Source organism: Dendrobates tinctorius, unplaced genomic scaffold (genome assembly GCF_039654945.1).
Source record: "Dendrobates tinctorius isolate UK_male_01 unplaced genomic scaffold, ASM3965494v1 ptg000202l, whole genome shotgun sequence".
Lineage (NCBI taxonomy): Eukaryota > Metazoa > Chordata > Amphibia > Anura > Dendrobatidae > Dendrobates > Dendrobates tinctorius.
This window is the reverse complement of record NW_027361869.1, coordinates 7,623,202-7,694,869: the sequence shown is the minus strand read 5'-3', so window position 1 is coordinate 7,694,869 and position 71,668 is coordinate 7,623,202. Positions and strand designations below refer to the sequence as shown.

Below are 71,668 nucleotides of genomic sequence, written 5' to 3'. Positions count from 1 at the left end.
GTGGGAATGAGGACAGAGCTGGCGAACTTGCCGGACAAACATCAGGGGATCAACTGACGGGACTGAGCACCAGTAACACAGGAACAAGTGTAGATTGTGCTGACGCCACTTCAGAGATGTAGCTGGCGGGGTTGGAGGCCAGGGTAAATAGTAGAGACAGTGGAGCCAGAGGCCTAAGTGGAGCATGGTTAGAATCAGTAGTAGTCCACAACCTCCATAAAAACCACTGCCCATTGGCCTCTGCATGCGGCATGCGTAATCCTGGGCTCCAACAGCTTCAGTTGGTGTTCAGAAGTGTCGTCTCCACAGAGCCAAACACATTCGTTAGAGTGTTAGTGGGGTTCAGCACTGCCAGCTGTTCCCCTGCTGTGGAGATGGCAAGTCTCCTGCTGCCTTCACCTGCCAAAATCCAGTAGGCCCCAGCCTGCTCCTCGCCTAATCCTGGGCTCCAACAGCGTCAGTTGGTGTTCAGAAGTGTCGTCTCCACAGAGCCAAACACCTTCGTTAGAGTGTTAGTGGGGTTCAGCACTGCCAGCTGTTCCCCTGCTGTGGAGATGGCAAGTCTCCTGCTGCCTTCACCTGCCAAAATCCAGTAGGCCCCAGCCTGCTCCTCGCCTAACCCTGGGCTCCAACAGCGTCAGTTGGTGTTCAGAAGTGTCGTCTCCACAGAGCCAAACACCTTCGTTAGAGTGTTAGTGGGGTTCAGCACTGCCAGCTGTTCCCCTGCTGTGGAGATGGCAAGTCTCCTGCTGCCTTCACGTGCCAAAATCCAGTAGGCCACAGCCTGCTCCTCGCCTAATCCTGGGCTCCAACAGCGTCAGTTGGTGTTCAGAAGTGTCGTCTCCACAGAGCCAAACACATTCGTTAGAGTGTTAGTGGGGTTCAGCACTGCCAGCTGTTCCCCTGCTGTGGAGATGGCAAGTCTCCTGCTGCCTTCACCTGCCAAAATCCAGTAGGCCCCAGCCTGCTCCTCGCCTAATCCTGGGCTCCAACAGCGTCAGTTGGTGTTCAGAAGTGTCGTCTCCACAGAGCCAAACACCTTCGTTAGAGTGTTAGTGGGGTTCAGCACTGCCAGCTGTTCCCCTGCTGTGGAGATGGCAAGTCTCCTGCTGCCTTCACCTGCCAAAATCCAGTAGGCCCCAGCCTGCTCCTCGCCTAATCCTGGGCTCCAACAGCGTCAGTTGGTGTTCAGAAGTGTCGTCTCCACAGAGCCAAACACATTCGTTAGAGTGTTAGTGGGGTTCAGCACTGCCAGCTGTTCCCCTGCTGTGGAGATGGCAAGTCTCCTGCTGCCTTCACCTGCCAAAATCCAGTAGGCCCCAGCCTGCTCCTCGCCTAATCCTGGGCTCCAACAGCGTCAGTTGGTGTTCAGAAGTGTCGTCTCCACAGAGCCAAACACCTTCGTTAGAGTGTTAGAGGGGTTCAGCACTGCCAGCTGTTCCCCTGCTGTGGAGATGGCAAGTCTCCTGCTGCCTTCACCTGCCAAAATCCAGTAGGCCCCAGCCTGCTCCTCGCCTAATCCTGGGCTCCAACAGCGTCAGTTGGTGTTCAGAAGTGTCGTCTCCACAGAGCCAAACACCTTCGTTAGAGTGTTAGTGGGGTTCAGCACTGCCAGCTGTTCCCCTGCTGTGGAGATGGCAAGTCTCCTGCTGCCTTCACCTGCCAAAATCCAGTAGGCCCCAGCCTGCTCCTCGCCTAATCCTGGGCTCCAACAGCGTCAGTTGGTGTTCAGAAGTGTCGTCTCCACAGAGCCAAACACCTTCGTTAGAGTGTTAGTGGGGTTCAGCACTGCCAGCTGTTCCCCTGCTGTGGAGATGGCAAGTCTCCTGCTGCCTTCACCTGCCAAAATCCAGTAGGCCCCAGCCTGCTTCTCGCCTAATCCTGGGCTCCAACAGCGTCAGTTGGTGTTCAGAAGTGTCGTCTCCACAGAGCCAAACACCTTCGTTAGAGTGTTAGTGGGGTTCAGCACTGCCAGCTGTTCCCCTGCTGTGGAGATGGCAAGTCTCCTGCTGCCTTCACGTGCCAAAATCCAGTAGGCCACAGCCTGCTCCTCGCCTAATCCTGGGCTCCAACAGCGTCAGTTGGTGTTCAGAAGTGTCGTCTCCACAGAGCCAAACACATTCGTTCAAGTGTTAGTGGGGTTCATCATTGCCAGCTGATCCCCTGCTGTGGAGATGGCAGTCTCTCCTGCTGTCTCCGCATTACAAAGACAGTAGGCCTCTGCCTACACCCTCCTATTTCCTGGGCTTCAACACAGCCAGTTGTAGTTCGGAAGTGCCGTCCACACGGAAAGAGATACTTGCTCCCGTGTCTCAGTGGGGTTCAGTAACGTCAGCTGATCCCCTGCTGTGTGGATGGCAGTCTCTCCTGCTGTCACCTCATTCAAAATACAGTAGGCCTCTGCCTACACCCTCCTATTTCCTGGGCTTCAACACAGCCAGTTGTAGTTCGGAAGTGCCGTCCACACGGAAAGAGATACTTGCTCCCGTGTCTCAGTGGGGTTCAGTAATGTCAGCTGATCCCCTGCTGTGTGGATGGCAAAGTCTCCTGCTGCCTACACAGTCGTACCACTACTGATTTTTAACCGTGCTCCAATTAGGCCTGTGGCTCCACTGTCTCTCGTATTTCCCCTGTCCTCCAACCCTGCCAGTTACAGCTCCGAAGTGGCGTCTGCACAATCCACACTTGTTCCTGTGTTACAGGTGTTCAGTCCGGTCAGTTAATCCCCTGATGTGTGTCCGGCAATGTCGCCTGCTCTGTCCACATTCCCATTATGGGAATGTGGACAGAGCAGGCGACATTGCCGGACACACATCAGGGGATTAACTGACCGGACTGAACACCTGTAACACAGGAACAAGTGTGGATTGTGCAGACGCCACTTCGGAGCTGTAACTGGCGGGGTTGGAGGACAGGGGAAATACGAAAATCAGTGAAGCCACAGGCCTAAGTGGAGCTTGGTTCAAATTAGTAGTCTACAACCGATCTTAAAATTTCTTCAATGCAGCCTAAGCCTGCTCCGTGCTTGTCCCTGGGCTTTAACACAGCCAGTTGTTGCTCGGAAGTGCCGTCTTCACAGAGTAAAACACTAGCTCCTGTGTTTGTGGGGTTCAGTAACGTCAGCTGTTCCCCTGCTGTTTTGATGGCAATCTGTCCTGCTGCCTCCCAATTGACAGCACATCAGGCCTCAGCCTGCTAAGTGCTTGTCCTGGGCTCCAACATCGCCAGTTGCTGCTCATAACTGACTTTGGCACGGGTACTCCCTCCTGCCCAGCTTGGTTCCAGCCCTGCCTGCTGTTTCCGGGAAGTGTCAATGTCAGTTTGCCACCCCAAGTTGCCATGTCGTGTTGCGGTTGGGTTAGCCGAGGCTAGGGTGCCAGCAGTTTAGGTGCTTCCTATGTGGACTTTGGGTTCTGGTAAGAAAGGTTTGTTCCATAGTGCCAGTAGGACAAGCACCCCCTGTAGGACTGTGTGATTCGGTAACTGCGGCCAGCTTGCGGCATGCCAACTTTGCTTTTCAGGGGTAACTTCTGATACCCCTCCGGGTTCCAGCACCGTCAGCTGGTTCTCATCAGAGCCTTTGGCCTAGGTGCCTCCATCTCGGTATCCGAGTTCCGGCAACGTCTGCTGGTCCTTGGTAGTGCTTTGTAGCACAGGTACCTCCTGCTTAGTAACCGGGTTCCAGCACCGTCAGCTGGTCCTCAGTTGTGCCATTGGCTCTTATTCCTTCTGCTGCCCCTCCGGGTGCCAGCACTGTCAGCTGGTCCTCGCTATTTCCATTTGCTCTTGCAGCTTATGCTACCCCTCCGGGTTCCAGCACCGTCAGCTGGTTCTCGTCAGAGCCTTTGGCCTAGGTGCCTCCATCTCGGTATCCGAGTTCCGGCAACGTCTGCTGGTCCTTGGTAGTGCTTTGTAGCACAGGTACCTCCTGCTTAGTAACCGGGTTCCAGCACCGTCAGCTGGTCCTCGGTTGTGCCATTGGCTCTTATTCCTTCTGCTGCCCCTCCAGGTGCCAGCACTGTCAGCTGGTCCTCGCTATTTCCATTTGCTCTTGCAGCTTATGCTACCCCTCCGGGTTCCAGCACCGTCAGCTGGTTCTCGTCAGAGCCTTTGGCCTAGGTGCCTCCATCTCGGTATCCGAGTTCCGGCAACGTCTGCTGGTCCTTGGTAGTGCTTTGTAGCACAGGTACCTCCTGCTTAGTAACCGGGTTCCAGCACCGTCAGCTGGTCCTCGGTTGTGCCATTGGCTCTTATTCCTTCTGCTGCCCCTCCGGGTGCCAGCACTGTCAGCTGGTCCTCGCTATTTCCATTTGCTCTTGCAGCTTATGCTACCCCTCCGGGTTCCAGCACCGTCAGCTGGTTCTCGTCAGAGCCTTTGGCCTAGGTGCCCCCATCTCGGTATCCGAGTTCCGGCAACGTCTGCTGGTCCTTGGTAGTGCTTTGTAGCACAGGTACCTCCTGCTTAGTAATCGGGTTCCAGCACCGTCAGCTGGTCCTCGGTTGTGCCATTGGCTCTTATTCCTTCTGCTGCCCCTCCGGGTGCCAGCACTGTCAGCTGGTCCTCGCTATTTCCATTTGCTTTTGCAGCTTCTGCCAACCCTCCGGGTTCCAGCACCGTCAGCTGGTTCTCGTCAGAGCCTTTGGCCTAGGTGCCTCCATCTCGGTATCCGAGTTCCGGCAACGTCTGCTGGTCCTTGGTAGTGCTTTGTAGCACAGGTACCTCCTGCTTAGTAATCGGGTTCCAGCACCGTCAGCTGGTCCTCGGTAGTGCCATTGGCTCTTGTTCCTTCTGCTGCCCCTCCGGGTGCCAGTACCGTCAGCTGGTTCAAGAGGACAAAGAACAGGAAGACAACCACCAAGATGCAGAACAACAAGAGAGAGAAGACAAAGAAGCATAAAAAAAACAAAGCAGAAGAACATTAAGCATAAGACTAATACTCTGAGCAAATGATATTATCTTATTTATAAGCAGAAGAAGACTAAGCAGTGTATGGGGGTGAGTCCGTTCCTCCTCGTGGTGCCCCTGGAAAAGGCCTGCTGCTGCAGGCCAAACTGAACGCGGACAAATCCTGTTGTAAATCTTTTGTGACAGGCACAACGGAAGGTGTAAACTTCTAACTTTTCTAGATAACAACTACAGGAATGCCTGACACAAACAAGAATATGATGAAGAAGAATAGGAAGAAGATGAAGAAGCTGAATATGTAGAATAATAATTGTTGAATAAGAAGAATATGAAGAATGTAAGAAAAGGAAGAAGAAGAAGAAGAAGAAGAAGAAGAAGAAGAAGAAGAAGAAGAAGAAGAAGAAGAAGAAGAAGAAGAAGAAGAAGAAGAAGAAGAAGAAGAAGAAGAAGAAGAAGAATGTAAAAAAAGGAAGTAGAAGAAGAAGAATGTAAAAAAAGGAATAAGAAGAAGAATGTAAAAAAAGGAAGTAGAAGAAGAAGAAGAAGAATGTAAAAAAAGGAAGTAGAAGAAGAAGAAGAAGAATGTAAAAAAAGGAAGTAGAAGAAGAAGAAGAAGAATGTAAAAAAAGGAAGTAGAAGAAGAAGACATACATGTCTGGCAAAATATAAATGAGGCTAACATAGTCAATATCTTTGTAACTCCTAACATCTTTAAAAAAAAAGTTTAATTCCTGCTATTCCATTTGATTGGGCTAAACCTCTATGGCTTTAATGTCTCCTCCACCTCCCACAATACATTCTACATTATTCTTAGTTGTTTTTCTTCATGTAGAATTAACCTACAAGGAAAGAAAGGGTTTTTTTTAATTCCGATATTTTGGCCCCATTGACTTGCATTGGTTCCCGGTATCGGAATCGGCGATACCGATACTTTTTTTAAAGATCGGCCGATCCATTCCGATCCGATATTTTCAAGTATCGGCTGGTATCGCTCAACTCTACTGATCATACATCGTTACGGGGACAATGTGGTTGCACTGATTATACATCTCTTTAGGGATAAGTTGGAGGCACTGATCATCCATTTCTGCAGGGATGAGGTTGTGGCACTGATCATACAGCTCTGCAGGGATGAGGCAGTGGCAGTAATCATACAGCTCTGCAGGGGCGAGGTGGTGGCACTGATCATACTTCTTTGTGGCGACTAGGTGGTGGTACAGATCATACAGCTTTGCAGGGATGTGTTGGCAGTACTGGTCATACTGCTCTGCAGGGAATAGATGGTGGCACTGATCATACGGTTCTGATGATATTGGAGACTGCGGACAGACAGTCACTGGCGTTCTGTATTACAGAGGGGTAAGGTCGGGGGAAGACGTATACAGTTGTGTGTCATCAGCATAAAGATGGTACCGAAAGCCAAATTTGCTGATGGTCTGTCCAATTGGGGCTGTATAGAGAGAGAAGAGATGGGGGCCAAGGACTGAGCCCTGAGGTACCCAGACAGCAAGAGGAAGAGGAAATGAAGTGGAGCCAGAGAACAAAACACTGAAGAACTCTGCAGGGACGAGGTGGTGGCACCGATCATACAGGTCAGCAGGGACGAGGTGGTGGCACTCATTATAGAACTCTGCAGGGATGAAGTGGTGGCACTGATCATACAGCTCTGCGGGGGAGGAGGAGGTGGCACTGATCATACAGGAAAAAAATGGGGGACGGGGTATAACATGCAGATGGAGAGCACATTGATGCTGGAAAGAGCCTTTGTGTTGCAGTCAGGTGAGCAGGACAGATCTAAGCTCTCTCCCCACGGATCCAGCGGGCTAGCTGGATATCTTTGGGCATGATGGTGACCCTCTTAGCGTGGATCGCGCACAGATTTGTGTCCTCAAACAGCCAAGATGGTGGACTGATCATACAGCTCTGTAGTGACGAGGTGGTGGCACTGATCATGCAGTTCTGCAGGGAGGAGTTGGTGGCACTGATCATACAGCTCTGCAGGGAGGAGTTGGTGGCACTGATCATACAGCTCTGTGCTGACCAACTGGTGGCACTGATCATGCAACTTTGCGGTGACAAGGTGATGGCACTGATTATACAGTTCTGCGGTGACAAGGTGCTGGCACTGATCATACAGGTCTGAAGGGAAAAGGAGGTGACACTGAACATACAGCTCAGCGCGGACAAGGTGGTGGCACTGATCAGACAGCTCTACAGGGAGGAGGTGGTGGCACTGATCATACAGCTCTGTGCTGACCAACTGGTGGCACTGATCATGCAACTTTGCGGTGACAAGGTGATGGCACTGATTATACAGTTCTGCGGTGACAAGGTGGTGGCACTGATCATACAGGTCTGAAGGGAAAAGGAGGTGACACTGAACATACAGCTCAGCACGGACAAGGTGGTGGCACTGATCAGACAGCTCTACAGGGAGGAGGTTTTGGCACTGAACATCCTGGTTTGCAGGGATAAGGTAGTGGCTCTGATCATACAGCTCTGCAGGTATGAGGTGGTGGCACTGAAGATTCAGCTCTGCAGGGATGAGGTGGTTGCAATGATCATACAGCTCTGTGGGGACAAGGTTGTGTCACTGATCTTACAGCTCGGCAGGGAGTATGTGGTGGCATTGATCATTCAGCTCTGTGTGGATAAGATGGTGGCACTGATAATGCAGCTCTGCAGGGAAGAGGTGGTGACACTGATCATACAGCTCTGCAAGGACGAGGTGTTGGCACTGATCATACAGCTTTGCGGGGACAATGTGGTTGCACTCATTATACATCTCTTTAGGGATAAGTTGGAGGCACTGATCATGCAGTTATGCAGGGATGAGGTTGTGGCACTGATCATACAGCTCTGCAGGTATGAGTTAGTGGCACTGATCATACAGCTCTGAAGGGATGAGGTAGTGGCACAGATCACACAGCTCTGCAGGGATGAGGATGTGGCACTGATCATACAGCTCTGCGGGGACAAGGTGGTGACACTGATAATATACCTCTGCGGCGACAAGGTGGTGGTACTGATCATACAGCTCTGCAGAGAGGAGGTGGTGGCACTGATCATACAGCTCTGAAGGGAATAGGTGGTGGCACTGATCATAAAGTTCTGCAGTGACGAGTTGGTGGCACTAATCATACTGCTTTGCAGGGAGGAGGTGGTGGCACTGATCATACAGCTTTGCGTGGACAAGGTGGTGGCACTGATCATATAGCTCTGAGGGGATGACGTGGTGGACTGATCAAATAGCTCTGCAGGGATTAGGTGGTGGCAATGATCATACAGCTCTGCAAGGAGTAGGCGGTGGCACTGATCTTACAGCTCTGTGCTGACCAACTGGTGGCACTGATCATACAACTTTGTGGTGACAAGGTGGTGGCACTGATTATACAGTTCTGCGGCTACAAGGTGGTGGCACTGATCATACAGCTCTGCAGTGACGAGGTTGTGGCAATGATCATGCAGTTCTGCAGGGATGATTCAGTAGCACAGATCATACAGCCCTGCAGGGATGAAAGGGTGGCACTGATCATACAGCTCTGCAGGGAAAAGTTGGTGACACTGATCATACACCTTTGTGGCGACAAGGTGATGGTACTGATCATACAGCTCTGCAAGGACCAGGTGGTGGCACTGATCATAAAGCTCTGCAGGGATGAGGTGGTGGCACTGATCATACAGCTCTGCAGAGAGGAGGTGGTGGCACTGATCATACACCTCTGCGGGGACAAGGTGGTGACACTGATTATACACGTCTGTGGCGACAAGGTGCTGGTACTGATCATACAGCTCTGCAGGGAGGAGGTGGTGGCACTGATCATACACCTCTGCAGCAACAAGGTGGTGGTACTGATCATACAGCTCTGCGGGGACAAGATGGTGGCACTGATCATAAAGCTCTGCAGGGATGATGTGGTGGCACTGATCATACAGGTCTGCAGGGATGAGATAGTGGCTCAGATCATACAGCTCTACAGGGACGAGGAGGTGGCACTGATCATACACCTCTGCGGGGACAAGGTGGTGACACTGATTATACACGTCTGTGGCGACAAGGTGCTGGTACTGATCATACAGCTCTGCAGGGAGGAGGTGGTGGCACTGATCATACAGCTCTGAAGGGAATAGGCGGTGGCACTGATCATAAAGTTCAGCAGTAACGAGGTGGTGGCACTAATCATACTGCTTTGCAGGGAGGAGGTGGTGGCACTGATTATACAGCTTTGCAGGGAGGAGATGGTGGCACTGATCATACAGCTCTGCAGGGAGTAGGTGGTGGCACTGATCATACAGCTCTCCCGGGACAATTTGATGGCACTGATCATACAGCTCTGCTCGGACAAAGTGTTGGCACTTATGATACAGCTTTGTTGGGACAAGGTGGTGGCACTGATCATACAGCTCTGCAGTGACGAGGTCGTGGCACTGATCATGCAGTTCTGCAGGGATGATTCAGTAGCACAGATCATACAGCCCTGCAGGGATGAAGTGGTGGCACTGATCATACAGCTCTGCAGGGAAAAGTTGGTGACACTGATCATACACCTCTGTGGCGACAAGGTGGTGGTACTGATCATACAGCTCTGCAAGGACCAGGTGGTGGCACTGATCATAAAGCTCTGCAGGGGTGAGGTGGTGGCACTGATCATACAGCTCTGCAGAGAGGAGGTGGTGGCACTGATTATACAGCTTTACAGGGAGGAGATGGTGGCACTGATCATACAGCTCTGTGTGGACAATTTGATGGCACTGATCATACAGCTCTGCTCGGACAAAGTAGTGGCACTTATGATACAGCTTTGCGGGGACAAGGTGGTGGCACTGAACATATAGCTCAGCGTGGACAAGGTGGTGGCTCTGATCTTAAAGCTCTACAAGGATTAGGTGGAGGTACTAATCATACAGCTCTGCAGGGAGGAGGTGGTGGCACTGATCATACAGCTCTGCGGGGACAAGATGGTGGCACTAATCATAAAGCTCTGCAGGGATGAGGTGGTGGCACTGATCATACAGCTTTGCGTGGACAAGGTGGTGGCACTGATCATGTAGCCCTGAGCGGAGGACGTGGTGGCACTGATCATACAGTTCTGCAAGGAAAAAATAACTCAAAGATGGATGGGAATGAGAAATCCCACAGGATAAAAAAGATGCTACATGAATGATAAAAATAATAACAATGATAATAATAAATGGCACAATTTTTATTTTTTTAAATAAAGATGCCTTTATTAAAATATTGACACAACAATTAAGTGCATAAAAAAAAAAAAAAAAAAAAAAATTATATATATATATATATATATATATATATATATATATATATATATATATTAGAGTATCCAATCACATTAGCCATGTGTTTATGGATAATGGAAAAACCAATCCATATCAAAAAGGCTTAATTAATGAACCAGGTACAAAAATGCATATATATAGTGACACAAGGATAATTACATAAAAAGAAAATAAATATATGTATAATGAATGTGCCCAAAGTGCAGAGGTGCAGCTGTGCAAAAAATTCAAATCGCACTAAGGCGTGTGCAACAAAACACAAAGTGTAAAATACCTGTAAGCCGATTGACGCTATGTGAGTTGTATAAGAACATGCCCCGACGGGCGTTTCGGAAATAAATCTCCTTCGTCAGGTGGATAGATACGCCTGCAAGGAGTAGGCGGTGGCACTGATCATACAGCTCTGCGGGGACTAGGTGGTGGCACTGATCATACAGCTTTGCGGTGGCAATGTGGTGGCACTGATTATACAGTTCTGAGGCGACAAGGTGGTGACACTGATCATACAGCTCTGCATGGAAAGGTGGTGGCACTGAACAAACAGCTCTGCAGGGAAAAGGTGGTGGCACTGAACATACAGCTCAGCGGGGACTAGGTGGTGGCACTGATCATACAGCTTTGCGGTGGCAATATGGTGGCACTGATTATACAGTTCTGCGGCGACAAGGTGTTGACACTGATCATACAGCTCTGCATGGAAAGGTGGTGGCACTGAACATACAGCTCAGCGCGGACAAGGTGGTGGCACTGATGAGACAGCTCTACAGGGAGGAGGTGGTGGCACTGAACATACTTGTTTGCCGGGATGAGGTAGTGGCACTGATTATACAGCTCTGCAGGGATGAGGTGGCGGCACTGAAGATACAGGTCTGCAGGGATGAGTTGGTTGCACTGATCATAAGGATCTGCAGAGACAAGGTTGTGTCAATAATCTTAAAGCTCTGCAGGGATGAGGTGGTGGCACTGTTCATACAGTTCTGCAGGGAGGAGGTGGTGGCACTGATCATACAGCTCTGTGTGGATAAGATGGTGGCAATGATCATACAGCTCTGCAGGGAGGAGGTGGTGGCACTGATCATACAGCTCAGCGCGGACAAGGTGGTGGCACTGATCAGACAGCTCTACAGGGAGGAGGTGGTGGCACTGAACATACTTGTTTGCCGGGATGAGGTAGTGGCACTGATTATACAGCTCTGCAGGGATGAGGTGGCGGCACTGAAGATACAGGTCTGCAGGGATGAGTTGGTTGCACTGATCATAAGGATCTGCAGAGACAAGGTTGTGTCAATAATCTTAAATCTCTGCAGGGATGAGGTGGTGGCACTGTTCATACAGTTCTGCAGGGAGGAGGTGGTGGCACTGATCATACAGTTCTGTGTGGATAAGATGGTGGCAATGATCATACAGCTCTGCAGGGAGGAGGTGGTGGCACTGATCATACAGCTCAGCGCGGACAAGGTGGTGGCACTGATCAGACAGCTCTACAGGGAGGAGGTGGTGGCACTGAACATACTTGTTTGCCGGGATGAGGTAGTGGCACTGATTATACAGCTCTGCAGGGATGAGGTGGCGGCACTGAAGATACAGGTCTGCAGGGATGAGTTGGTTGCACTGATCATAAGGATCTGCAGAGACAAGGTTGTGTCAATAATCTTAAAGCTCTGCAGGGATGAGGTGGTGGCACTGTTCATACAGTTCTGCAGGGAGGAGGTGGTGGCACTGATCATACAGCTCTGTGTGGATAAGATGGTGGCAATGATCATACAGCTCTGCAGGGAGGAGGTGGTGGCACTGATCATACAGCTCTGTGTGGATAAGATGGTGGCAATGATCATACAGCTCTACAGGGAGGAGGTGGTGGCACTGAACATACTTGTTTACAGGGATGAGGTAGTGGCACTGATCATACAGCTCTGCAGGGATGAGGTGGTGGCACTGACGATACAGCTCTGCAGGGATGAGGTGGTTGCACTGATCATACAGCTCTTTGGGGAGGAGGCGGTGGCACTGATCATAAGGCTCTGCAGGGACAAGGTTGTGTCACTGATCTTACAGCTCTGCATGGATGAAGTGGTGGCACTGATCATACAGTTCTGCAGGGAGGAGGTGGTGGCACTGATCACACAGCTCTGCAGGGAGTAGGTTGTGGCACTGATAATACAGCTCTGTGTGGCTAAGATGGTGGCACTGATCATACAGCTCTGCAGGGAGGAGTTGGTGGCACTGATCATACAGCTCTGCAGGGAAGAGGAGGTGACACTTATCATACAGATCTGCAAGGATGAGGTGTTGGCACTGATCATACAGCTTTGCGGGGACAATGTGGTTGCACTGATCACAGCCTTGCGCAGACAAGGTGGTGGCACTGATCATACATCTTTACGGGGACAATGTGGTTGTACTGATTATACATCTCTTTAGGGATAAGTTGGAGGCACTGATCATGTGGTTCTGCAAGGATGAGGTTGTGGCACTGATCATACAGCTCTGCAGAGAGGAGGTGGTGGCACTGATCATACAGCTCTGTGTGGACAATTTGATAGCACTGATCATACATCTCTGCTCGGACAAAGTGGTGGCACTTATGATACAGCTTTGCGGGGACAAGGTGGTGGCACTGAACATATAGCTCAGCATGGACAAGGTGGTGGCTCTGATCTTATAGCTTTGCAAGGATGAGGTGGAGGTACTAATCATACTGCTCTGCAGGGAAGAGGTGGTGGCACTGATTATACAGCTCAGCGCAGACAAGGTGGTGGCACTGATCAGACAGCTCTACAGGAAGGAGGTGGTGGCACTGAAAATACTTGTTTGCCGGGATGAGGTAGTGGCACTGATTATACAGCTCTGCAGGGGTGAGGTGGTGGCACTGAAGATACAGTTCTGCAAGGATGAGGTGGTTGCACTGATCATAAGTCTCTGCAGGGACAAGGTTGAGTCACTGATCTTAAAGCTCTGCAGGGATGAGGTGGTGGCACTGATCATACAGTTCTGCGGGGAGGAGGTGGTGGCATTGATCATACAGCTCTGCAGGGAGGAGGTGGTGGCACTGATCATACAGCTCTGTGTGGATAAGATGGTGGCAATGATCTTGCAGCTCTGCAGGGAGGAGTTGGTGGCACTGATCAAACAGCTCTGCAAGGATGAGGTGTTGGCACTGATCATACAGCTTTGCGGGGACAATGTGGTTGCACTGATTATATATCTCTTTCGGGATAAGTTGGAGGCACTGATCATGCGGTTCTGCAGGGATGAGGTTGTGGCACTGATCATACAGCTCTGAGGGGACAAGGTGGTGGTACTGATCATACAGCTCTGCAGGGAGGAGGTGGTGGCGCTGAACATACAGCACTGCAGGGAAAGGTGGTGGCACTGAACATACAGCTCAGCGTGGACAAAGTGGTGGTACTGATCAGACAGCTCTACAGGGAGGAGTTGGTGGCACTGAACATACAGCACTGCAGGGAAAGGTGGTGGCACTGAACATACAGCTCAGCACGGACATAGTGGTGGTACTGATAAGACAGCTCTACAGGGAGGAGGTGGTGGCACTGAACATACTTGTTTGCAGGGATGAGGTAGTGTCACTGATCTTACAGCTCTGCAGGGATGAGGTGGTGGCACTGAAGATACAGCTCTGCAGGGATGAGGTGGTTGCACTGATCATACAGCACTGTGGTGAGGAGGCGGTGGCACTGACCATAAGGCTCTGCAGGGACAAGGTTGTGTCACAGATCTTACAGCTCTGCAGGGATGAGGTGGTGGCACTAATTATACAGTTCAGCAGGGAGGAGGTGGTGGCACTGATCATACAGCTCTTCAGGGAGGAGGTGGTGGCACTGAACACACAGCTCTGCAGGGAGAAGTTGGTGGCACTGATCATACAGCTCTGCAGGGAAGAGGTGGTGACACTGATCATACACCTCTGCGGCCACAAGGTGGTGGTACTGATCATACAGCTCTGCAGGGAGGAGGTGGTGGCACTGATCACACTGCTCTGAAGGGAATAGGTGGTGGCACTGATCATACAGTTCTGCAGTGACGAGGTGGTGGCACTAACCATACAGTTCTGAAGTGACGAGGTGGTGGCACTAATCATACAGCTTTGCAGGAATGAGGTAGTGGCACAGATCGTACAGCTCTGCAGGGAAGAGGTGGTGACACTGATCATACAGTTTTGCAAGGATGAGGTATGGCACTGATCATACAGCTTTGCGGGGACAATGTGGTTGCACTGATTATATATATCTTTAGGGATAAGTTGGAGGCACTGATCATGCGGTTCTGCAGGGATGAGGTTGTGGCACTGATCATACAGCTCTGCGGGGACAAGGTGGTGACACTGATCATACACCTCTGCGGCGACAAGGTGGTGGTACTGATCATACAGCTCAACAGGGAGGAGGTGGTGGCACTGATCTTACAGCTCAACAGGGAGGAGGTGGTGGCACTAACCATACAGTTCTGAAGTGACGAGGTGGTGGCACTAATCATACAGCTTTGCAGGAATGAGGTAGTGGCACAGATCGTACAGCTCTGCAGGGAAGAGGTGGTGACACTGATCATACAGTTTTGCAAGGATGAGGTGTGGCACTGATCATACAGCTTTGCGGGGACAATGTGGTTGCACTGATTATATATATATCTTTAGGGATAAGTTGGAGGCACTGATCATGCGGTTCTGCAGGGATGAGGTTGTGGCACTGATCATACAGCTCTGCGGGGACAAGGTGGTGACACTGATCATACACCTCTGCGGCGACAAGGTGGTGGTACTGATCATACAGCTCAACAGGGAGGAGGTGGTGGTACTGATCATACAGCTCAACAGGGAGGAGGTGGTGGCACTGATCATACAGCTCTGAAGGGAATAGGTGGTGGCACTGATCATACAGCTCTGCAGGGAATAGATGGTGGCACTGATCATACGGTTCTGATGATATTGGAGACTGCGGGCAGACAGTCACTGGCGTTCTGTATTACAGAAGGGTAAGGTCGGGGGAAGACGTATACAGTTGTGTGTCATCAGCATAAAGATGGTACCGAAAGCCAAATTTGCTGATGGTCTGTCCAATTGGGGCTGTATAGAGAGGGAAGAGATGGGGGCCAAGGACTGAGCCCTGAGGTACCCAGACAGCAAGAGGAAGAGGAGATGAAGTGGAGCCAGCGAACAAAACACTGAAGAACTCTGCAGGGACGAGGTGGTGGCACCGATCATACAGGTCAGCAGGGACGAGGTGGTGGCACTCATTATAGAGCTCTGCCTGGATGAAGTGGTGGCACTGATCATACACCTCTGCAGCGACAAGGTGGTGGTACGGATCATACAGCTCTGCGAGGACCAGGTGGTGGCACTGATCATAAAGCTCTGCAGAGAGGAGGTGGTGGCACTGATTAGACAGCTTTGCAGGGAGGAGATGTTGGCTGTTGTGAGTTCATTTTCCCCTTCACTACTGAGGCCCAATGAACTCCCTCTTCTGGTAAAGAAAGGTAGTGAGCCTGATTATCAAACACCTGAGCCTAATGATGATGACTGGCTGGTGGAGTTACTGACTGGATATAAGGCCGCCGACGCCCTTCTGCCCTGCGGGTGATTTCTCTGTGGGATCCTTGGAAACCAGTCTGAATTCCTGGTCTTCTAAAGCTAAGTTTTCTGCTCGGCTTTTTGCATTTGTGCTTTGACTTTGTTTTGCTTTGTTTTTCTGGATTTCTGCCATTCCCTGCTGGGGTGAGCTGAATTCCTTTAGCTCTGTCTTCTGAAAATACCTGAGTGCTGATTTAGTTTTTGAAGCCTAGCTGCTTCAGGGTCTTTTTCCAAATCAGCTTGTTGGCTTATGTCTTTGATATGGTTTTGGCAGATTGCAGACAGCAACCTTCCTTTCCTGTTCTGTTTAGTTAGCTTGGGCCCCATCGTTTGCTCAGCCTATCTTTCTATTTGTGTGAGTGTTTTTTCATCTTGCTTCACCGTCATTATATGTTGGGGGCTGCCTTTTACTTTGGGGTCTGCTCTGGGGCAGTTTAGATTTCCTTTTCTGTCTTTAGGCTATTTAGCTCTCCGGCTGTGATCGAGGGGTCTAGGGCACCGTAGGAACCCCCCACGGCTGCTGCTAGTTTTGTTGATAGGTTCATGGGTCTGCAATCTGATAGTTGCCAACTTCTCTGGTTTTCTGGACGTAGCTTCTATTTTTGTGTCTGCCTCCTACGGTGACTCAATCATAACAGTTGGCACTGATCATACAGCTCTGCAGGGAGTAAGTGGTGGCACAGATCATACAGCTCTGCGGGGACAAAGTGGTGGCACTTATGTTACAGCTTTGCGGGGACAAGGTCGTGGCACTGATCATACAGCTCTGCAGGAAGGAGTTGGTGGCACTGAACATACAGCTCAGCGTGGACAAGGTGGTGGCACTGATCTTAAAGCTCTACAAGGATGAGGTGGTGGTACTAATCATACAGCTCTGCAGGGAGGAGGTGGTGGCACTGATCATACAGCTCTGCGGGGACAAGATGGTGGCACTGATGATAAAGCTCTGCAGGGATGATGTGGTGGCACTGATCGTACAGGTCTGCAGGGATGAGGTGGTAGCACTCATCATATAGCTCTGCAGGGACAAGGTGGTGGCACTGATCATACAGCTTTGCGCGGACAAGATGGTGGCACTGATCAAATAGCTCTGAGCGGATGACGTGGTGGCACTGATCAAATAGCTCTGCAGGGATTAGGTGGTGGCACTGATCATACAGCTCTGCAAGGAGTAGGCGGTGGCACTGATTCAACAGCTGTGAGAGGACTAGGTAGTGGTACTGATCATACAACTCTGTGCAGACCAACTGGTGGCACTGTTCATGCGGTGACAAGGTGGTGGCACTGATTATACAGTTCTGCGGCGACAAGGTGGTGGCACTGATCATACATGTCTGCAGGGAAAAGGTGGTGGCACTGTACATACAGATCAGCGCGGACAAGGTTGTGGCACTGATCAGACAGCTCTACAGGGAGGAGGTTGTGGCACTAAACATACTGGTTTGCAGGGATGAGGTAGTGGCACTGATCATACAGCTCTGCAGGTATGAGGTGGTGGCACTGAAGATACAGCTCTGCAGGGATGAGGTGGTTGCACTGATCATACAGCTCTGTGGGGAGGAGGCGGTGGCACTGATCATAAGGCTCTGCAGGGACAAGGTTGTGTCACTGATCTTATAGCTCTGCAGGGAGTAGGTGGTGGTATTGATCAAACAGCTCTGTGTGGATAAGATGGTGGCACTGATCATGCAGCTCTGCAGGTATGAGGTGGTGTCACTGATCATACAGCTCTGCAGGGAAGAGGTGGTGACACTGATCATACAGCTCTGCAAGGACGAGGTGTTGACACTGATCATACAGCTTTGCGGGGACAATGTGGTTGCACTGATTATACCTCTCTTTAGGGATAAGTTGGAGCCACTGATCATGCAGTTCTGCAGGGATGAGGTTGTGGCACTGATCATACAGCTCTGCAGGGATGAGTTAGTTGCACAGATCACACAGCTCTGCAGGGACGAGGAGGTGGCACTGATCATACAGCTCTGTGGGGACAAGGTGGTGGCACTGATAATACACCTCTGCGGCGACAAGGTGGTGGTACTGATCATACAGCTCTGCAGAGAGGAGGTGGTGACACTGATCATACAGCTCTGAAGAGAATAGGTGGTGGCATTGATCATAAAGTTCCGCAGTGACGACGTGGTGGCACTAATCATACTGCTTTGCAGGGAGGAGGTGGTGGAACTGACCATACAGCTCAGCAGGGAAAAGGTGGTGACACTGATCATAAAGCTCTGCAAGGATGAGGTGTTGGCACTGATCATACAGTTTTGCGGGGACAATGTGGTTGCACTGATCATACACCTCTGCGGCGACAAGGTGGTGGTACTGATCATACAGTTCTGCAGGGAGGAGTTGGTGGCACTGATCATACACCTCTGAAGGGAATAGGTGGTGGCACTGATCATACAGTTCTGCAGTGATGAGGTGGTGGCACTAATCATACAGCCCTGCAGGGACGAGGTGGTGGCACTGATCTTATAGCTCTGCGGGGACAAGGTGGTGACACTGATCATACACCTCTGCGGCGACATGGTGGTGATACGGATCATGCAGCTCTGCAGGGAGGAAATGGTGGCACTGATCATGCAGCTCTGCTCGGACAAAGTGGTGGCACTTATGTTACAGCTCAGCGTGAACAAGGTGGTGGCACTGATCTTAAAGCTCTACAAGGATGAGGTGATGGTTCTAATCATACAGCTTTGCAGGGAGGAGGTGGTGGCATTGATCATACAGCTCTGCGGGGACAAGATGGTGGCATTGATCATAAAGCTCTGCAGGGACGAGGTGGTGGCACTGATCATACAGCTTTGCGTGGACAAGGTGGTGGCACTGATCATATAGCTCTGAGGGGATGACGTGGTGGCACTGATCAAATAGCTCTGCAGGGATTAGGCGGTGACACTGATCATACAGCTCTGCGGGTACTAGGTGGTGGTACTGATCATACTGCTCTGTGCTGACCAACTGGTGGCACTGATCATACAACTTTGTGGTGACAAGGTGGTGGCACTGATTATACAATTCTGCGGCTACAAGGTGGTGGCACTGATCACACAGGTCTGCAGGGAAAAGGTGGTGGCACTGAACATACAGCTCAGCACGGACAAGGTGGTGGCACTGATCAGACAGCTCTACAGGGAGGAGGTTGTGGCACTGAACATACTAGTTTGCAGGGATGAGGTAGTGGCACTGATCATACAGCTCTGCAGGTATGAGGTGGTGTCACTGAAGATACAGCTGTGCAGGGATGAGGTGGTTGCACTGATCATGCAGCTCTGTGGGGAGGAGTTGGTGGCACTGATCATGCAACTCTGCAAGGACGAGGTGTTGGCACTGATCATACAGCTTTGCGGGGACAATGTGGTTGCACTGATTATACATCTCTTTAGGGACAAGTTGGAGGCACTGATCATGCGGTTCTGCAGGGATGAGGTTGTGGCACTGATCATACAGCTCTTCAGGGATGAGATAGTGGCTCAGATCATACAGCTCTGCAGGGACGAGGAGGTGGCACTGATCATACACCTCTGCGGGGACAATGTGGTGACACTGATTATACACGTCTGTGGCGACAAGGTGCTGGTACTGATCATACAGCTCTGCAGGGAGGAGGTGGTGGCACTGATCATAAAGTTCTGCAGTGACGAGGTGGTGGCACTAATCATACAGCTCAGCAGGGAGGAGGTGGTGGCACTGATCATACAGCTCAGCAGGGAGGAGGTAGTGGCACAGATCCTACAGACCTGCAGGGACAAGGTGGTGGCACTGATCATACAGCTTTGCGGGGACAATGTGGTTGCACTGATTATACATCTCATTAGGTATAAGTTGGAGGCACTGATCATGCGGTTCTGAAGGGATGAGGTTGTGGCACTGATCATACAGCTCTGCAGGGATGAGGTTGTGGCACAGATCATACAGCTCTGCAGGGATGAGGTAGTGGCACAGATCATACAGCTCTGCAGAGAGGAGATGGTGACACTGATTATACAGCTTTGCAGTGAGGATATGGTGGCACTGATCATACAGCTCTGCGGGGACAATTTGATGGCACTGATCATACAGCTCTGCTCGGACAAAGTGTTGGCACTTATGATACAGCTTTGTGGGGACAAGGTGGTGGCACTGATCATACAGCTCTGCAGTGACGAGGTCGTGGCACTGATCATGCAGTTCTGCAGGGATGATTCAGTAGCACAGATCATACAGCCCTGCAGGGATGAAGTGGTGGCACTGATCATACAGCTCTGCAGGGAAAAGTTGGTGACACTGATCATACACCTCTGTGGCGACAAGGTGGTGGTACTGATCATACAGCTCTGCAAGGACCAGGTGGTGGCATTGATCATAAAGCTCTGCAGGGATGAGGTGGTGGCACTGATCATACAGCTCTGCAGAGAGGAGGTGGTGGCACTGATTATACAGCTTTACAGGGAATAGATGGTGGCACTGATCATACAGCTCTGTGGGGACAATTTGATGGCACCGATCATACAGCTCTGCTCGGACAAAGTAGTGGCACTTATGATACAGCTTTGCGGGGACAAGGTGGTGGCACTGAACATATAGCTCAGCGTGGACAAGGTGGTGGCTCTGATCTTAAAGCTCTATAAGGATTAGGTGGAGGTACTAATCATACAGCTCTGCAGGGAGGAGGTGGTGGCCCTGATCATACAGCTCTGCGGGGACAAGATGGTGGCACTAATCATAAAGCTCTGCAGGGATGAGGTGGTGGCACTGCTCATACAGCTTTGCGTGGACAAGGTGGTGGCACTGATCATGTAGCCCTGAGCGGAGGACGTGGTGGCACTGATCATACAGCTCTGCAAGGAAAAAATAACTCGAAGATGGATGGGAATGAGAAATCCCACAGGATAAAAAAGATGCTACATGAATGATAAAAATAATAACAATGATAATAATAAATGGCACAATTTTTATTTTTTTAAATAAAGATGCCTTTATTAAAATATTGACACAACAATTAAGTGCATTAAAAAAAAAAAAATATATATATATATATAGATATATATTAGAGTATACAATCACATTAGCCATGTGTTTATGGATAATGGAAAACCAATCCATATCAAAAATTCTTAATTAATGAACCAGGTACAAAAATGCATATATATAGTGACACAAGGATAATTACATAAAAAGAAAATAAATATATGTATAATGAATGTGCCCAAAGTGCAGAGGTGCAGCTGTGCAAAAAATTCAAATCGCACTAAGGCGTGTGCAACAAAACACAAGGTGTAAAATACCTGTAAGCCGATTGACGCTACGTGAGTTGTATAAGAACATGCCCCCACGGGCGTTTCGGAAATAAATCTCCTTCGTCAGGTGGATAGATACGCCTGCAAGGAGTAGGCGGTGGCACTGATCATACAGCTCTGCAGGGACTAGGTGGTGGTAATGATCATACAGCTCTGTGCTGACCAACTGGTGGCACTGATCATACAGCTTTGCGGTGACAATGTGGTGGCACTGATTATACAGTTCGGCGGCGACAGGGTGGTGACACTGATCATACAGCTCTGCATGGAAAGGTGGTGGCACTGAACAAACAGCTCTGCAGGGAAAAGGTGGTGGCACTGAACATAAAGCTCAGCGCGGACAAGGTGGTGGCACTGATCAGACAGCTCTACAGGGAGGAGGTGGTGGCACTGAACATACTTGTTTGCCGGGATGAGGTAGTGGCACTGATTATACAGCTCTGCAGTGAGAGGTGGTGGCACTGAAGATACAGCTCTACAGGGATGAGGTGGTTGCACTGATCATAAGGATCTGCAGGGACAAGGTTGTGTCACTGATCTTACAGCTCTGCAGGGATGAGGTGGTGGCACTGATCATACAGTTCTGCAGGGAGGAGGTGGTGGCACTGATCATACAGCTCTGTGTGGATAAGATGGTGGCAATGATCATACAGCTCTGCAGGGAGGAGTTGGTGGCACTGATCATACAGCTCTGCAAGGATGAGGTGTTGGCACTGATCATACAGCTTTGCGGGGACAATGTGGTTGCACTGATTATATATCTCTTTAGGGATAAGTTGGAGGCACTGATCATGCGGTTCTGCAGGGAAAAGGTGGTGGCACTGAACATACAGCTCAGCGAGGACAAGGAGGTGGTACTGATCAGACAGCTCTACAGGGAGGAGGTGGTGGCACTGAACATACTTGTTTACAGGGATGAGGTAGTAGCACTGATCATACAGCTCTGCAGGGATGAGGTGGTGGCACTGATCATACAGCTCTTTGGGAAGGAGGCGGTGGCACTGATCATAAGGCTCTGCAGGGACCAGGTTGTGTCACTGATCTTACAGCTCTGCATGGATGAGGTGGTGGCACTGATCATACAGTTCTGCAGGGAGGAGGTGGTGGCACTGATCATACAGCTTTGCGGGGACAATGTGGTTGCACTGATTATATATGTCTTTAGGGATAAGTTGGAGGCACTGATCATGCGGTTCTGCAGGGATGAGGTTGTGGCACTGATCATACTGCTCTGCGGGGACAAGGTGGTGACACTGATCATACACCTCTGCGGCGACAAGGTGGTGGTACTGATCATACAGCTCTGCAGGGAGGAGGTGGTGGCACTGATCACACAGCTCTGAAGGGAATAGGTGGTGGCACTGATCATACAGCTCTGCAGGGAATAGATGGTGGCACTGATCATAGAGTTCTGATGATATTGGAGACTGCGGACAGACTGTCACTGGCGTTCTGTATTACAGAGGGGTAAGGTCGGGGGAAGACGTATACAGTTGTGTGTCATCAGCATAAAGATGCTACCGAAAGCCAAATTTGCTGATGGTCTGTCCAATTGGGGCTGTATAGAGCAAGAAGAGATGGGGGCCAAGGACTGAGCCCTGAGGTACCCAGAAAGCAAGAGGAAGAGGAGATGAAGTGGAGCCAGCGAACAAAACACTGAAGAACTCTGCAGGGACGAGGTGGTGGCACCGATCATACAGGTCAGCAGGGACGAGGTGGTGGCACTCATTATAGAGCTCTGCAGGGATGAAGTGGTGGCACTGATCATACAGCTCTGCGGGGAGGAGGAGGTGACACTGATCATACAGGCCAAAATTGGGGTACTGGGTATGGCATGCGGATGGAGAGCACATTGATGCTGGAAAGAGCATTTGTGTTGCAGTCAGGAGGGCAGGACAGATCTAAGCTCTCTCCCCACGGATCCGGCGGGCTAGCTGGATATCTTTGGGCATGATGGTGACCCTCTTAGCGTGGATCGCGCACAGATTTGTGTCCTCAAACAGCCAAGATGGTGGCACTGATCATACAGCTCTGCATTGACGAGGTGGTGGAACTGTTCATGCAGTTCTGCAGGGATGAGGTTGTGGCACTGATCATACAGCTCTGCAGGGAGGAGAGGAGGTAGTGGCACAGATCATACAGCCCTGCAGTGACGAGGTGGTGGCACTGATCATACACCTCTGCAGCGACAAGGTGGTGGTACTTATCATACAGCTCTGCGAGGACCAGGTGGTGGCACTGATCATAAAGCTCTGCAGAGAGGAGGTGGTGGCACTGATTAGACAGCTTTGCAGGGAGGAGATGTTGGCTGTTGTGAGTTCATTTTCCCCTTCACTACTGAGGCCCGATGAACTCCCTCTTCTGGTAAAGAAAGGTAGTGAGCCTGATTATCAAACACCTGAGCCTAATGATGATGACTGGCTGAGTGGAGTTACTGACTGGATATAAGGCCGCCGATGCCCTTCTGCCCTGCGGGTGATTTCTCTGTGGGATCCTTGGAGACCAGTCTGAATTCCTGCTCTTCTAAAGCTAAGTTTTCTGCTCGGCTTTTTGCATTTGTGCTTTGACTTTGTTTTGCTTTGTTTTTCTGGATTTCTGCCATTCCCTGCTGGGGTGAGCTGAATTCCTTTAGCTCTGTCTTCTGAAAATACCTGAGTGCTGATATAGTTTTTGAAGCCTAGCTGCTTCAGGGTCTTTTTCCATATCAGCTTGTTGGCTTATGTCTTTGATATGGTTTTGGCAGATTGCAGACAGCAACCTTTCTTTCCTGTTCTGTTTAGTTAGCTTGAGCCCCATCGTTTGCTCAGCCTATCTTTCTATCTGTGTGAGTGTTTTTTCATCTTGCGTCACCGTCATTATATGTTGGGGGCTGCCTTTTACTTTGGGGTCTGCTCTGGGGCAGTTTAGATTTCCTTTTCTGTCTTTAGGCTATTTAGCTCTCCGGCTGTGATTGAGGGGTCTAGGGCACCGTAGGAACCCCCCACGGCTACTGCTAGTTGTGTTGATAGGTTCAGGGGTCTGCAGTCTGATAGTTGACAACTTCTCTGGTTTTCTGGACGTAGCTTCTATTTTTGTGTCTGCCTCCTACGGTGACTCAATCATAACAGAATCACCCGCCATACCGCAGATCCTAGGGTACTCAATAGCAGGAAAGAATTGTAAAAAAAAAAAAAAAAGTGTGTATATTTTTTCCTCTATATCTCTGAGGCCGTAGGGGGATTTTTTTTTTTTCTCTTAATGGAGATAAAGCAATTGTCTGATCGTGTGGAGCAGCTCGCTGCGGAAGTGCGGGGAATTTCCGCCTACCTTGCTCATTCACATGCTGCTGAACCAAAGATTCCTACACCTGATGTATTTTTTGGGGATCGGTCTAAATTTTTGAATTTCAAAAATAATTGTAAATTATTTTTTGCCTTGAAGCCTAACTCGTCAGGGAGCTCCGCGCAGCAGGTTAAAATTGTCATCTCTTTGCTGCGTGGCAATCCCCAGGATTGGGCGTTTTCTTTGAAACCAGATGATCCTTTTCTGACTAATGTGAACGCATTTTTCAAAGCCTTGGGGTTGTTGTATGACAAACCTAATGCCATTGATCAGGCTGAAAAGACCCTGCAGGCATTGAACCAGGGTCGAGATTCTGCAGAATTGTACTGTCAAAAATTCCGAAAATGGGCAGTACTTACTACCTGGAATGATAATGTCTTGGCTGCTCTCTTTCGGAAGGGGTTGTCAGAAGCCGTAAAAGATACTATGGTGGGATTTCCTGTTCCCTCTGGTCTTGACGATTCTATGTCATTAGCTATTCAGGTTGATCGGCGTTTGCGCGAACGCAAAACTGCACGAGAGGTGTTGCCACCTGTTGAACAAATGTCTGAACCTATGCAATGTGATAGAGTTTTGTCCAGAGAGCAGCGTCAGGAGTTCAGAAGGCGTAATAAGTTGTGTTTTTTTTTCTGTGGAGATGCCTCGCATATTATTTCTGTCTGCCCTAAACGAGAGAAACGCTTTGCACACACGTTTTCTGTTGGTAGTGTTCAACCTAAGTTTCTTCTGGCTATTACTCTGATCTGCTCCCTGTCCACATTTTCCGCCAAGGCTTTTGTGGATTCGGGAGCAGCCCTAAACCTAATGGACTTGGATTTTGCTAAATGTTGTGGATTTCCGATGACACCTCTGCAGACGCCTATCCCTTTGAGGGGGATTGATGCTACTCCTTTGGCTAAAAATAAACCTCAGTTTTGGACCCAGGTGGTAATGCGGGTCGCCCCAGACCATCAAGAAAATTGCAGATTTTTGGTGTTGCATAATCTGCATGATACTATTGTTCTGGGGTTTCCCTGGTTACAAATTCATAATCCAGTTTTGGATTGGAAATCTGTGTCTGTGGTGAGTTGGGGGTTGTCGGTGTGCCTTTAGTGAGGCTCCGGTGTTTTCCACCTCTCCTCAGTCGCATGATGTTCCTGATTATTTGGCGGACTTTTATGATGTATTTAGTGAGAATGAGTCTGCGTCTCTGCCTCCTCATAGGAGTTATGACTGTGTAATTGAACTGAGCCCGGGGTGTAAATTTCCCAAGGGTCGGCTCTTCAATTTATCTGTACCCGAGCACGAGGCTATGCGATCCTATATTAAGGAGGCGTTGGAGAAGGGTCATATTAGACCATCCTCGTCACCCTTAGGTGCCGGTTTCTTTTTTGTAGCCAAAAAGGATGGATCATTAAGACCTTGTATTGATTATCGTGCCCTCAACAAAATTACTGTTAAATATCAGTATCCGTTACCCCTGATTTCTGATCTATTCTCCAGAGTTAAAGGTGCTTGCTGGTTTACCAAGCTTGACCTCAGGGGGGCGTATAATCTTATTCGCATTAAGCATGGGGATGAATGGAAGACGGCGTTTAATACTCCGGAGGGACATTTTGAGTACCTGGTGATGCCTTTTGGGCTCATTAATGCCCCTTCTGTCTTCCAGTGCTTCATGAACGATATTTTCCGAGATTTTGTCGATAAATTTTTGATTATCTATCTGGATGATATTTTGATCTTCTCCAAGGACTGGGATTCTCGTGTGGAACATATTCGGACTGTGTTCCGGATCTTGGGGGAGAATTCCCTGTATGTCAAAGGATCTAAATGCCTTTTTGGAGTACACAGGATTTCTTTTTTGGGATTTATTTTGTCCCCGTCAACTATTGAAATGGACCCGGCCAAGGTACAGGCCATTTACGATTGGGTTCAGCCCACTTCTTTGAAGGCCCTCCAGAAGTTTTTGGGTTTTGCTAATTTTTATCGGAAATTTATAGCAAAATTTTCTAGTATTGCCAAGCCATTGACTGATTTGACTAAGAAGGGTGCTGATGTGTTAAATTGGTCTCCGGAGGCTGTTTCTTCCTTTCAGGAGCTGAAGCGAAGATTCACCTCCGCCCCGGTTTTGCGGCAACCTGATGTCTCACTTCCGTTCCAGGTAGAGGTGGATGCTTCTGAGATTGGTGCAGGAGCTGTTTTGTCCCAAAAGGATCCTGTAACATCTAAAATTAATCCCTGTGCTTTCTTTTCCCGAAAGTTCTCTCCATCTGAACGTAACTATGATGTGGGGAATCGGGAACTGTTGGCCATGAAAGGAGCATTTGAGGAGTGGAGACATTGGTTGGAGGGAGCTAAGCATCAAGTCGTGGTCCTCACTGACCACAAGAATTTGATTTACCTAGAGTCGGCTAAGCGCTTGAGCCCTAGACAGCCTAGGTGGGCCTTGTTTTTTACACGTTTTGATTTTGTGGTTTCTTTTCTTCCTGAAACTAAGAATGTCAAGGCAGACGCCCTCTCTAGGAGCTTCTTTGCTGATTCTCCTGTGGTGACCAAGCCTGCTACCATCTTAGGCGAAGGGGTAGTTCTTTCTGCCATCTTGCCCGATTTGAGACGTGCTCTGGAAGAGTTCCAGGAGGACAAACCTGAGCGTTGTCCCAGTGGAAAGTTGTATGTTCCTGACCAGTGGAAGAAGAGAGTGATGTCTGAAGTTCATTGCTCTGCTTTGGCTGGTCATCCAGGTATTTTTTTTACTAGAGATCTGGTGAGTCGATCTTTTTGGTGGCCCTCCTTGTCTCGTGATGTCAGGAATTTTGTGCAGTCCTGTGGGACGTGCTCCCGGTCTAAATCGTGTTCTCGCTCTAGTGGGTTGTTGATGCCTTTGCCTGTCCCCAAGAGGCCATGGACCCATATTTCAATGGATTTCATCTCTGATATGCCTGTCTCTCAAAGGATGACTGTTATTTGGGTGATTTGTGATAGGTTCTCTAAGATGGTTCATCTTGTACCACTCCCTAAGTTGCCGTCTTCCTCTGAGTTGGTGCCCCTGTTTTTGCAACAGGTGGTTCGCTTGCAAGGGATTCCTGAGAACATTGTATCTGACAGAGGAGTTCAGTTTGTGTCTAGATTTTGGAGAACTTTCTGTTCCAAGCTGGGAATTCAGTTGTCCTTCTCCACTGCTTTTCACCATCAGACCAATGGGCAGACAGAGAGAACAAACCAGACCTTTGAGTCATATTTGAGATGTTTTATTTCTGCTGATCAGGATGATTGGGTTTCATTTTTGCCCTTGGCCAAATTTGCTTTAAATAATGGAGCTAGTTCTGCCACTTTGATGTCACCTTTTTTTGTAACTTTGGGTTTCATCCTCGATTTTCTTCAGGGCAGGTGGAGCCCTCTGCCTGCCCAGGTGTTGACACTGTGGTGGAGAGAATGCACCAGATCTGGGACCAAGTGGTGGATAAGTTATCTCTCTCCCAGGAAAAGGCCCAGCGGTTTTCCAACCGACATAGGACCATTGGTCCCCAGTTTAAGGTTGGTGATATGGTGTGGTTATCATCAAAAAATATTGCTATGAAGGTGGCTCCTCCTAAGTTTAAGCCTAGATTTATTGGACCTTACAAGATTTTGGAGATTATTAATCCGTTCTCTTTTCGTTTGGCTCTTCCTGTCACATTTAAAATCCATAATGTGTTCCATAAATCTTTGTTGAAGAGGTTTGTTGAACCTGTTGTTCCGGGGGTGGCACCTCCAGACCCTGTATTGGTTGAAGGTAACATGGAATATGAGGTAGAGAAAGTACTGGATTCCCGTCTGGCTAGACGGAGACTCCAGTATTTGGTTAAGTGGAAGGGTTATGGTCAGGAGGATAATTCCTGGGTCTCTGCCTCTGATATTCATGCCAAAAGATTGGTGCGTGCCTTTCATCGGTCTCACCCGGATCGCCCTGGTGGCATGGATGAGGGTTCGGTGACCCCTCCTCAAGGGGGAGGTACTGTTGTGAGTTCATTTTCCCCTTCACTACTGAGGCCCGATGAACTCCCTCTTCTGGTAAAGAAAGGTAGTGAGCCTGATTATCAAGCACCTGAGCCTAATGATGATGACTGGCTGAGTGGAGTTACTGACTGGATATAAGGCCGCCGACGCCCTTCTGCCCTGCGGGTGAATTCTCTGTGGGATCCTTGGAGACCAGTCTGAATTCCTGCTCTTCTAAAGCTAAGTTTTCTGCTCGGCTTTTTGCATTTGTGCTTTGAGTGCTGATTTAGTTTTTGAAGCCTAGCTGCTTCAGGGTCTTTTTCCATATCAGCTTGTTGGCTTATGTCTTTGATAGGGTTTTGGCAGATTGCAGACAGCAACCTTTCTTTCCTGTTCTGTTAAGTTAGCTTGGGCCCCATCGTTTGCTCAGCCTATATTTCTATCTGTGTGAGTGTTTTTTCATCTTGCTTCAGCGTCATTATATGTTGGGGGCTGCCTTTTACTTTGGGGTCTGCTCTGGGGCAGTTTAGATTTCCTTTTCTGTCTTTAGCCTAATTAGCTCTCCGGCTGTGATCGAGGGGTCTAGGGCACCGTAGTGATAAGAACTGAATGAGTTAAATGAATTCTGCTGAACTTTATCTTTTCTTCGAGGAGATGTCTCAGACATCTCCCTTGTTAACCAAGGTCGAATATTTCCTTCTTATGTGATTTGTGTGGTAGGAGGACAAGTTGTTTAACTATTTTTCTTTTCTTTATTGCGCATGACTGTAAATGTCTAAATTCTTTGCTATAAAAGATGGAAGCCTAACTGATAAGCCAGAGGCGCTCAGCAGGCATCCCGAGTGGTATTATACAGCTTATGTCTGTGTTATTCTTCTCGACGGGAGCAATCAATTAGAGACATATGGTGTCCTACACCCAAGAACATCGGTCCTTCAGATGAAAGAGATATCTGAGGGATCCCGACAGTTTCCTGGCGCCCGAAACAGGGACCTGATATAGGCACCTCTCCAAGACTACCCGATCTACAGACCACTCCAGTTACTGATGAAATTGTGAACAGCAGACCTAAACACCTGGCCAGGTAAGAGATCAATTTTTCTCTTCTCTGCTCTTCATAATCTATCATTATAACTAAGGTCCGTATAAAGGGGAATCTAGTAGAGGAGGGGGCCGTAAAATCAGGTCCATATAAGAACTCTGAGGAAATCGGGTGTGACACGCATATGTAATTTCTGCTCGAATGAGAGGTTACTGTAGGTTCTGTCTGTGCACAGCTATTTTTAGAAAAAGAGCTGATGCAAATCAAAATGGGAGAGGTCTGACATTACGGAATATAAGGCTGGGTGAACAGTTCATACTGCGCAGCCCGGACGGACAAGTTTTTCACAATAGACGATTCCGCACTAGAAATAGAGGAGGTTGTTGAGTGACTGCCTTGATTTGAAGGACTGTGGAAAGTAGAAAAATAAGCTGCACAGTAGGTATTCGTTCAAAGAGTGGTGATATTGCCTAACTGGGTCATGTGACAGCGTCCTTTCGGGGAGGTCACCGCCTACGCTTAAATCAACACCCTTTACGAATAAACCTTGTGACAGATAAGAGTGTGACCGAATGAGCACAGGACCGTGAAATGAGCCTGTGACAGGCTATGACTGAAGAACCCCAGTAGATGGACACTTTGTTTACAATCCTGTGTGTTGTGGGAGTATTTCTGTTTGGATGCTACATAGCATATAAGTACACGAAACACGTAGTACACCGAGGAACAGACACTCCATTTAGCCTGTTAGCACCTTAGGAAGAAGGTAACGAGGTATAGTAGAGCCTAGTCTTGAGCTTACCCAATACACCACCTAAGGCAGGGGACTAACAGGAAGACAACAAGAGAAACAGGATAAGAATAAAAGATAAAATGGGGAACAGTCAGGGAAAGACACCTGAAGAAGGAAATCGGTTATGTGATATAATTGAGGATAGATATGGAAGTAGTGCAGCAAAGAACCTGGAAAAAGTATTAATCAAATCCAAAGTGCAAGAAAGTCAGGCTGTGTGAATCCTTGTATATATGTCTATGAGAACCTCTGAATAAGATGAGAGATGAGTAATTGAGTAAAAAAAAAAAAAAAAAAAAAATAAAAATCAGTGAATGAGCACGTATGAATGAATCATCACACATCATTTTTGTGTCAAGAGATTTGTGACCTTTCTAGTTGTGGTGGAATCCCGGACAGATGCGTTATAGATATTTCAAATCTACATCTGAGACTGAATGAATTGAGTAATGATATAGTTCGTGTTATATGTGAAATTACATTGTAAAGTTTCCTGAATGCATTTGGCCAGAAAAAGGGCAAGGCATGGTTAATCTCATTATACAGTTATCTGCCCTTACAGTGAAATCCCGTGATTTTGAGTTTCTTTGTAGAAATTGATTTTGATAAGTCTAAAGAACTACAGAATTCTGTGAAGGACGACGCTGCATTCTGACGGGATGGGTGAAGGATGGCGCTGCGCAGTTTCTTCTCCCTTCGCTCTTATCTCTGCTGAGTGTGAGCTGTGCTCAAAATTCTCTGTAATTCTATCCGTAAGGTACGCGCTGAAAGATTTGTGCATTTTAATGCAACAGTACTTAATTGAAGATTGGAAGTTAAAAGTAAGATATGGTGCCTAATTTAGAAGGGAATTGTAAGTGATTGTTTGGTCATTGTAAGTGATTGCTTGGTCATTAATGTGTTTGAACCTGCTTCTAGTTGTGTGATTGATTTGTATAGCAAATTGTGTCAAATTACAAGAGACAGAGAAGGAAGGAAGCAGTAAAACAAGTGGGACAAATATTGAAAAAGGCAAAAATACCGGAGTGTGAATGTTTGGATGTACAAAAAGGCACAGACAAGTGAAGAAAATAGCAAGTGAATAAATGATGCTTGAGAATGTGCAGCAGTGTGGAAGGTGTATTATGAATGTTTGATTGACAAAGTGTAACCAGAGACCCAGACAAAACAGATGGACTTGTAAACACTGTGGTCAGACTCAGACAAATCCAGACTGAATAGCTACTTGTGTGACCTGTGCTACTGACCTAAGAGAATTGCACTAAATCCTATCCAGACAAGATCATAAGAAGCTGACATAATAGTGTGGATAGTGGGTAGTGGGGACATTGGCCCTTGAGGAGTAAGCTGACAGTAGACATCAGACGGCCAACCCCATCAGGACCTAGAAGTGTGACTAGAATAAGAAAGATACAGGTGTATTATCCCTGGAGCCCCTCTGACCAGCTAGCTTTGCTGAAGCAGCTGCCTGCCCCTGAAGACCAACCATTCCCGTTTTACAGACACATAAAGGAAGTACAGCAGACATATAAGTGTACCTGGGCAGACCTAGAGAGGTTGGTGAGTTTAAAGGCAGGTGACGCACTAGATCATATAATTAAGACACACAGATGTGACAAAAAATCAGGCTTGGGGCATGGATTATAAATCTGCACGATCTGGGGAGACGTACTGTGAGTCACTAAGACAATGGGCTGCAGTGGAACAATCAGAGCAGTCTGTACTCCTGACTAATGTGACACAGCAAAGAGGAGAGAGAGTAGAGATGTACTTTGGACAGTTACAGCTGAAATGGGCAGACATGGGGTACATTTGCATAAACCCACTTGATGTTAGAATACTGGTGAATGCATTCATTGACGGTATGAACAAAGACTTACGAGACGCAGTACAGACAGCCAGACCTGAATGGAGACATGTAGATCCGAAAGACCTCCTTAAGGTAGCTAAAGAAATTGAGCAAACAAGGACAATAAAACGACCTGTCATGTATGCTGGAGCACAAGGAAAAAAGTGGAGACGTAATAGGGAAGGCATGTGAGATGACACTGACGTTTCTTTTGACAATCTATTCCCCACATGACATCCATGCCATACTCCTACAAGTTCAACCAAAACATCTGTCTATGGCCAGACAGCTCCGACTTGAGTGTGCTCTACTAATTCCTGAGTATGTCACTCCTCAAAAGATGTAACGTTCTGAATCCAGCCACCCTCCTGCCTGTGGATTCAGAAAAGGGGGAATTGGTGACCGTATTGGCAAGTGAGGAAGGATACTTTGACATGACGCATGAACATGTCTGCATAGAACTGATGAGTCAGGAGACAGTTGGGTTTGCACACATTCATGAAAAACCTGTTCCTAATGCAGACTTTGAGTTTCTTTTTTGTAGATGGCCCCAGATACCACCAGGATGGACGATTCTACACTGGATATGCAGTAGTATCCTCACATGAGGTAATCCGAGCGGAACCACTCTCTCCTCACATGTCGGCGCAGGAGGCAGAGTTGAAGGCACTCACTGAGGCGTGTAGAGCCGCTGCAGGTAAAGTCGCTAATATTTACACAGATTCGAAGCCCATTAAAAATGCAGAGCTGGTGAAACAATGAATGGAGGCATTGATGTTACCAGTCCAGGTTGGCATTGTCAAGGTAAAAGCACACACAAAGGTGACTCCGTGGAGGTAGAGGGCAATAGAAGGGCGAACGAGGCTGCTAAAATAGCACAAGGCGGCCTAGAGAGAGCAGTGGACGGTGGCGGGGAGTCAGCGTATTCCAGCCACATTGGGTCTAGATGTCCTGAAATCCCTCCAGCAAAAGGCTGCCCAAACAGAGAAGGTACACCAGGGGAGACTGGGAGCTGAGCTGAACTCAAATGGAGTATGGGAGAATAAGGATAAAATGTGCCCACCAAAGTCCCTGTTCCCAATCATGGCGCAAGCAGCACATGGCCCCAATCACACCTCAAAAAGTCACATGTGTGCCATGGTAGATGCCTTCTGGATCGCTCCTGGCTTCAGTTGAGCAGCCGCGAAACTTGTACAATCATGCCTCATCTGTGCACAGCACAACCCAGGTAAAACAGTAAAAGTCCCTAAGAAAGCGACACCTAGGCCTCTCTACCCGTTTCAGAGACGGCAGATTGACGACATACAGCTACCAAGGTAGGAGTGTATGCAAATATCCTAGTATGTGTAGATCTCTTCTCTGGATGGCCAGAGGCCTACCCGGTGAAAACGGCTACAGCTCGAGCCACTGCAAAGAAACTGGTGATGGAACTAGTACCACGATTCGGTGTCCCTGAAACAATTGAATCAGACAGAGGTACACACTTTACTGCTGAGGTAATGCAAAATGTAATGCAAGTGATAGGTGTAGAACAAGCATTTCATACACCCTACCACCCACAGAGTTCAGGGAAGGTAGAGAGAATGAACGGGACACTAAAATTGAAAATACAGAAAACCATGGAACAAACCCATAAACCATGGCCAGAGTGTCTCCCATTAGCATTATTCTCAGTAAGGTACACACCCACGGGGAAAACTAAACTGTCACCCTTCAAGATACTGTTTGGAAGACCACCGAACACAGGGTTGTACTACCCACAGGTCTTAACACTCAATGTGGATAATTTGACAAGTTATGTAATCCAGTTGCAAAAGCATTTAACTCAAATGCATTCTCTAGTTTTCTCTTCCATTCCAGATCCAGATAGTGTGGAAGGAACTCACTGTCTACAACCCGGTGATTACGTATATGTCAAGAAACACTCCAGAAAGACCCTTGAACCCCGATATCAAGGACCTTACCAAGTACTCCTAACAACGCCTACTTCTGTTAAGTTGGAAGGACGACCAACCTGGATCCACGCATCGCATTGCAAACTAGCCACAGGAATTAACAAAGCATAAGAGTGCATAATGTTTTGGTTTGGTTTTGTTGCATTATCTGTAATAATGGTAGCTGCGTGGGACAATCTAAATTCTCCAATGTCCTTGAATAATAAGTTTATACAACATCATGAAAAATTACTGAATGATTGGTCAAATCATTTGCTGGATCTGCACACATTCACCAGTATCAGCCACTAGTATTCCGTTCCTTGTTATTCCTATGCCACCCGAGGAATTATTTGCCTGGACCAGTTGTTCTGATACACTTGCTAATAATGCCACAAATAATGTGAAGTTATGGAACACAACTGTTGGAATACCTATTGTGGGATGGGTAGGATACCCTTGGTGGCAGGGTAATCTTTCAGGAAGTAATACATACCTTCAATATCTGGCATATAAAGGGGGGGCTTGGGTACCCAGGAATAGAACTCGATTAACCTACCTGGGGCAAATTCCAATGTATGGCCTACAAGTTAGTTTTAATGTAACTTCCCACTCTACTGATGCCTTCAAACCAATACTGCTAGAAAGAAGGTTGCATAACACGTCCTGGGAGTATTCCAATTTATTTCCCCAGGGCAATAATGAAACTTGTTTTAATAATTCAGGTAATATACCTTGCAACGAGTCATCTGGATATGAGAAAGGAACTCCCACCTTTGGAAATCCCGATGTAGGGTATTGTAGCCCTTTAGGACAACTTCCAAATTGGTGTATGCTTCAGAATGTATCTGCGTTCATAGATTTAGTTCATAGACTGGTATTACAACATTCAGCCCTATGGGACCTACCTAGTGACATGTACTGGATATGTGGAGACAATGCATATAAATGGTTGCCAGTAGGGATAAAAGGTGCTTGTACTCTGGGTCGTTTGACTCCAGCTACCTTTGTTATTCCGAATGACCAGTTGAATACTCAGAGCATACCTAAACACACGTTGTACAAAAGAGCTGCTGACAATACACCTCGCCTCTCTGGGAGACCACATATAGTGCAGATGAGTGTGGCTAATAAAATTGTCAGTTCTATTTTTATTTATCCTATGATTACTCAAATGTGGGATAAATTAGTCAGGGCTACAGATTACTTAGATGACCAAATATGGGATATATTGGATATATTGAACACCACCGTTGCTGTCCAAAATCAGCTCATCATAGCCACTAATCAGCATACCATAGTATTAGATTATTTAACTGCAGCGCAAGGAGGTATGTGTCAAGTCATCGGACCAGCTTGCTGTCATTATATAGATCCCAACAGCATTATAAAGTTAAAATTAAAAATAGAGGATGTTCAAAAACTTAGAGATCAGTATGATAAAGACAATCATCGTACTAAGGATAGTTGGTGGTCAGATACATTCTCCTTTCTTAATCCAGCTAATTGGTTTAAGGGTATTGGAGGCTGGATAACTGGGATTATACTAAGTCTATTACGTATTGTTGTTTGTATCTTCCTAATATATGTGCTATTGAAACTTGTTTTTTGGTGTATCTCTGTATGCAAGAAAAGATGTAGAAATAGATAAGGAAGTTTGACTGTAAACAAAAAGAATTTAACTATTATTCCTTTGAGTCCTAGATTGACATCTCATTTCTGGCATGAAGGAGCGTACTCTTGCAATGATGGACGTGGCTTCAGTATCTGGGGGATGGAGAAGGTAGAAGACCTGTCTCCCTCGGGCAACCCGTCGGCCTGGGATAGTACCTGGTGAACGAGCCACTATCCGCTGTTGTTGCAGGATCCAGTGTTCCAGATTGTGGAAAATGAAGATGTCAAAGGGGGAATGATAAGAACTGAATGAGTTAAATGAATTCTGCTGAACTTTATCTTTTCTTCGAGGAGATGTCTCAGACATCTCCCTTGTTAACCAAGGTCGAATATTTCCTTCTTATGTGATTTGTGTGGTAGGAGGACAAGTTGTTTAACTATTTTTCTTTTCTTTATTGCGCATGACTGTAAATGTCTAAATTATTTGCTATAAAAGATGGAAGCCTAACTGATAAGCCAGAGGCGCTCAGCAGGCATCCCAAGTGGTATTATACAGCTTATGTCTGTGTTATTCTTCTCGACGGGAGCAATCAATTAGAGACATATGGTGTCCTACACCCAAGAACATCGGTCCTTCAGATGAAAGAGATATCTGAGGGATCCCGACAGTAGGAACCCCCCACGGCTACTGCTAGTTGTGTTGATAGGTTCAGGGGTCTTCAATCTGATAGTTGCCAACTTCTCTTTTTTTCTGGACGTAGCTTCTATTTTTGTGTCTGCCTCCTACGGTGACTCAATCATACCAGTTGGCACTGATCATACAGCTCTGCAGGGAGTAGGTGGTGGCACTGATCATACAGCTCTGCGGGGACAAAGTGGTGGCACTTATGTTACAGCTTTGCGGGGACAAGGTGGTGGCACTGATCATACAGCTCTGCAGGGAGGAGTTGGTGGCACTGAACATACAGCTCAGCGTGGACAAAGTGGTGGCACTGATCTTAAAGCTCTACAAGGATGAGGTGGTGGTACTAATCATACAGCTCTGCAGGGAGGAGGTGGTGGCACTGATCATACAGCTCTGCGGGGACAAGATGGAGGCACTGATGATAAGGCTCTGCAGGGATGATGTGGTGGCACTGATCGTACAGGTCTGCAGGGATGAGGTGGTAGCACTCATCATACAGCTTTGCGTGGACAAGGTGGTGGCACTGATCATATAGCTCTGAGGGGATGACGTGGTGGCACTGATCAAATAGCTCTGCAGGGATTAGGTGGTGGCACTGATCATACAGCTCTGCAAGGAGTAGGCGGTGGCACTGATTCAACAGCTGTGCGAGGAGTAGGTAGTGGTACTGATCATACAGCTCTGTGCTGACCAACTGGTGGCACTGTTCATGCGGTGACAAGGTGGTAGCACTGATTATACAGTTCTGCGGCGACAAGGTGGGGGCACTGATCATACATGTCTGCAGGGAAAAGGTGGTGGCACTGAACATACAGATCAGCGCGGACAAGGTGGTGGCACTGATCAGACAGCTCTACAGGGAGGAGGTTGTGGCACTAAACTGGTTTGCAGGGATGAGGTAGTGGCACTGATTATACAGCTCTGCAGTGAGAGGTGGTGGCACTGAAGATACAGCTGTGCAGGGATGAGGTGGTTGCACTGATCATACAGCTCTGCAGGGAGTAGGCGGTGGCACTGATCATACAGCTCTGCGGGGACTTGGTGGTGGTACTGATCATACAGCTCTGTGCTGACCAACTGGTGGCACTGATCATACAACTTTGTGGTGACAAGGTGGTGGCACTGATTATACAGTTCTGCGGCTACAAGGTGGTGGCACTGATCATACAGGTCTGCAGGGATGAGTTGGTGGCACTGATCATGTAGCCCTGAGGGGAGGACGTGGTGGCACTGATCAAATAGCTCTGCAGGGATTAGGTGGTGGCACTGATCTTACAGCTTTGCGGGGACAATGTGGTTGCACTGATTATATATCTCTTTAGGGATAAGTTGGAGGCACTGATCATGCGGTTCTGCAGGGATGAGGTTGTGGCACTGATAATGATAATAATAATAATAATACAAAATTTTATTTTTATAGCGCCGACATATTCCGCAGCACTTTACATTTCAGAGGGGATTTGTACAGACAATAGACATTACAGCATAACAGTAATCACATACAGTAGATTATAACAAATACCAAGAGGAAAGAGGGCCCTGCTCGCAAGTTTACAGTCTATGAGGAAAGAGGTAGACACGAAAGGTGGGTGGTAACAGTTGCCCTGATTGTAGGAACCAGCCATACTGTTAGGTATGTGACAGTACGGACACAGAGGGCTAATGGATGCATAAAGCATGTGAGAACATGATGCGGGAAAACTGGTTATGGTAAAACTTTTGGCTGTGCCACACGGGAATAGATTAGGTTAATGTGTTGAGGCGATAGACCAGTCTGAATAAATGCGTTTTCAGGGCACGCTTAAAATTGTGGGGATTGGGGACTAATCGTATTGACCTGGGAAGTGCATTCCAAAGAATTGGCGCTGCACGTGTAAAGTCATGGAGACGGGAGTGGGAGGTTCTGACTATTGAGGATGCTAACCTCAGGTCATCAGCAGAACGGAGGGCGTGGGTAGGGTGGTATACTGAAACAAGGGAGGAGATGTAGGGTGGTGCTGAGCCATGGAAGGCTTTGTGGGTGAGGGTAATAAGTTTATACTGAATTCTGGAGTGGATGGGTAGCCAGTGTAATGACTGGCACAAGGTAGAGGCATCGGTGTAACGATTGGTGAGGAATATAATCCTGGCTGCAGCATTCAAGACAGATTGGAGGGGGGAGAGTTTGGTAAGAGGGAGACTGATTAGAAGAGAGTTACAATAGTCGAGAGGAGAATGAATAAGGGAAACAGTAAGAGCTTTTGCAGAGTCAAAAGTAAGAAAAGGTCGAATTCTAGAAATGTTTTTGAGGTGCAGATGACAAGAGCGAGCCAGTGATCGAATGTAGGGGGCAAAGGAAAGCTCGAAATCAAGTATGACCCCAAGACAGCGGGCCTTTTACTGGGGAGTAATAGTGGAACCACACACAGAAATAGCAATGTTGGGTATAGGTACATTAGTAGAGGGATGAAACATCAGGAGTTCAGTCTCTGACAGGTTCAGTTTCAGATATAGTGAGGACATGATATTAGACACAGCGTTTAGACAATCGCCGGTGTTTTCTAGAAAGGCTGGCGTGATGTCAGGAGAAGAAGCGTATAATTGGGTGTCATCAGCATAGAGATGGTACTGGAAACCAAATCTACTGATTGTTTGACCAATAGGGGCAGTGTACAAGGAGAAGAGGAGAGGGCCTAGAACCGATCCTTGGGGGACCCCAACAGTAAGGGGAAGGTGAGAGGAGGAGGAACCGGCAAAAGATACAGTAAAGGAGCAGTCAGAGAGATAGGAGGAGAACCAGGAGAGAACGGTGTCCTTGAGGCCAATGGAACGGAGCATAGTGAGGAGGAGCTGATGATCCACAGTGTCGAATGCTGCAGAGAGATCCAAGAGAATTAGCATGGAGTAATGACCATTTGATTTAGCTGTTAGCAGATCATTATAGACTTTAGTGAGGGCAGTTTCAGTGGAGTGTACAGAACGGAAATCGGATTGGAGAGGGTCGAGAACAGAGTTTTCTGAGAGATAGCGGATAAGACGGGAGTGGATCAGGCGTTCCAGGAGTTTAGAGATGAAGGGAAGATTAGAGACAGGTCTATAGTTAGCGGCACAGTTTTGGTCGAGGGATGGTGTTTTAAGTAGTGGATGTTTGATGGCAAACTTAAATGTGGAGGGAAAAATACCTGAAGAGAGAGAGGTTAAATAGTTTAGTTAGGTGAGGGGTGACAGCAGGGGAAAGGGACTGGAGGAGATGTGACGGAAATGGGTCACTGGTGCAAGTAGTTGGGCGAGAAGATGCAAGGAGCCTGCTTACTTCTTCTTCTGTGACTGGTTCAAAATCAGAGAGTGAGCTAGATGCAGTGGGGGAGGGAGGACAGTGCATGGTATGAGGTGATTGGGAGATAATTTCCTGTCGGATCTGGTCAATTTTTTCTTTGAAGTAATTGGCCAGATCGTCAGCTCGGAGCTCCGAGGTTGGGGCCTGTACTCTTGGGTTGAGAAGAGAATGAAAAGTGTCAAAGAGACGTTTCGAGTTATTGGACAGTGAGGTGATGAGGGTGTTGAAATAGGTTTGTTTGGAGAGGTGAAGGGCAGTGTTGTATGTTCAAAGCATAAACTTATAATGGATGAAATCTTCGTGTAGATTGGATTTTCTCCACAGACGTTCGGCGCACCTGGAGCACCGCTGCAGGAAACGTGTTTGGGAAACGTGTTTGCACCGTGTGCCAGGGTTGTCGCCGTCTGTGTTGTGGTGTTCTAGTTATAAGGGGTGCAAATTCATCCAGGGCACTTTGAAGTGTTTCATTGTAATGCTTCAATGCAGAATCAGGACATGAGAGTGAGGAGATAGGGCCAATGAAGACTGCAAGTTCTTCGTAAGTTTCTGGGTGTTAATGGCCTGTATGTTTCTATAAGTCTGGACAGTGGGGGTGACCTGAGCAGCCTGGCAGTTCTTGATAGAGAATGAAAGAAGATTGTGGTCAGAGAGCGGGAGAGGGGAGTTTGCAAAATCATCCACTGCACAAAGCCGAGAGAAGACCAAGTCGAGGGAGTTTCCGACTTCATGCGTTGGAGAATTAGTAAGCTGCGAAAGGCCAAATGAGGAGGTTAGAGATAAAAGGTGAGCAGCAGATGGTGAGCGGGGAAGAGCAATGGGAATGTTGAAATCTCCCATGATGAGGGTAGGGATGTCACAGGAGAGAAAATGTGGAAGCCAAGTGGCAAAATGATCCAGGAACTGATGGGAGGGGCCGGGAGGACGATACACCACCGCCACTCGCATGGAGAAGGGGGTGTAGAGTCTGACGGCATGGACCTCAAAAGAAGGGAAGACAAGTGAGGGTACTTGAGGGATAACCTGAAAGGTACATTTTGGTGATAGGAGCAGACCAACGCCTCCACCTGCTCTACTGTCTGATCTTGGGGTATGAGAGAAGTGTAGCCCCCCGTATGAAAGAGCAGCAGCAGCGGTAGTGTCTGACTGCTGGATCCAGGTTTCAGTAAGAGACAGAAGGTTATGAGAATTAGAAAGGAAGAAGTCATGGATGAAGGAGAGTTTGTTACAAACTAAGCGAGAATTCCAAAGTGCACAATTAAGAGAGACAGATGGCATGCAGGGAATATTAATAAGATTAGAGGGGTTTCTAAGTGTAGCAGTTGGGGGGTTTGACTTTCTATAACATGGGGGACCAAGGTTGGGAGCAATGTCTCCTGCGACTAGGAGAAGGAGGATAGAAAGAGTGAGCAGATTGTTAAGTGATTTGTGAGAGCGTCTCTGATGTTGAATGGTGGGACTGACTGGATCTGTGCAATTTAACAATGTGAAAAGAGCGTGAGTGCTATACATAGGAGAGGAAAGGAGCGAGGGGCCGATATGGATGGAGTGTAGAGAGTTGATGCAAGGGCGGTGGATGTGTGTGAATGCAGCGGCCAGGATATAAATTATACAAATGCTTATGGTATATAGAATCATAGAATCATAGAATCGTAGAGTTGGAAGGGACCTCCTGGGCCATCTGGTCCAACCCCCTGCTCAAAGCAGGATTCGCTAAATCATCCCAGTCAGATGTCTGTCCAGCCTCTGTTTGAAGACTTCCATTGAAGGAGAACTCACCACTTCTCGTGGCAGCCTGTTCCACTCATTGATCACTCTAACTGTCAAAAAGTTTTTTCTAATATCTAATCTGTGTCTCCTCCCATTCAGTTTCATCCCATTGCTTCTAGTCTTTCCTTGTGCAAATGAGAATAAAGTTGATCCTTCTACAATGTGACAGCCCTTTAGATATTTGTAGACAGCTATTAAGTCTCCTCTCAGTCTTCTCTTTTGCAAACTAAACATTCCTAAATCCTGCAACCTTTCCTCATAAGACAGGGTTTGCAGACCGGTCATCATTCTGGTCGCTCTTTTCTGAACTTGCTCCAGTTTGTTGATGTCTTTTTTAAAATGTGGTGCCCAAAACTGGACACAATATTCCAGATGAGGTCTGACCAAAGAGGAGTAGAGGGAAATAATGACTTCACGTGATCTAGACTGTATGCTTCTGTTAATACATCCTAGAATTGCATTTGCCTTTTTTGCTGCTGCATCACACTGTTGACTCATATTCAGTCTGTGATCTATTAGTATACCCAAGTCTTTTTCACATGTGCTGTCACTTAGCCCTATTCCTGCCATTCTATATATGCTTTTTTCATTTTTATTGCCCAGATGTAGTACTTTGCATTTCTCCCTGTTAAAAACCATTCTGTTAGTTGCTGCCCACTTCTCCAGTTTATTTAAATCTTTTTGAATCCTCTCTCTCTCTTCTCTAGTATTAGCTATCCCTCCTAGCTTTGTGTCATCAGCAAATTTAATCAGTTTACCCTCAATTCCTTCATCTAAATCGTTGATAAAGATGTTGAACAATACAGGGCCCAGGACAGAGCCCTGTGGTACCCCACTTGAGACATTCTTCCAACTGGATGTGCAGCCATTTATGACCACTCTTTGGGTCCGATCACTAAGCCAGTTATGAATCCACCTAACAGTTGCCTTGTCCATTCCATACTTAGTCATTTTTTCAATAAGGATTGTATGAGAGACTTTGTCAAATGCTTTGCTGAAGTCAAGATATACTATATCTACAGCATTTCATTGATCCACCCAATCAGTGATACCGTCATAGAAGGAAATTAAGTTAGTCTGACATGACTTATTAGTTACAAACCCATGTTGACTCTGTTTAATCACTTCATTCTTATCCAGGTATTGACATACATGTTGTTTAATAATTTGTTCAAATATCTTTCCTGGTATAGAAGTCAGACTCACTGGCCTATAGTTGCCTGGGTCCACCTTCTTCCCCTTTTTGAAGATAGGAACAACATTTGCTCTTCTCCAGTCTTCTGGTACTTCTCCTGTTCTCCAAGAATTTTCAAAGATTATGGAGAGGGGTTCAAAAATTTCTTCTGCTATCTCCTTCAGTACTCTGGGGTGTAATTCATCTGGACCTGGAGACTTGAATTCATTTAGGTTAGCTAAGTGTTTCCTCACTATCTTTCTGTTTATAGATATCCTGGATTCTTCTATTCCCTTAATAGGACAATGAATAACAGTTGATGTTACATTTCCTTTCTGTGAGAAAACAGATGCAAAATAGGAATTTAAAAGTTCAGCCTTCTCAACATCCTGTCTTACCATTTCATCATTTTCATCCTGTAAAAATCCTATAGCATCTTTGACTTTTCTTTTACTTTTGACATATCCCCAAAATCCTTTATTATTGCTTTTGACATCTCTTGCAAGCCTCAATTCATTTTCAGCTTTAGCTAATCTGATTTGTGCCCTGCAGGTTCTGCAGACAGCATTATATTCTTCTTTAGATATGCCTCCCTCTTTCCATTTTATAAACATTTTTTTCTTCCTTTTTAGCATGTGCTTAAGTTCTGTGTTCATCCATCCTGGTTTCCTTAAATGCTTCCTATTCTTCCCTCTTTTCGGAATTGTTAACAACTGTGCTTTGAGAATTTCATTTTTCAAGATTTCCCATCCTTCCTGGACATTTTTGTCTTTAAGGATATCCAGCCATTGGATCCCTCCAATTCTCTTTCTGAATCCCTTAAAATCTGCCTTTCTGAAATCTAACCTTGACGTCTGAGTCTTCACAGGTCTTCCGCCTCTAGTTATCCAAAATTCTAAAATAGCATGGTCGCTACCTCCTAGGGTCCCAGCCACTATTACCTCCTCAACCATTTCCTCCCTGTTTATAAGGATTAGATCCAAGGTAGCAGATCCCCTTGTTTTCTCCCTTACCTTTTGGAAGATAAAGTTGTCAGCAAGAGAGGATAAGAATTTCCTTGACCTGTTAGTTTTGCCTGAGAGAGATTCCCAACAAATGTCTGGATAGTTGAAATCTCCCATGACAACTATGTCATATTTTTTGGAGAACTTGGCCATTTGATGCATAAAGAGTTCATCCATATCTTCAGCTTGCACAGGCAGCCTGTAGTAAATGCCTACAATGGTGTCCTTTCCATTGTTCTGTCCTTGTATTCTTACCCAAACAGTTTCCACAGAACTCCCAGTCTCTGAAGCTTCAATCTCTGTGCAGATATACGCGTTTCTAACATACAATGCGACACCCCCTCCTCGTTTATCAAGTCTGTTTCTTGCAAATAAGTTGTATCCTTCTAGTCTTGTATTCCAATCATGTGTATTGTCCCACCAAGTTTCAGTAATTCCAATGACATCATATTTCTTTTCCTGTGTTAGTAGTTCCAATTCTCCTTGTTTGTTGCCCATGCTTTGTGCATTAGTATAGAAACATTTTAGTTTGTGATTGGTTTCTCTTTCTCCAATATTTTTATTAATTAGATTCTTTTGTCTTTGTTCTTCCTTTTAACTTCTAATAGCAGAGTTCTCAATAGCATTTGTCAGATGTATGGCTTTTTCTGGTCTTTTGCTTCCCTTCCCATGTTGTTCTAGTTTAAAGCTCTCCTTACAAGTGTAGCAAGGCGACTTCCAAATACATGCTTTCCAGTCTTCGTAAGGTGCACCCCATCTCTAGCAAGTAGTCCATTGTATAAGTAGTTCACTCCGTGATCCAGAAATCTAAATCGTTTCTGACGGCACCATCGACGTAGCCAGTTGTTCACCTGCAGAATCTTATTCCACCTCCTTGTTCCATGGCCATCCACTGGGAGGATGGAAGAGAAGACCACCTGCGCTCCCAGTTCTTTCACTTTCTTGCCTAAGTCTTCAAAGTCTCTGCAGATGGTTTCCAGGTCGTTTCTTGCGGTGTCATTTGTCCCCACATGTAGTAGCAGGAATGGGTAGTCATCTGTAGGTCTGAAGAGTCCTGATATCCTGTCAGACACATCTTTAATTTTTGCACCTGGAAGACAGCACATTTCTCTTGAAGTTATATCCGGTCTGCAGATAGCGGCCTCTGTTCCTCTCAACAGGGAATCCCCCATGACCACCACTCTCCGTTTCTTCTTCACAACATTTTTCTTTCTCCATCCAAGAGGACTCTGAAGGCGTACAAGGTTGCTGTTTGTTGGCAAAGTCTTATCCTGATGTATTTCTTCATCGTTTTCCTGCGTGAGAGCCTGGTACTGGTTTCTGAGCAGTATGGGTGCTGACTGCCTCCTGATCCTCCTGCTTCTCTGGGTTACATGTCTCCATTCCTCTGTTTCTTCAGGTGCACTTCGAATTTCTTCTCTTTCTGTAACATGAAGAGATAATTCTGCTCTGTCCAAGAACTCTTCACCTTCCTTAATGATCTTCAACGTAGCTAACCTCTCTTCGAGATTTTGCAACTTTTCCTCCAACAGGGACACAAGCTTGCATTTGTGGCATGTGAAGTTTGGCTTTTCCACTGGTAAATCTGTGAACATGTAGCAAGAAATGCAGCTCACCAAATGGCTCCTGGCCTCTTCCATCTTGAGATTTCTTAAAAACGATGAAAGATGAGCCAAAATTTTCCGATTTCCTCTTTTCAGCTGCAACGGCCAAAACCCAGTGATCGTTGAGCTCGCGGAGACTCTTCACTTATCCCAGAAGGGACTGGGAATATGCAAATGATCTCCTCAAGACTCTTCCCCTGGTTTTCCGATTTCCTTTTTTCAGCTGCAACGGCCAAAACCCAGTGATCGTTGAGCTCGCGGAGACTCTTCACTTATCCCAGGAGGCACTGGGAATATGCAAATGATCTCCTCAAGACTCTTCCCCTGGAGATGTGCTCCAAATGTACAGGGAGTAGATGTATATAAATGTCTTACCTGTCTCCTGCCCTGTCTAACTGCCATGCTATAACTGACAGTAGTACTTTGATGCATGTACTTCGATTACATGTGCATAAATGCCACCACTGATCATACAACTCTGCGGGGACAGGGTGGTGGTACTGATAATACAGCTCTGCAGGGAGGAGGTGGTGGTGCTGAACATACAGCTCTGCAGGGAAAAGGTGGTGGCACTGAACATACAGCTCAGCGTGGACAAGGTGGTGGTACTAATCAGACAGCTCTACAGGGAGGAGGTGGTGGCACTGAACATACTTGTTTGCAGTGATGAGGTAGTGGCACTGATCATACAGCTCTGCAGGGATGAGGTGGTGGCACTGAAGATACAGCTCTGCAGTGATGAGGTGGTTGCACTGATCATACAGCTCTGTGGGGAGGAGGCGGTGGCACTGATCATAAGGCTCTGCAGGGACAAGGTTGTGTCACTGATCTTACAGCTCTGTAGGGATGAGGTGGTGGCACTGATCATACAGTTCTGCGGGGAGGAAGTGGTGGCACTGATCATACAGCTCTTCAGGGAGGAGGTGGTGGCACTGATCATACAGCTCTTCAGGAATGAGGTAGTGGCACAGATCATACAGCTCTGCAGAGAGGAGGTGGTGGCACTGATTATACAGCTTTGCAGGGATGAGGTAGTGGCACAGATCCTACAGACCTGCAGGGACAAGGTGGTGGCACTGATCATACAGCTCTGCATTGACAAGGTGGTGACACTGATCATACACCTCTGCGGCGATAAGGTGGTGGTACTGATCATACAGCTCTGCAAGGACCAGGTGGTGGCACTGATCATACAGCTTTGCGGGGACAATGTGTTTGCACTGATTATACATCTCTTAAGGTATAAGTTGGAGGCACTGATCACACAGGTCTGCAGGGAAAAGGTGGTGTTATTGAACATACAGCTCAGCGCGGACAAGGTGGTGGCACTGATCAGACAGCTCTACAGGGAGGAGGTTGTGGCACTAAACATACTGGTTTGCAGGGATGAGGTTGTGGCACTGATCATACAGCTCTGCAGGGAGGAGGTGGTGGCACTGATCATACAGCTCTGCAGGGAATAGGTGGTGGCACTGATCGTACAGCTCTGCTGGGACAAGATGGTGGTACTGATCATAAAGCTCTGCAGGGATGATGTAGTGGCACTGATCATACAGGTCTGCAGAGACGAGGTGGTGGCACTGATCATACAACTTTTCGTGGACAAGGTGGTGGCACTGATCAGACAGCTTTGCGTGTACAAGGTGGTGGCACTAATCAGGTAGCCCTGAGGGGATGACGTGGTGGCACTGATCAAAAAGCTCTGCAGGGATTAGGTGGTGGCACTGATCATACAGCTCTGCAAGGAGTAGGCGGTGGCACTGATCATACAGCTTGCGTTGACAATGTGGTGGCACTGATTATACAGTTCTGCGGCGAAAAGGTGGTGGCACTGATCATACAGCTCTGCATGTAAAGGTGGTGGCACTGAACATACAGGTCTGCAGGGAAAAGGTGGTGGCACTGAACATACAGGTCAGCAGGGACGAGGTGGTGGCACTCATTATAGAACTCTGCAGGGGTGAAGTGGTGGCACTGATCATACAGGCCAAAAATGGGGGACGGGGTATGGAGTATGGCATGCGGATGGAGAGCACATTGATGCTGGAACCAGCGCGTCGCCTATCACGCTCCCCCATTAGTACATAGGCTTTCATCTGTGCTTTTTTTTTTAGTAATTACAGAAAAGCAGGAGGATTTGTGGTTTATTGGCTTCATTAATTTTCTTCTGTTACATAATATTTGTTCAGTGAACCTGCGGATAATTACACTACACTAATGTGGGGTTAACCCGCTGTGTAGCTCTAGGACTTTTCACCAATGATGGCAATTAGCTCGATCTGCACGTGCCGCAATCTCCTCAGTCACTTACAGTATTATCGGGACTCCCAGCTGTTTCTGCACTGATTACAGGGGGCTATAAGCAGCAGATGTTCTCGAGGAGCCCGATGTGAGATGAAGGTGGCGCATCTGTGAACACTGGTAAATAAGAGGGGATCAGCAGGAACAAGGCAAGTAAGAGGTTAAACAGAGGAGGAAAGGCGTCTATGTACATCACTGAAGGCTGAGGGCGGCGCTTAACCGAGGATTCCCGCTCATTGTCTGATCGCAGGATCCGTTTGGGGATTTGAACTTCCCGCTCTTCTTCCGCCGAGGATTATTAGCGGACATCACAATCCGGTCACACAGAGAACCGCGCAGAGTCCGGCCCTCCAGAGCCGCCATCACGGGATCGCCCTCCGGGAGGAGCAGCAGTCACTGATGTGGACAATCACCGGCCGCCATCCCCCGATACTCCGGGACGTGATAACCGCATGTAATCTCCACAGCGGAGTCAGGGGCCCGAGTATCAAGACATTCACTAATGAGGGACATTTCCTGTGACTATTCGAGGACTCCTCTCCCCACACAGGTCTGAGGCTTCATGTGATAACCCAGACATGGGCATCCTCAGTGTTTTGTGTTGAACCCCGGAATCAAGTGTGTATGGGCACCAACCTACAAACTGGTGGCGGCAGCCCGTGGTGTCTAACGTCAGTCCCATGTGAGCACGCAGAGATCAGCGGCGTCAGCTCTTGTGGCGACGGTGTGGGTGGCTCTTAGAAGAGCCTTTGGTGTTGTGGACAGAGATCGGCGGCAGCGCTCACTTGCTCTTGCTCGCCTTGCTGCTCTCGGTCTTCTTGGGCAGCAGCACGGCCTGGATGTTGGGCAGGACGCCCCCCTGGGCAATGGTCACCCCACCCAGCAGCCTGTTGAGCTCCTCGTCATTGCGCACCGCCAGCTGCAGGTGACGGGGGATGATGCGGGTCTTCTTGTTGTCCCGGGCAGCATTGCCGGCCAATTCCAGGATCTCAGCAGTCAGATACTCCAGCACAGCGGCCAGATACACCGGAGCGCCGGCGCCGACTCTCTCGGCATAATTGCCCTTGCGGAGAAGCCTGTGCACACGGCCGACTGGGAACTGGAGTCCTGCCCGGGATGAGCGGGTCTTGGCCTTAGCTCGGACCTTCCCTCCTTGTTTGCCGCGTCCAGACATGGTTGATAACAAACAATAAAGAATCTGGGCGAAATGAAGAACTAGCTGCGGCTGCTGTCGCTTTCATAATCGTCTGCCCCGCCCTCCTCTCCTGTCATTGGATGGATCTCAAGTTACCAATGGAAAACAGACTTATGTAGCTACCAATCAGCTGCAGTGGGCGGAGCGATTGACGGTTCTGTTGGTCACATGACTTTGTCACCCAATAGCACGGCGATCTGACAACAGTGTCATTTGCATGGCGGGCCTATAAATATCGCCGCTCTGGGAGGCTTGGGATCATTATTCTTCTCTCTTTTGAGAACTTTGCTTTCGTTATGGCTGATCCCAAATCTGCGCCAGCGCCCAAGAAGGGCTCCAAGAAAGCCGTCACTAAGACTCAGAAGAAGGACGGCAAGAAACGTAGGAAGAGCAGAAAGGAGAGCTATGCCATCTACGTGTACAAGGTGCTGAAGCAGGTCCACCCCGACACCGGCATCTCCTCCAAGGCCATGGGCATCATGAACTCCTTCGTCAACGACATCTTCGAGCGCATCGCAGGGGAAGCCTCCCGCCTGGCTCACTACAACAAGCGCTCCACCATCACCTCCCGGGAGATTCAGACCGCCGTGCGCCTGCTGTTGCCTGGAGAGTTGGCCAAGCACGCCGTGTCCGAGGGCACCAAGGCCGTCACCAAGTACACCAGCGCCAAGTGATCTGCTCAGTCTGCTGCTCCGCCATCACCCCAAAGGCTCTTCTAAGAGCCACCACCCCATCTCCATCAGAGCTGTGGCTGCTCCTGTGTCCTTTCCCGTCTCCCCGAGTTGTCTGCTCCACCGCCTGGGTCTCTGCGTCTAGTGACGGGAAGTGACAGGTGAAGGAAGTAGGGATGATGAATGCTACCAAGGAGATTGTGAGAACCGAGGACCTTCTAAATAATAACCTGGTCACTTCTCCATAAGTTGCTCTGTGTTCAGGGACTACTCTTTAACCCCTTGCTCCACAGATCTTGATATTCTGGGGTCTCATTCATTTGGTATAACATGATTCGGTTTAGTTCATGATACACCATGATGACTAATAACACTTTCTAAGCCGGGATGCTTTGAGACTGAATTTTCTCCCCCATGCAGCACCAGACAGTGAGCTGACGATTTTCCTCTCTGCACTTAGTTCATGATTCTCGTGTTTTTCCTCAAATAACAGGAGACATTTGTAGTCGGTGCAGTTTTATCTAGAGATTATGCTGGAGTCTTCACTGTAAAGGGAAGCGGTGACGACATTTTAGAAGCAGCGGGAAATTCAAACCCCCTAACCGTCCTGTGTTCAGCCAATCCGCAGAGGGAGGGGAGGAGCTAATGTTCCCAATGGTTGACACGTTTGCAGTTCCCGCTTTTTCTGTTCTTTGTCTCCATATAACGCGCGGTCCCAGGACGGAGCGATGTCGGGGAATCTGCAGGTGTTGAGAGGTCGCTGGTCGCTTACATCCCATACAGGAGTCTGCAGCTGTTCCTGGTTAGAGAATGAATCCGCGTTAGGCAGATGCTGTGATGCCCCGTGTGTCTGACCTGCAGGCGATCACATCTCCCTTTCTCGTCATAATCAGTATTGTGGAGACAATATATTGGCTAGAGATGTATCCTACAAGAGACATTTCAGGGGAGACCAATTCTGCTCTTCTAAGCAGATCCCACCTGCAGCTCCAGGCAGGAGGTCTGTGATGGGAAATGTGCGATCATGTAGAGAAGATTGCCGAGAGCTCAGTGCACAATACATTACACTGTGATGTGAGGATCCTCTAGGTCAGACATGTCATGACATCATCTCCCATCACATCCTCCTCACAGATGTTTTTTAAATAATTACTGCAGGATATGGGGCGATATTGGCGGCTGGGATCAGTCAGGATCACTGCTGAGCTCTGATTTTCAGCCTTTTCTGTCATTATGTTAATAATTGTTTTTCCTAATTAATTGTAGCTGACAGCAGGTCCCTACTCTGCAGCAATGTGAGCTATGATGTGGTGGAAAAAAGAATCATTGCCAGGGGAAGAAGAAAACACAAATATAAGGACAATAGTGTCATAATTGCCCGAAGTAATGATGACTCCTATCATAGCACAAATGTCCCTAATGCGGGAATATAAGACCTGAATAAAGGCAGAGAGGGCTTAGCCCTGGGGTTAATATAAATGTAATATTCTCTATGAAAACCGGAGATCCTGTGATTACTGAGGACTGAGCCTTATATCAGGCAGTGTATCTACCGGTGTGAGATCCCCTGGGCGGCTGCCTGTAATATCTGTGGTTACAGTCTGTTCTGTCCTCCTGACATATACTGGGGCCGTGTCTGCTCCCCTCTATTTGTGCTGCCCATTTATCTATAGGCTGAATCTGGAATAATTCTCATCACAGGGGAAGAAGTGACATTATATTACAAGCTGGAAAGAAAAGGGAAACTGAACAATGAGCGGGAAATTCAAACTCTCCAACAGTTCTGTGCTCAGCCAAACAGCAGAGGAAGGGAGGAGCTCATGTGGATTCTGTAAGCCCCGCCCTGGGGCGCGTCATCTCTGCAGTTCTCTCTCTGGTCCGTCCCTCCTGCATATAAAGGAGGAATCAATGCGGATCAAGTCATCAGTTTTTGCTCACTGCAGAAAATGTCTGGTCGCGGCAAAGGAGGAAAAGGTCTCGGGAAGGGCGGCGCTAAGCGGCACAGGAAGGTGCTCCGTGATAACATCCAGGGCATCACCAAGCCTGCCATCCGCCGTCTCGCTCGCAGAGGAGGCGTCAAGCGCATCTCCGGCCTCATCTATGAAGAGACTCGCGGGGTCCTGAAAGTCTTCCTGGAGAACGTGATCCGTGACGCCGTCACCTACACCGAGCACGCCAAGAGGAAGACCGTCACCGCTATGGACGTGGTGTACGCGCTCAAGCGCCAGGGCCGCACTCTCTACGGCTTCGGAGGTTAATTGTATTCTTTTCTGTGCTGATAACCCAAAGGCTCTTTTCAGAGCCACCCACATCTTCTACCTGAGAGGCTACGATTTCCTATTCCTGCAATCTGGTGCCTGTAAGTATACTAGTTGTCACAGCCTGGCATGTGTCTTGCACTTTCCTCCTTCCATATTGGAGCTGGCACCGCGGACTTGGGGTGATGTGGTTTATTCTCCTTGATCTATAATATACAGCTGCCAGGTTCTGGGGGCATACAGTATATCCGCACTGTGCAGCACAGACATCTCTGCACCACAGTACATACCTCGCTGTGATGTGGTCACTACAGAGCAGAAATCCAGTCACTGAAGGGTTAATGATCGAGGGCCGAGAGCACGACTGAGCGGGAGATTCAAACCATCAAACGGTTATAAAGCTCCGCCCACAGGAACCGACCAATCGATAGACGTGCTTCCTCCTCCGTTTAACTCCTTATTGCCCTTCTACCTGCTGCTCCTCATGTACACGTGTTCTCCCGGCAGCGCTCAGCACATCGGGCTCCTCCTGGTAGAACATGTGCGGATTGTATCATCCGATCTGTGCTAGATGCGGCCTCCTGTGATCAGTGCGGACCCCACACGGAGACGCCCAGATATAACGTTACCGGGTCTCCGTGTGGGGTCCGCTCCGATCACTGCTGGAAGTGGAGTTGAGACTGATCAGCCCTGGAGCTGCAGGCAATGTATACACACCCCGTACGGTGCTGCACATCCTCCATACCACCTACTGGGTGGTATACAGCACTACAAAGCCTACGTGTGCTGTATACTCCCCATCTAGTGCTGCAGACACAAATCCGAGAGCATCTGTTCTATATAAGCCTGAATCATGGAATGTTCCAGCTCAGTGCAAGATTCATTAAATCCTCCCAGACGGATGTCTGTCCAGCCTCTGTTTGAAGACTTCCATTGAAGGAGAACTCAACACCTCCAGTGGCAGCCTGTTCCACTTATTGATCATCCTCACTGTCAAAAAGTTCTCTTTAATATCTAATCCGTGTCTCCTCCCATTCAGAATCATCTACAGAATACCCCCATATAGTGCTGTAAACCCCAAATAGCTATTGTATGTATAGGCTCACATAGTGCTGGATACCCTCCATATAGTGACATGAGCATAAGGTAGTGCTGATACCTACATATTGCTGAATACTCTGCACAAAGTGCTGTGGGCCCTCCATATTGTTCTATATAACATCATATGTGGCTGTATACCCCCATATAGTGCTGTAAGCTGCCAAATACTGTTGTATACGGACACATTGTGCAGTATACCCTTCAAGTAGTATTATATACCTCCATATAGTGCTGATAATCCAACATATAGTATTTTATAGTTGAATATCCTGTATCCATACAGTGCTGTATACTCCCCATATATTCGTGCACACCCTCATGTATTATGGATTCACGGCAAGGCCTGCCCTGCTACCAAGTCATATGCACCCCAATAACTCCAATCCCCCCTTGGAATAAAATATAGAGGGCCTTTTAAAAAATGTCTCATTAAAAAAAGAACCAGATCTCCTAGACTTGTAATGCCCATACACTAAGTGTGTTGGCTGGCAAACATGTTGCCCTGTGGGTTACACCTCAACCTTTTCCATAACCAGTATTTTACGCCCAGCAAAACCACCCACCCTTGTTCGTGTGAGGACTCCTGGAGTGGACCCTCTGGGCCATGATTCCAACCCACCCTGGGCGAGCTGACCTGGTAAGGACCACCCAGGGATACAGGAAGCATCAGAACGCCCTGGGAAATAAAGTACCATGACTGCTGGAACCAGGTGGCAGGCTCGAAGGAGGCACAAGAGACAGTGTTTAGCAGGATGAAGTGGTGGATGATATAGTAACTGACCCAAGCTAGCAGGAGGACATGCAAAGTGAGGACAGCAGCATAGGGGGAGGGAGGCATAGCGCCCCAACAGCCAGGAAGAAGCAGTGTGGTTGCCGCAGACAGAAGGCCGGCGACTATTAACAGTAACACCAACATGATGGAAGTTGCCTGTCCATCTGTTAGGCCTTCTCAAGTCTAGTTGTTTTTTAATACTCTGCCCATAACCCCAAAAAAGGTCATTTGCACCACCTGCCATGCCAGCATCAGCAGGGGTAGCAAAACTACCAGCCTCACCACCACGAGCATGATCAGGACCATGGTTGGTAGCAAAGCCGGCAGTATTATAGGTCAGGAATTCGCTCTTCTTGAGGGAGGATTGGGTGGCTCTGAAAAGAGCCTTTGTGTTGCAGTCAGGTGGGCAGGACAGATCTAAGCTCTCTCCCCACGGATCCGGCGGGCCAGCTGGATATCTTTGGGCATGATGGTGACCCTCTTAGCGTGGATCGCGCACAAATTTGTGTCCTCAAACAGCCCCACCAGATAAGCCTCGCTGGCCTCCTGCAGGGCCATGACAGCGGAGCTCTGGAAGCGGAGATCAGTCTTGAAGTCCTGGGCGATTTCTCTCACCAGGCGCTGGAAGGGAAGCTTACGGATCAGCAGCTCGGTGGACTTCTGGTAGCGGCGGATCTCACGGAGAGCAACTGTCCCTGGCCGGTATCTGTGCGGCTTCTTCACTCCGCCAGTGGCGGGAGCGCTTTTCCTGGCGGCTTTAGTGGCCAGCTGCTTGCGGGGCGCTTTCCCTCCGGTGGATTTCCGAGCAGTCTGCTTAGTTCTGGCCATAGCTCCGTATAGAAGAGAACAGAAGTGATGAGAGGAGCAGAGTGAGCGGCTATTTATACTCCTCTGCCCCTATTCACGCTTCATGAGGACACGTCCCCTGCATTCCATTGGTTATTTTGTAGAATGTGAGCAGCGAATAGCGTTTGATGTCCGCGACCAATCACTGTACAGAGAAGGCTCAACCTGACTCACAGTTCAGCTATCACCCACTGCTCTGATACACAGGGTCACATCCAATCTCCAGGCGGCTTCTACAGCGGAAGCTCCGATTCTATATTCCCAGTACCCAGAGCGGTACAGCAGCTCCTCTATAATCAGTCACTGACGCTCCAACTCTCACATCGGAGTTATAACCTCACACCACTCTTACTAAGATGTGGGTTACAGGTGGTGATAATTAGGATGATGGAAGTAACGTGATTTCTGCTGCACATCGGCCCCTTCCCTCCATTACACAGAACTGTCACCTGAAGGCACCGATCATACAGCTCTGCGGGGAGGAGGTGGAGGCACTGATCATACAGCTCTGCGGGGAGGAGGTGGAGGCACTGATCATACAGCTCTGCGGGGACAGGGTGGTGGCACTGATCATACAGCTCTGCGGGGAGGAGGTGGAGGCACTGATCATACAGCTCTGCGGGGAGGAGGTGGAGGCACTGATCATACAGCTCTGCGGGGACAGGGTGGTGGCACTGATCATACAGCTCTACGAGGACAGGGTGGTGGCTCAGATCATACAGCTCTGCGGGGACAGGGTGGTGGCACTGATCATACAGCTCTGCGGGGACAGGGTGGTGGCACCGATCATACAGCTCTACGAGGACAGGGTGGTGGCACCGATCATACAGCTCTGCGGGGACAGGGTGGTGGCTCTGAAAAGAGCCTTTGTGTAAAAGAACTGGGTCCGCAACTTATTTCTTGGCCGCGGGCTTCTTGGCTTTCTTAGCCGGACTCTTGGCAGCTTTAGGTTTGGCCGCCTTTTTAGCCGGACTCTTCGTCGCCTTCTTAGGCTTGGGAGCGGCTTTCGACTTCTTGGGGCTCTTGGCCGCTTTCTTGGCAGCTGCGGGCTTCTTGGCCTTTTTCGGGCTCTTCTTGGCCGTGGTCAGAGCCTTCTTGGGCTTCTTCGGAGATTTGGCGGCTTTCTTAGCAGCAACGGGTTTCTTGGGCTTGGCTGCTGACTTCTTGGCCACTTTAGTCTCCTGCTTCTTGTTGAGTTTGAAGGACCCGGAGGCGCCGCTGCCCTTCACCTGGAGGAGGGTGCCCTTGGTGACCAGAGACCTGACGGCCAGCTTCAGGCGGCTGTTGTTCTTCTCTACATCGTACCCTCCGGCAGACAGCGCCTTCTTCAGGGCGGCCAGAGACACCCCACTGCGCTCCTTAGAGGCTGACACGGCTTTCACGATCAGCTCGGAGACGCCAGGACCGGAGGATTTCTTGCTGCTCTTGGCGGCGGATTTCTTTGGCTGCTTCTTGGACTTGGCAGCCGGTTCTGCGGGAGGGGGAGCGGCGGCTGGCGCGGTCTCTGCCATCCTGTGCTACGGAGCCAAAACACAAAAATCTCCCGATAGGAAAACACTAAGGCCGGAGCCGGAGGCGTCTGTTACATGTACAGGCTTACTGTGCACTGATTGGCTGCTGAGCTACACCGTCCTGAGCATCTATTGGCTGACACTGCATACATGCCCCGCCTCTTCCCAGCTGCGAACGAGTGAAGCTCCGCTCTCCCCTTGTGCTTCCCTGCCCGGAATAAAAGCCCTTTACCGGCTGACACCGGACAGCAGAGCGCGCTTCCTCCGCCGCTTCTTCTTCTTCGCCATCTTCTCCACCGACCGTCTGTAGCTGTCACTAGCAGAGACGCCGGGGAAGAGCGGAGAGGAGGTCCCGGGATCATCGCCGTCGTCCTCCAGATCTGCACATCGCTGTGTATCCGGGAAGATACATCTGCTGGGGGAACTCGTTCCTCCTGTTCCCGGCTCCTGTCACCATCACAGGGATCTTTACTACAATGTCTATCGTACAGGACGCTGATTGTACGATGTGGGGACGACCTGGAGCTGCTGAGAGCCCAGAAGGGTAACACAGGCGATGGCTCCGCTGACTGCCGCCTCCCTGACCTGTGACCTCCCTGTACCCCGTATGTGCGGAGTATTGGGGGTGACAGATGCTCCACATCAGGAGATGATCCACATCGGCGGCTGATTGCAATGACCTGCTAAAATCTGGTCTCACCCATTGTGGAGCTGTGACCGCTGAGGCCTGTAATGGTGGAAGAGAACTGATAAGGGGCAGCTTCATAATGCGACTCACTCCCCAACCAGACGCATCTCCGGGGAGAAAACTGTGAGATATTCCTGGATTTATGTGACCCAACTATTGTGCAAAAGGGGAATATTGGGAGAAAAGAGGAGACACAAAATGCAATTTCTACACACAGAGCACAGCTGTATAGGGATGAGGTGGTGGCACTGATCATAAAGCTCTGCAGGGATGATGTGGTGGCACTGATGAGACAGGTGTGCAGGGACGAGGTGGTGGCACTGATCATACAGCTCTGCAGGGATGAGGTTGTGGCACTGATCATACAGCTCTGCGGCGACAAGGTGGTGGTACTGATCATACAGCTCTGCAGAGAGGAGGTGGTGGCACTGATCATACAGCACTTTGTGCAGAGTATTCAGCAATATGTAGGTATCAGCACTACCTTATGCTCATGTCACTATATGGAGGGTATCCAGCACTATGTGAGCCTATACATACAATAGCTATTTGGGGTTTACAGCACTATATGGGGGTATTCTGTAGATGATTCTGAATGGGAGGAGACACGGATTAGATATTAAAGAGAACTTTTTGACAGTGAGGATGATCAATAAGTGGAACAGGCTGCCACTGGAGGTGTTGAGTTCTCCTTCAATGGAAGTCTTCAAACAGAGGCTGGACAGACATCCGTCTGGGAGGATTTAATGAATCTTGCACTGAGCTGGAACATTCCATGATTCAGGCTTATATAGAACAGATGCTCTCGGATTTGTGTCTGCAGCACTAGATGGGGAGTATACAGCACACGTAGGCTTTGTAGTGCTGTATACCACCCAGTAGGTGGTATGGAGGATGTGCAGCACCGTACGGGGTGTGTATACATTGCCTGCAGCTCCAGGGCTGATCAGTCTCAACTCCACTTCCAGCAGTGATCGGAGCGGACCCCACACGGAGACCCGGTAACGTTATATCTGGGCGTCTCCGTGTGGGGTCCGCACTGATCACAGGAGGCCGCATCTAGCACAGATCGGATGATACAATCCGCACATGTTCTACCAGGAGGAGCCCGATGTGCTGAGCGCTGCCGGGAGAACACGTGTACATGAGGAGCAGCAGGTAGAAGGGCAATAAGGAGTTAAACGGAGGAGGAAGCACGTCTATCGATTGGTCGGTTCCTGTGGGCGGAGCTTTATAACCGTTTGATGGTTTGAATCTCCCGCTCAGTCGTGCTCTCGGCCCTCGATCATTAACCCTTCAGTGACTGTTCTCTGCTTGTGGAAGAGACATCATTTCCCAATCACTGTCAGGAGTAAGCGGCCATTATACCTGCAGATCGTGTGGTAAAGTGAGATTGTATTAACCCCTCAATCCCCAGAACGGTGGCCGCTGCTCATTATCTCACCAACCACATTTATGCAGTTATCTTGTATGCGAGACTTTTTCTCCTCTGGAGGGATGGCGCTCTCCGCACTCAGAAATACACAGGCTCCGGAGCCGCCTCATCTCCAGTCCTCGCTATGGTCCGCCGGGCTCGGATGACGGCGCTGTACATTCGGGGTGCGGACTCTGTTCTCTCTTCTGGCTCCGACTACTGATAAATAGGATAAGACACCAGAAACCTCCCCGTCATGAGGGGAACGAGCCGCTAATGTCCGGCTGCGGGGAGGGAGCGGCTTCATCCATCAGCCCGAGCACAGGAGACCGCTGCCGGCTGTAGCTCCAGTCCATGTTATTAGGAGCAGTCAGGAGGTCACAATCAGTGGCCACATGTAGATGGTAAATGAGGAGGGTGGTAGTGATGAGATGCAGGCGCTGGACATACCGGGGAGCCGCCACTAACAAGGGGGAGCAGTTACCGGTACAGGATGTGACCGCTCCTCACTGGATTTACACCAATCCTGAGAAATAGGATCTGACCAGACTCCATCACCGCAGTCATCAAATATCAGGAATTGTAGCTTCTCCAGAACACATGTGGGCGGCTCTGATAGGAGCCTTTGGGGGAGGCGCATCTATCCAGCGACAATCCCCGGGAGTATTCGCTGCCTCCTGACACACACACTGATCTGATCAGGAAGACCTGTAGCAGAATCACGTTCATCTCACGGCAGAACTTGGATTTCTGCTCTGTAGTGACCACATCACAGCGAGGTATGTACTGTGGTGCAGAGATGTCTGTGCTGCACAGTGCGGATATACTGTATGCCCCCAGAACCTGGCAGCTGTATATTATAGATCAAGGAGAATAAACCACATCACCCCAAGTCCGCGGTGCCAGCTCCAGTATGGAAGGAGGAAAGTGCAAGACACATGCCAGGCTGTGACAACTAGTATACTTACAGGCACCAGAATGCAGGAATAGGAAATCGTAGCCTCTCAGGTAGAAGATGTGGGTGGCTCTGAAAAGAGCCTTTGGGTTATCAGCACAGAAAAGAATACAATTAACCTCCGAAGCCGTAGAGAGTGCGGCCCTGGCGCTTGAGCGCGTACACCACGTCCATAGCGGTGACGGTCTTCCTCTTGGCGTGCTCGGTGTAGGTGACGGCGTCACGGATCACGTTCTCCAGGAAGACTTTCAGGACCCCGCGAGTCTCTTCATAGATGAGGCCGGAGATGCGCTTGACGCCTCCTCTGCGAGCGAGACGGCGGATGGCAGGCTTGGTGATGCCCTGGATGTTATCACGGAGCACCTTCCTGTGCCGCTTAGCGCCGCCCTTCCCAAGACCTTTTCCTCCTTTGCCGCGACCAGACATCTTCCAAGTAGTCAGCTGTAACTGATGCTAAAACAGAACGACCCCTCCTTTATATACAGGAGAGACGGACCAGAGAGAGAACTGCAGAGATGACGCGCCCCAGGGCGGGGCTTACAGAATCCACATGAGCTCCTCCCTTCCTCTGCTGTTTGGCTGAGCACAGAACTGTTGGAGAGTTTGAATTTCCCGCTCATTGTTCAGTTTCCCTTTTCTTTCCAGCTTGTAATATAATGTCACTTCTTCCCCTGTGATGAGAATTATTCCAGATTCAGCCTATAGATAAATGGGCAGCACAAATAGAGGGGAGCAGACACGGCCCCAGTATATGTCAGGAGGACAGAACAGACTGTAACCACAGATATTACAGGCAGCCGCCCAGGGGATCTCACACCGGTAGATACACTGCCTGATATAAGGCTCAGTCCTCAGTAATCACAGGATCTCCGGTTTTCATAGAGAATATTACATTTATATTAACCCCAGGGCTAAGCCCTCTCTGCCTTTATTCAGGTCTTATATTCCCGCATTAGGGACATTTGTGCTATGATAGGAGTCATCATTACTTCGGGCAATTATGACACTATTGTCCTTATATTTGTGTTTTCTTCTTCCCCTGGCAATGATTCTTTTTTCCACCACATCATAGCTCACATTGCTGCAGAGTAGGGACCTGCTGTCAGCTACAATTAATTAGGAAAAACAATTATTAACATAATGACAGAAAAGGCTGAAAATCAGAGCTCAGCAGTGATCCTGACTGATCCCAGCCGCCAATATCGCCCCATATCCTGCAGTAATTATTTAAAAAACATCTGTGAGGAGGATGTGATGGGAGATGATGTCATGACATGTCTGACCTAGAGGATCCTCACATCACAGTGTAATGTATTGTGCACTGAGCTCTCGGCAATCTTCTCTACATGATCGCACATTTCCCATCACAGACCTCCTGCCTGGAGCTGCAGGTGGGATCTGCTTGGAAGAGCAGAATTGGTCTCCCCTGAAATGTCTCTTGTAGGATACATCTCTAGCCAATATATTGTCTCCACAATACTGATTATGACGAGAAAGGGAGATGTGATCGCCTGCAGGTCAGACACACGGGGCATCACAGCATCTGCCTAACGCGGATTCATTCTCTAACCAGGAACAGCTGCAGACTCCTGTATGGGATGTAAGCGACCAGCGACCTCTCAACACCTGCAGATTCCCCGACATCGCTCCGTCCTGGGACCGCGCGTTATATGGAGACAAAGAACAGAAAAAGCGGGAACTGCAAACGTGTCAACCATTGGGAACATTAGCTCCTCCCCTCCCTCTGCGGATTGGCTGAACACAGGCCGGTTAGGGGGTTTGAATTTCCCGCTGCTTCTAAAATGTCGTCACCGCTTCCCTTTACAGTGAAGACTCCAGCATAATCTCTAGATAAAACTGCACCGTCGGAGCCGGAGGCGTCTGTTATATGTACAGGCTTACTGTGCACTGATTGGCTGCTGAGCTACAACGTCCTGAGCATCTATTGGCTGACACTGCATACATGCCCCGCCTCTTCCCAGCTGAGAACGAGTGAAGCTCCGCTCTCCCCTTGTGCTTCCCTGCCCGGAATAAAAGCCCTTTACCGGCTGACACCGGACAGCAGAGCGCGCTTCCTCCGCCGCTTCTTCTTCGCCATCTTCTCCACCGACCGTCTGTAGCTGTCACTAGCAGAGACGCCGGGGAAGAGCGGAGAGGAGGTCCCGGGATCATCGCCGTCGTCCTCCAGATCTGCACATCGCTGTGTATCCGGGAAGATACATCTGCTGGGGGAACTCGTTCCTCCTGTTCCCGGCTCCTGTCACCATCACAGGGATCTTTACTACAATGTCTATCGTACAGGACGCTGATTGTACGATGTGGGGACGACCTGGAGCTGCTGAGAGCCCAGAAGGGTAACACAGGCGATGGCTCCGCTGACTGCCGCCTCCCTGACCTGTGACCTCCCTGTACCCCGTATGTGCGGAGTATTGGGGGTGACAGATGCTCCACATCAGGAGATGATCCACATGGGCGGCTGATTGCAATGACCTGCTAAAATCTGGTCTCACCCATTGTGGAGCTGTGACCCCTGAGGCCTGTAATGGTGGAAGAGAACTGATAAGGGGCAGCTTCATAATGCGACTCACTCCCCAACCAGACGCATCTCCGGGGAGAAAACTGTGAGATATTCCTGGATTTATGTGACCCAACTATTGTGCAAAAGGGGAATATTGGGAGAAAAGAGGAGACACAAAATCCAATTTCTACACAGAGCACAGCTGTATAGGGATGAGGTGGTGGCACTGATCATAAAGCTCTGCAGGGATGATGTGGTGGCACTGATCATACAGCTCTGCAGGGAGTAGGTGGTGGCATTGATCATACAGCTCTGTGTGGATAAGATGGTGGCACTGATCATGCAGCTCTGCAGGGATGAGGTTGTGGCACAGATCACACAGCTCTGCAAGGACCAGGTGGTGGCACTGATCATACAGCTCTGCGGGGACAAGGTGGTGACACTGATAATACACCAATGCGGCGACAAGGTGGTGGTACTGATCATACAGCTCTGCAGAGAGGAGGTGGTGGCACTGATCATACAGCTCTGAAGGGAGGAGGTGGTGGCACTGATCATACAGCTCTGCGGGGACAAGGTGGTGACACTGATAATACACCTCTGCGGCGACAAGGTGGTGGCACTGATCATACAGCTCTGCGGGGACAAGGTGTTGGTACTGATCATACAGCTCTGCAAGGACCAGGTGGTGGCACTTATCATACAGCTCTGCAGAGAGGAGGTGGTGGCACTGATCATACACCTCTGCGGCGACAAGGTGTTGGTACTAGAGTTGAGCGACTTTTGGTTTTTTAGGGTCGCGTTTCGTTTCGTGAAACCCGACTTTTCCAAATGTCGGGTCGAGCAAGATCGTCCGATTATAGGGAAAAGTCGGGGTCGTCCCGAAACACGAAACCCAATGTAAGTCAATGAGGAATAAAAGTCGGCAGTGAGAGGAGGACAGGAAACACACCTACAGGGCCCATTTGAATGCCAAAAGCATCAATTCTTCTTACTTAAGCTTGTCAACCTTAATTAACTTCATAATATAAGTTACGCAATGAAAAATGGGGGTTATTTGGCTAAAGTTGTGGGGGGGGGAGGGCTGGCTGCAGGTTTTCATGTGCCCTGGGCGAAAGAGTGCCCCTTTAACACAAACCACAACTCATCATGCTCCGATACGGCAGATAAATAGCGGTATAGTACAATAAAAAATACCTCACTTTTTACATCTCATGACGAGGCCCATCTATTTCTCCATACAGAATCATTGGTCCCATATAATGTTTGAAACAGTATATGATGAGCTCCACATAATGCTACAGTATATGTTGGTCCCCATGGATGAAGCTCCACTGTCTTATGGGCCCAAATAATGCTCCAAACATAATGGGCCCCATTTCTAATGCTCTAGTGTATAATGGGCCCTGTAAATGCTGCTCCAGTGTCTGATGTCCACCTTTGGAATGTTCCAGTGTATGGTGGGCCCCATCTATCATTCTCCAGAGTATAGTGCTCCCCAAAAATTGCTGTCCCAACATTGAAAACAATCAAATAAGTCTCCTCGCTAGGGAATCCCTGTACTTGTCTGGACAGGTGCTGTAGCTTGCTTAACAGCTCGCCAGCCGTTCTCACGCCCAGTATGGATTGCACGTGATTGCACAAAGGTTAGAAAGGGTACCGTATCCCTGGATAACATGTATGGATAGCGTACACATTCAAAATATATGTCTCAGGAGGCAGGCTCAGACGGTGTCAGGCACAGTATGGATTGCACGTGATTGCACAAAGGTTAGAAAGGGTACCGTATCCCTGGATAACATGTATGGATAGCGTACACATTCAAAATATATGTCTCAGGAGGCAGGCTCAGACGGTGTCAGGCACAGTATGGATTGCACGTGATTGCACAAAGGTTAGAAAGGGTACCGTATCCCCGGATAACATGTATGGATAGCGTACACATTCAAAATATTTGTCTCAGGAGGCAGGCTCAGACCGTGTCAGGCACAGTATGGATTTGACGGCCCAGATTACACAGCGGAGGAGCAGGGAGAGGTAAAGATTGCAAATGCTGGGGCCCTGCCCAAGCAAGGGGGGCCCACTCGTGGGCGTCGGTACTGGCACTGGGCCCCTCATAGTACAGCGGTGTGTCTGACGGCGGGTGTGCACCACCACCGTCAGAGACACTTGATTGCACTATGAGGGACCCTGTGCCAGTGCCCGCGCCCAAGAGTCGGCCTACCCACCTGTCCAGGGCAACGGCACTCGCACGGTGTCATGCGGTAGGTGGTGACCCCGGCCATGGGGGGGAGGCAGCACAGTTAGGGAGTTTTAGAAAGTGGCATATGTTGATGTTGGACATTCAGCTGATGCAAAAGGCGAAATAGGTGAAGTACCAGGAAGAGGTGGATCAAAGCAAGCCATTTTTCTGTCACCCTATGTGTCATCAGGGGAAGGTGGGACAAAATCCTTGGAAACCCATGCGTGGTTCATTTTAATGAAGGTTAGATCATCCACATTTTGGGTTGACAGACAGGTCCTTTTTTCTGTCAGGATTGATCCAGCTGCACTGAAGACTCTTTCCGATAGCACACTTGCAGCTGGGCAAGCGAGCTCCTGTAAGGCATATTGGGCCAATTCAGGCCAGGTGTCCAGTTTAGCGGCCCAATAGTCAAAGGGGAATGACCTGTGTGGGAGAACATCGATATGGGAGGAAAAGTAGTTTGTAACCATAGTTGACAACTGCTGTCTCCTGTCACTTTCCATCGATGCAGTATTACCAGTTGTGTGAGCGGTATTTGAAAAATCAGTCCACAACATTGTCATGAAACCCCTGTCTCCAACGCCACTTCTGCTGTGTGCACCACGAACACCTCTGCCAAGCTGCCCCCGGCCCGTACGGCTCGTGTGAGAACCATCACCGCTGCTGTGTGCTGGGAATGCCTCAAGCAACCGATTTACCAGAGTTGCTTGTTTATTAGCCAATATTAGGTCAAGGTTCTCCTGTGGCATGATGTTTTGTAATTTGCCTTTATAGCGTGGATCCAGGATGCTGGCCAACCAGTAGTCGTCATCGTTCATCATTTTGGCAATGCGGGGGTCCCTTTTTAGGATCTGCAAGGCATAATCTGACATGTGGGCCAATGTTCCCGTTGTCAATGATGCACTGCGAGTGCTGGGTGGAGGAGCACTTTCTGGCAAATCCACATCCCTCCAGTCACGCACAAACCCTCTACCAGACCTTGCCACGCCAACATTTTCACTTGCCCCACGAGATGCATCCTCCTCCCCTAAGTAATCATCCCCATCATCCTCCTCCTCCTCCTCTTCTTCCTCCACCTCGTCCAGGAGAGGTCCCTGAGCAGACAATGGCTGAATGTCATCAAGGATTCCCTCCTCCTCTTCCTCCTCATCAACATTGGCTGCAGACGCCTGCTCCTTAAGGTGCGTCAAAGTTTGCATGAGCAGACGCATAAGTGGGATGCTCATGCTTAGGATGGCGTCGTCTGCGCTTACCAGCCGTGTGCATTCCTCAAAATACTGAAGGACTTTACAAAGGTCTTTCAGCTTCGACCACTGCACACCTGTCAACTCCATGTCTGCTCTCAAAGTGCCTGGCCGTGTATCCTCCCACAAATGCATTATGGCCTGCCTCTGCTCGCACAGCCGCTCCACCATGTGCAGGGAGGAGTTCCACCTTGTTGCAATGTCGATAATGAGGCGGTGGTTGGGAAGGTGGAGCAATCGCTGCAGCTTCTGCATACGAACGGAGTGTACAGGCGACCGGCGGATGTGCGCGCACAGTCTTCGCACCTTCTGGAGCAGGGCTGTTAACTCCGGATAATTTTTGAGGAAGCACTGCACCACCAGGTTCAAGGTGTGAGCCAAGCAAGGTATGTGGCTGAGTTTTGAAAGGGCTATGCCTGCCACAAAATTACGTCCGTTATCACTAACTACCTTGCCTGCCTCAAGATGTACACTGCCCAGCCATGACTCAGTTTGTCGCTTCAAGTACTCGGCCAGCACCTCGGCGGTGTGTCTGTCGCCCAAACACACCATCTGCAACACAGCCTGCTGACGCTTTCCACTAGCTGCTCGATAGGGGGACACATCGTGTGCAACAGTGGCAGCTGCAGATGGAGTGCTCGTACGACTGCGCTCTGTGGACGAGCTTTCGCTTCTGGAGGAGGAGGAGGAGGAGGGTCGAACGCCTACAGCCAACTGTTTCCTATACCGTGGGCTAGGCAGCACTGTCCCACCACCGCTGTCCCCTGTGGACCCTGCATCCACCACATTAACCCAGTGCGCAGTGATGGACACGTAACGGCCCTGGCCATGCCGACTGGACCATGCATCAGTTGTGAGGTGCACCTTTCCGCTCACTGACTGCTTGAGTGCATGGACAATGCGGTCTTTCACATGATGGTGGAGGGCTGGGATGGCTTTGCGAGAGAAGAAGTGGCGACTGGGTAGGTCATAGCGTGGTACTGCATAGGCCATGAGTTCGCGGAAAGCTGTGCTTTCCACCAACCGAAAGGGCATCATCTCAAACGAGATTAGTTTGGCAATGTGGGCGTTCAAACCCAGTGTACGCGGATGAGAGACTGAGTACTTTCTTGACCTACTCATAGTGTCTGGGAGGGTGAGCTGGACTTGAGAGCTGCATATGGTGGAAGTAGCGGTGGACAGGGCGGACTGAGAGAGGGTTGATGATGGTGATGGAGTTGGTGTTCTTTCTGATGGCCTAGAATCAGTCTTTCGTTGATATAACAGTGGGATTCCCTGACTGCTGTGGCCTTGCAACGACACCTCAACATTTGCTGCTGTGCTAACCGGTGGGCTTACAGTGGGGGAAACAATGTAGCGTTGCTGACTACCTTCGTTGTGATCAGTTGCACATGTGGCACTTGAGGTTTGGTGTTGTGTCCACGCTTGCAAGTGCATGCTGGTTAAATGTCTAAGCATGCAACTGGTATTCAAATTTTTCAGATTTTTCCCTCGGCTAAAGGTCTTTGCGCACTTCTTACAGATAACCTTGGCCTGATCATGAGGATTTTGTTCAAAAAAGTGCCACACTGCACTCTTCCTACTTTGGCAGACATTTTGCGGCCTAGCACGCTGTGATCTTTTGACCCTCTGGACAAGCTGTCCAGCAACTCTTTTGATGTTTGGAACCTGTCTTTGGAGTGCTCCGGGCCTGCCAGATAACAGCTGTTGCGATGTCGATGTCTGCTGTGGATGCTCCTCATCTGAGCTATTGGAAGCAGCACCCTCTTCCCCCAATGGATGCCAATCTGGGTCAACAACTGGGTCATCCATCACCTCCTCTTCTATGTCATGTGCACCTTTCTCTGTGTCACCGTGTATGGTGGTATAGTGTGCGGGAAGGGGCACCTGAGTCTCATCAGGGTCAAAATCTGGCTCTGTACATTGCGAGGACAATGTAGTGCTCTGAGTGAATGTACCAGCAGAATCATCCATCAGCGGCTGTGCATCAGTGCACTCCATGTCAGATTCATCTTGGCCTGGGTAATTCACCATTTGACTTGATAATTCAGGCATGGTATGTGAAAACAGCTCCATGGAGTAATCAGTAGTATGGCCTACGTCATCCTTCAATCTTGGTTGGGGTGAAGGACACAAGGAAAGGTGTGGTTCATGAACATGAGCCTCCAATGACGACTCAGTGCTTTTACTTTTTACAACTGAAGAAGAGGAGGCGATAGAGCTGGAGGCTGAGTCAGCAATGTAAGACAAAACTTTTTCCTGATGCTCTGCCTTTAAAAGCGGTTTGCCAACTCCTAGAAAACTAAGCGTTCGAGGCCTTATGTAGCCAGACGATGACGCAGGGTCAGCACCTCCTGCATTCGGTCCTATTTTGCTCTTGCCACTACCATCAGATCCAACACCAACACCATCATTACCAGCTGCCAACCCCCGCCCAATTCCACGGCCTCTTCCACCAGCCTTCCTCATTTTTGGTAGAAATGTAGACAAAATCCAACAAACTATATAGTAATGTAAAACAAGGTAAAAGGTGTCTATAGGACAGGGGAGATTTAGAAATTCTGCACACACTTGTGGACAGTGGACACATTTGGATTGTGTGAGGCCCACTGATATCTGAGCGCTATGTGACACGCTCGATGGCACAGCTGCCTGTGACCAAAGTGACGAGAGGATAATGGAGATTTTGAATCTCTGCGTACACTTTTGGACACTGGACACTTGTAGATTGTGTGAGGCCCACTGATATCTGAGCGCTATGTGACACGCTCGATGGCACAGCTGCCTGTGACCAAAGTGACGAGAGGATAATGGAGATTTTGAATCTCTGCGTACACTTTTGGACACTGGACACTTGTGGATTGTGTGAGGCCCACTGATATCTGAGCGCTATGTGACACGCTCGATGGCACAGCTGCCTGTGACCAAAGTGACGAGAGGATAATGGAGATTTTGAATCTCTGCGTACACTTTTGGACACTGGACACTTGTGGATTGTGTGAGGCACACTGATATCTGAGCGCTATGTGACACGCTCGATGGCACAGCTGCCTGTGACCAAAGTGACGAGAGGATAATGGAGATTTTGAATCTCTGCGTACACTTTTGGACACTGGACACTTGTGGATTGTGTGAGGCCCACTGATATCTGAGCGCTATGTGACACGCTCGATGGCACAGCTGCCTGTGACCAAAGTGACGAGAGGATAATGGAGATTTTGAATCTCTGCGTACACTTTTGGACACTGGACACTTGTGGATTGTGTGAGGCCCACTGATATCTGAGCGCTATGTGACACGCTCGATGGCACAGCTGCCTGTGACCAAAGTGACGAGAGGATAATGGAGATTTTGAATCTCTGCGTACACTTTTGGACACTGGACACTTGTGGATTGTGTGAGGCCCACTGATATCTGAGCGCTATGTGACACGCTCGATGGCACAGCTGCCTGTGACCAAAGTGACGAGAGGATAATGGAGATTTTGAATCTCTGCGTACACTTTTGGACACTGGACACTTGTGGATTGTGTGAGGCCCACTGATATCTGAGCGCTATGTGACACGCTCGATGGCACAGCTGCCTGTGACCAAAGTGACGAGAGGATAATGGAGATTTTGAATCTCTGCGTACACTTTTGGACACTGGACACTTGTGGATTGTGTGAGGCCCACTGATATCTGAGCGCTATGTGACACGCTCGATGGCACAGCTGCCTGTGACCAAAGTGACGAGAGGATAATGGAGATTTTGAATCTCTGCGTACACTTTTGGACACTGGACACTTGTGGATTGTGTGAGGCCCACTGATATCTGAGCGCTATGTGACACGCTCGATGGCACAGCTGCCTGTGACCAAAGTGACGAGAGGATAATGGAGATTTTGAATCTCTGCGTACACTTTTGGACACTGGACACTTGTGGATTGTGTGAGGCACACTGATATCTGAGCGCTATGTGACACACTCGATGGCACAGCTGCCTGTGACCAAAGTGACGAGAGGATAATGGAGATTTTGAATCTCTGCGTACACTTTTGGACACTGGACACTTGTGGATTGTGTGAGGCCCACTGATATCTGAGCGCTATGTGACACGCTCGATGGCACAGCTGCCTGTGACCAAAGTGACGAGAGGATAATGGAGATTTTGAATCTCTGCGTACACTTTTGGACACTGGACACTTGTGGATTGTGTGAGGCCCACTGATATCTGAGCGCTATGTGACACGCTCGATGGCACAGCTGCCTGTGACCAAAGTGACGAGAGGATAATGGAGATTTTGAATCTCTGCGTACACTTTTGGACACTGGACACTTGTGGATTGTGTGAGGCCCACTGATATCTGAGCGCTATGTGACACGCTCGATGGCACAGCTGCCTGTGACCAAAGTGACGAGAGGATAATGGAGATTTTGAATCTCTGCGTACACTTTTGGACACTGGACACTTGTGGATTGTGTGAGGCACACTGATATCTGAGCGCTATGTGACACACTCGATGGCACAGCTGCCTGTGACCAAAGTGACGAGAGGATAATGGAGATTTTGAATCTCTGCGTACACTTTTGGACACTGGACACTTGTGGATTGTGTGAGGCCCACTGATATCTGAGCGCTATGTGACAGGCTCGATGGCACAGCTGCCTGTGACCAAAGTGACGAGAGAATAATGGAGATTTTGAATCTCTGCGTACACTTTTGGACACTGGACACTTGTGGATTGTGTGAGGCCCACTGATATCTGAGCGCTATGTGACACGCTCGATGGCACAGCTGCCTGTGACCAAAGTGACGAGAGGATAATGGAGATTTTGAATCACTGCGCACACTTTTGGACACTGGACACTTGTGGATTGTGTGAGGCACACTGATATCTGAGCGCTATGTGACACGCTCGATGGCACAGCTGCCTGTGACCAAAGTGACGAGAGGATAATGGAGATTTTGAATCTCTGCGTACACTTTTGGACACTGGACACTTGTGGATTGTGTGAGGCCCACTGATATCTGAGCGCTATGTGACAGGCTCGATGGCACAGCTGCCTGTGACCAAAGTGACAAGAGGATAATGGAGATTTTGAATCTCTGCGTACACTTTTGGACACTGGACACTTGTGGATTGTGTGAGGCCCACTGATATCTGAGCGCTATGTGACACGCTCGATGGCACAGCTGCCTGTGACCAAAGTGACGAGAGGATAATGGAGATTTTGAATCTCTGCGCACACTTTTGGACACTGGACACTTGTGGATTGTGTGAGGCACACTGATATCTGAGCGTTATGTGACACGTTCGATGGCACAGCTGCCTGTGACCAAAGTGATGAGAGGATAATGGAGATTTTGAATCTCTGCGCGCACTTTTGGACACTGCACACTTGTGGATTGTGTGAGGCCCACTGATATCTGAGCGCTATGTGACACGCTCGATGGCACAGCTGAGACAAAAGTGACTAGAGGATAAGGGAGATTGGATTGCTTTTAAAAAAGCAGTTTGCGGAGCAGTGGGTAAACAGCAATGCCAGCGTGTCAGGAAGCCTTAAAGGCAGCCCAACAACCAACACCACTGATACACCACTATATAGCCTCCCCTTGCACTGCACACACAGTGACTGGTGTGTTGTGCAGGCCAAATCGCTAGCAGCAGAAGCAGTTTTTTTGTCTTCTTCCCTGCCTAACGCTCTCCCTACAGAATCAGCAGCAACCTCTCCCTATACTAAGATCGGCAGAAGTAAGATGGCGGTCGGCGTGCACGCCCTTTTATACCCCCTGTGACGCCCACCAAAGCAAGCCAATCACTTGCATGCCCTTCTGAAAGATGGTGGTGACCCGTGCCTATGTCATCACGTTGCCCACAGTGTCCGTGGATCCTGATTGGCTGAAAAAGAGCGCTAAACAAACTTTTGAAACGCGACTTTGGCGCGTAAGTCGCCGACCTCGTGGCCGACCTCAACCTAGGGTTGGGTTTCGTTTCATGAAACCCGACTTTGCCAAAAGTCGGCGACTTTTGAATTTTTTCGACCCGTTTCGCTCAACTCTAGTTGGTACTGATCATACAGCTCTGCAAGGACCAGGTGGTGGCACATATCATACAGCTCTGCAGAGAGGAGGTGGTGGCACTGATCATGCAGCTCTGCTCGGACAAAGTGGTGGCACTTATGTTACAGCTTTGCGGGGACAAGGTGGCGGCAGTGATTATACAGCTCTACAAGGATGAGGTGGTGGCACTGATCATACAGCTCTATGGGGAGGAGGCGGTGGCACTGATCATAAGGCTCTGCAGGGACAAGGTTGTGTCACTGATTATACAGCTCTGCAGGGAGGAGTTGGTGGCACTGATCATGCAGCTCTGCAGGTATGAGGTGGTGTCACTGATCAAACAGCTCTGCAGGGAAGAGGTGGTGACACTGATCATACAGCTCTGCAAGGACGAGGTGATGGCACTGATCATACAGCTTTGCGGGGATAATGTGGTTGCACTGATTATACATCTCTTTAGGGATAAGTTGGAGCCACTGATCATGCAGCTCTGCAGGGATGAGGTTGTGGCACTGATCATACAGCTCTGCAGGGATGAGGTAGTGGCACAGATGACACAGCTCTGCAGGGACGAGGAGGTGGCACTGATCATACACCTCTGCGGCTACAAGGTGGTGGTACTAATCATACAGCTCTGCAGTGACGAGTTCGTGGCACTGATTATGCAGTTCTGCAGGGATGAGGTAGTGGCACCGATCATACAGCTCTGCAGGGATGATTCAGTAGCACAGATCATACAGCCCTGTAGGGATGAGGTGGTGGCACTGATCATACAGT

The 71,668-nt window shown here is 48.8% G+C and overlaps 5 protein-coding genes across 5 annotated transcripts; 2 read left to right on the top strand and 3 right to left on the bottom strand.

Moving 5' to 3' along the window:
* Positions 1-48,160: 48,160 nt before the first annotated feature.
* Positions 48,161-48,642, bottom strand: LOC141057141 (histone H2A type 1-like). The gene has a single exon (XM_073553685.1). The coding sequence runs from the start codon at positions 48,603-48,605 to the stop codon at positions 48,213-48,215; it is 393 nt and encodes a 130-aa protein (XP_073409786.1). The 5' UTR covers positions 48,606-48,642; the 3' UTR covers positions 48,161-48,212.
* A 235-nt stretch (positions 48,643-48,877) lies between these two features.
* On the top strand, positions 48,878-49,354 carry LOC141057142 (histone H2B 1.1-like). The gene has a single exon (XM_073553686.1). It carries the CDS (start codon positions 48,923-48,925, stop codon positions 49,298-49,300), a length of 378 nt encoding a protein of 125 aa, XP_073409787.1. The 5' UTR covers positions 48,878-48,922; the 3' UTR covers positions 49,301-49,354.
* A 1,889-nt stretch (positions 49,355-51,243) lies between these two features.
* LOC141057001 (histone H4) lies at positions 51,244-51,555 on the top strand. Its single transcript, XM_073553475.1, has one exon. The coding sequence runs from the start codon at positions 51,244-51,246 to the stop codon at positions 51,553-51,555; it is 312 nt and encodes a 103-aa protein (XP_073409576.1).
* Positions 51,556-53,792: 2,237 nt separating this feature from the next.
* On the bottom strand, positions 53,793-55,835 carry LOC141057140 (histone H1.5-like). The gene has a single exon (XM_073553684.1). It carries the CDS (start codon positions 55,783-55,785, stop codon positions 55,168-55,170), a length of 618 nt encoding a protein of 205 aa, XP_073409785.1. The 5' UTR covers positions 55,786-55,835; the 3' UTR covers positions 53,793-55,167.
* Positions 53,846-54,256, bottom strand: LOC141057000 (histone H3). The gene has a single exon (XM_073553473.1). The coding sequence runs from the start codon at positions 54,254-54,256 to the stop codon at positions 53,846-53,848; it is 411 nt and encodes a 136-aa protein (XP_073409574.1).
* Positions 55,836-71,668: the final 15,833 nt, after the last annotated feature.

Excerpts from the sequence above, each read along its gene's own strand:
- LOC141057141 (XM_073553685.1), bottom strand. The coding sequence starts at position 48,605 with ATGTCTGGACGCGGCAAACAAGGAGGGAAGGTCCGAGCTAAGGCCAAG.
- LOC141057000 (XM_073553473.1), bottom strand. The coding sequence starts at position 54,256 with ATGGCCAGAACTAAGCAGACTGCTCGGAAATCCACCGGAGGGAAAGCG.
- LOC141057140 (XM_073553684.1), bottom strand. The coding sequence starts at position 55,785 with ATGGCAGAGACCGCGCCAGCCGCCGCTCCCCCTCCCGCAGAACCGGCT.
- LOC141057001 (XM_073553475.1), top strand. The coding sequence starts at position 51,244 with ATGTCTGGTCGCGGCAAAGGAGGAAAAGGTCTCGGGAAGGGCGGCGCT.
- LOC141057142 (XM_073553686.1), top strand. The coding sequence starts at position 48,923 with ATGGCTGATCCCAAATCTGCGCCAGCGCCCAAGAAGGGCTCCAAGAAA.